The sequence below is a fragment of the Lepidochelys kempii genome, chromosome 1 (assembly GCF_965140265.1).
Source record: "Lepidochelys kempii isolate rLepKem1 chromosome 1, rLepKem1.hap2, whole genome shotgun sequence".
Classification (NCBI taxonomy): Eukaryota; Metazoa; Chordata; order Testudines; family Cheloniidae; genus Lepidochelys; species Lepidochelys kempii.
Window position 1 is genome coordinate 347,174,247 of NC_133256.1, and position 71,499 is coordinate 347,245,745.

At 49.9% G+C, this 71,499-nt stretch overlaps 1 protein-coding gene across 1 annotated transcript; it reads left to right on the top strand.

Annotated features, from left to right (window-relative positions):
- The first annotated feature begins 4,579 nt into the window (after positions 1-4,579).
- On the top strand, positions 4,580-20,997 carry LOC140907035 (uncharacterized). Its single transcript, XM_073332148.1, has 5 exons — positions 4,580-4,609; positions 13,482-13,563; positions 17,103-17,465; positions 18,906-19,064; positions 20,467-20,997. The coding sequence occupies exons 2-5, from the start codon at positions 13,506-13,508 to the stop codon at positions 20,583-20,585; spliced, it is 699 nt and encodes a 232-aa protein (XP_073188249.1). The 5' UTR covers positions 4,580-4,609; positions 13,482-13,505; the 3' UTR covers positions 20,586-20,997.
- The last annotated feature ends 50,502 nt before the right edge of the window (positions 20,998-71,499 follow it).

Sequence of the window (71,499 nt, forward strand, 5' to 3'; positions counted from 1 at the left end):
GTGACCTCCCTGCTTCTACCTGTGGATTTCCCAGTGTGCTTTGCCTTCCATCTGTCTGCCTTTTCGACTCTTTGGGACAGGGGATGTTTGCGTACTGTACCGTATCAGTGCTAAACAAATCCTCCTATTGTCTGGCATCACACAGTAAGTTACAGCCATGGGGTGGGGGAACACCATAATGAGGAAGGAGAGAGAGATGAAATCCTTAACAGCCACTGTAGGGCTAGCATAACATGGGAGCTATTGGCAGGTAGCCCAAAGAACGGGGGGAAAGGACAAATGTGTTATGTGTCTTCAAGAACTGGCTGGGGAGAGGGGACGACCCCAGGAGTTGTAGGGTGATAAGGTTAACTTAAATAATGGGCAAATTGGTAAGATTGAAAGTTGTTGGTAATCTGCCATAAAAGCAGTGAAGTTCATGGTGCAGGCCCACCTTCCCTCCAGCTGGGAAGCACTAGGTGTAAAATAAGTGATAAAACGAACCATGCCAAGCTCCTTTAGTTCCTTTCTCTGACACCACAGCTGGGTGGGCAGTGGAAACGAGGTGGTAACACAGCAGTGCCAGTGATTAAACTCCCCGTAACTCCACTAACTTCGGGGGGTTGCAGGGGTGTCACTGTGGGCTACATTTGGCCAATGGAGTGACTTCTTCATGCTGTTCTAGGACTTTACAAGTCCTTCCCTTTCTCTTTGTACACAGCAATTGTCCTCTGACATCAGACCAGTCGTCCATTTAACACAGTAGCACATGGTCCAGAGAGAGGTGAACAAACCACCCTCATGGGTTTACTCCCATCACCGGGTTCACTCACTGCCGGTGACACCTCCTGCTGGCCGTCCTGGGGATTAGCCCCAGCCAGGCATTGCACCCTCCCCTGGCGGTGCCTCTCCTGTCGTCCTCTTGCCCTGCGGACCCCTCGCTCCAGGAACCGCAGCCTCCTCTCCGTGACTCGGTCCCCCAGGCAGGCGGGGGTGAAAGTGGGCTGGTACGGCGTACCAGTAGAGAGTGGCTGAGGTGCTGGCCCATAGTCAGCTGACGTGAAAGAGCTGCCCCAGCAAAGAGCTGCAGTACTGCTTTAATGGCATCGCCCCTTTTGCCCCAGGGCTGCGATTTAAAAAGGCCCCGAGCTCCAGCCACTGCTACCACAGCAGCTGGAGCCCCGGCGGGTGCGGGCCAGGCAGCGCGGATAGGCTGGCTGGGGGACGCTGACCCCCAGCCCCGTCCCTTCTGCCTGAGGCCCCACCCCTTCCAGGGGCCAGAGCCGGCCCCCGTACCAGTAAGAGTGGAATGTTTTGCTCTCCCCCCCACCACCCAACTTTCCATTCGTGTAGGTCGTTCACATAACTTCATGGCTGTAAATAGCATCTGGCTGCTGCTGTGATAGATGCTATGCGTGTGAATAAAATAAATGTTCGTTAGTGTGGCTAATAGGACCTCCGAGAGTGCTTCAGAAAAGGACGTTTCGACGTGCCTGTCTGGCAGGGTTGGATATCCAATAGATGAGAGCTAAAATTGGTTAAAGGAATCAATTCCATACCGTAATGGCCAAGTGCTTGGTTCAGGCTTGCAGCCGTGATGCAATAAACGGCAGGTTCAAATCAAGTCTCTGGAATGCATCCACTGCTGGGATGGGTCGTTCAGTCCTTTGTTCAGAGCTTCAGTTTGTAGCAAGGTCCCTCCAGAGGGAAGAAGCAGGATTGAAGACAAGATGGAGATAATGATGCTGCCTTTTATAGTCCTTTTGCCATGTGGCTTGTGCTTTCTTTCCTCTAACCACAAGCCACCCAGCACAGGGCATGGAAAAACCTCAGAGTTCTGTCCACAGGCAGGTCCCTCCATGCCTGGCTGAGTCCCTAGGTGTATCTGCCTTCTCTCAGTGGGTCAGCTGTACAGCCAATGGCCTGTAATGCGCCATCAAGCCGGCTAAGCAGAGCTGACGCCAAATTGTCTGGGGTGTCACCCAGAAGCAGAGCAAAAGTTTGAAATACAGACAGTAGAGAGCCAATACTTAAAACTTTAAATACACAAATGACACCTACATACAGACAGCATCATCATAACCAGAAAATCATAACCTTGTCATGGACAGCTTACGTGACCTCCTTTGTACAAGATTTGGTGCCACTATATGAAGGGCGGCCAGCCTCTCCCGTTTCCGCTCCTGGACAGCAGCCGGGCCAGTGGGAGCCGCGATCGGCTGAACCTGCAGACGCGGCAGGTAAACAAACCGGCCAGGCCCGCCAGGGGCTTTCCCTGCACAAGCGGCGGCCCTAGTTTGAGAACCACTGGGCTACACGGCAAGGCTCAAAGCGCTGCTGCGGGTGCCAGTGCTCCTGGCGAGGGGATTAGCTCCCAGCGCTGGGGGCCGAGCCTGTCCACACTAGCGCTTTAAAGTGCTCAGACTTGCCGTGCTCGGGGGCGTGATTTTTCACACCCCTGAGCCAGCAGGTTAGAGCACTTTAACTTGCCAGTGTAGATACTCCCTGAGACTTAATTCAGTGAAACGTTTTACATATATCCCCTCAGAAACAAAGAATCCCTTATCCCTGTATCACTGTATCTGATTGCATAGAGTCTCCTCGCAGTTGTCTTACCTATTGCTGGGATTCCCTGAACTCCCTGAATTTTTAATTTTAATTTTTTTCTTCTCATTTTAGAGCTGACTGAATTTCTGGCCTAGTGTCAAAACTTTTTGAGTCAATCCACCAATGGGGGTTGCATTTTTGCAACTGGTATTTTGCCTCTCAGTCTAGCCCTTGGTGTTTGTCCGCATGCCGTTGTGTACAACTTCATTCTCCAATATTCAATAAAGGCAGTATATTATCTCCTATAACGTCCTTCTCCCTGGAAATAAAGCTGTTGTAATGACTGCCATCGTGGGTCAGACCAATAGTCTGCCTAATCCAGTATCCTGTCTTGTGACAGTGATAGTGATGTGCCCCGTGAGGGTAAATGTGTATGCATTCGAATCCAGGGCCGCGTACCATCCAGAAACATATGCAACAGTGACAGGTCCTACTTGGCTAAAAAAGGCCATCTAATGTAGCTAACGGCTACAGATCACAATCTCAGGTACCTATGGTGTGAGAAACTGCTATCTGTAGGAATTAGCTTCATCAGATTGCAGTGTTACAGGTCTCCCATGACCTTCTCATAAACAACCTAAGGAAATGCAACCTAGATGGAGCTAAAATAAGAAGGGTGCAAATGCTTCACAGGCTGAAAGGGCATAAGGAGTGGGGTTCTCCAGGGATCAGTTCTGGATAAGTTTCTATTCAAAATCTGGATCAACGATTGAGATAATGGCATAGAGAGTGCAATTATAAAGTCTGTGAATGATAACAAGCTGCAGGCATACAAAATGGGCAATGACTTCCCAGGAAGGAGTCCTGCCGAAAGGGATCTGGGGGTCAGAGTGGACCACAAGCTGAATAGGAGTCCTGTGGAAAGGGATCTGGGGGTCAGAGTGGACCACACTGAATGCGAGTCCTGTGGAAAGGGATCTGGGGGTCAGAGTGGACCACAAGCTGAATGCGAGTCCTGTGGAAAGGGATCTGGGGGTCAGAGTGGACCACACTGAATGCGAGTCCTGTGGAAAGGGATCTGGGGGTCAGAGTGGACCACAAGCTGAATGCGAGTCCTGTGGAAAGGGATCTGGGGGTCAGAGTGGACCACAAGCTGAATGCGAGTCCTGTGGAAAGGGATCTGGGGGTCAGAGTGGACCACACTGAATGCGAGTCCTGTGGAAAGGGATCTGGGGGTCAGAGTGGACCACACTGAATGCGAGTCCTGTGGAAAGGGATCTGGGGGTCAGAGTGGACCACAAGCTGAATGCGAGTCCTGTGGAAAGGGATCTGGGGGTCAGAGTGGACCACACTGAATGCGAGTCCTGTGGAAAGGGATCTGGGGGTCAGAGTGGACCACACTGAATGCGAGTCCTGTGGAAAGGGATCTGGGGGTCAGAGTGGACCACACTGAATGCGAGTCCTGTGGAAAGGGATCTGGGGGTCAGAGTGGACCACACTGAATGCGAGTCCTGTGGAAAGGGATCTATGCAGAAAACCAGAGCATCACTCTGGGATATCAGCTCTACTCCGTGGTGATTCGGTCGCAACTGGAGTAAAAACTGGAGAGAGTCCAGAGAAGAGAAAAAAGATAAGTAAGGCCGAGAAAACATGACCCCGGCGGGCAGAAGCCTCTCTTTACAAAAGCTGTTTCTTACGATCTAGGCGTATCAGTAACTGCTGCAGGGAGCAGATCTCTACTGGGAGCAATTTCACACCCACCCTCGTGCACTAAAGGGCTCCCGGGGGGCATTGGCTACAGCGGGCCGCAGTTCACGACGGCTGCGGCTTCTTCCCACCTTTGTCGGAGCGGTAACCGCTCCCGGCAGCGCAGTCCTCGGCGGGGCCCTGGAACGCGCTGCCCCCGCTCCCGGGGGTTTCTGCCCCCGCCACAACGGCAACAAAGCAACGAGCCTCCGAGAACGCAGCGGCCGAAGCAAATAACTAACTAGCAGCGGAGGGCGGAGCGACGAGCCGGCGGAGTCAGAGGCTGGGGCGGGGTCCAGCGCCGAGAACTCTCCGGGGAGCGGCGGCGGCGGCGGAGGTAAGAAGCGGCCCGGGCTGCGAGCGGCTTCCTCCGTCTGTCCCGCTCCGAGCTGGGGGGTCCCCTGGCCGGGGCGGGCGACGTGTCTCTCCCAGCTCCCCTTAACGGGGGGCGGGGGTGTCTGTCCTCCCCCCCTCCCCCGCTTCTTTGGCCCGTGGTTAATTTCTGGGGCGTCCCCGGGGGCCCGCTAAGCGCGGTGGGACCCCAGCCGCACCCCCTTCCCCCAGGACAGAGCCCGCCGGGGAGCAGAATCGGGACGGGATCGGGATCGCCCCGAGCGGGCTGTGGGTGGCGAGCGGGGGGAGTCACAGCGGGGGGGGGGTGTCCCCAGTCTAGGGAGGGGGAGACACAGCCCGACCCCTGCCCCCTTACTAGCGATGGGCGCCCTCCCCTCCCCCCCCGCTGCCCCTCACCGTAGCCGCACTGGGGGTGCGGGTGGGGCTGCCCCTTGCCCAGCGTGGGGCAGGAGTGCTGGCTGGGGGGGGGGCGGATCACAGGATCAGACAGGCAGCTGCTCAGGCGAGTGAGGTCCCCTGTGGGTGACCCTGTCTCCCGCGGGAAGCCCCGTTCGCCTGCTCCTGGTGGGTGCGGGGGGGGGGGGGGCCGCACGTGCTGGCAGCCCCCCCCCACCCCAGCCGAGGCTGGGCCGCAGCGGCTGCTTCCGGCGTCTTTCGTTACCATCGCCAGCGGGGAGCCGCGCGCAGCTTCCAGTCCGGGGCGGGGGGTGACCGGAGGAAACGGAGAAAATATCGGGACTGGGGGGCGGGGGAAGCGCAACCCCCCCCCCCAACCCGCCGGAGCCGCAGTATCGGGACAATTGGCCTCCGGAGCGCGCATCACTCGGGGCGCGGGACAAAGAGCTAAACATCAGGACAGTCCCGGTCCTATCGGGGGGTCCGGTCACCCTAGCGCAGGTGGGGGCCGGGCGCCCCAGGCAGGGCGCGGGGGAGACCCAGCTCCAATCCCGATTTACATCCCTAGTCAAGAAGACTCCATTTAATCATGGATTTCGGCAGGAAAGCGCATTCCCCGGGGTGGTTATCACCTGAATACATATTCCTCGCAACTTTCGGAAACCGGTGTAGGGTTCATTTTTAGAAGGGGGACACTCTACATTTTTAAACAGTGATTTATTTTGAAAACTTTCCAGGTTTAGTTTTACAGCGATGTCAGACAATGATCGTTTGGTTATTTCATTTACCAAAGGTAACTGAAGCAGATAGTTATGAAGCCATTGGGAGGCGCACTATCTCCAATTCAACAAGTTAATCAGGAATATTTGGAGGATTTTCTTGCCAGGCTGTATTAGGAGGAGAACATCACCAGACAGACATTGTTTTAAATTGGTTTATTAAACTAAAACAACAATGTTAAGTATGCTGGATTTTTTTCTTCAACAGCAAACATATAATATTTTAACAAAACAAGCATATGAATTTTTGAATTTAGTTAAACATTCATAAAAAGAACAGGAGGAGTTGTGGCACCTTAGAGACTAACCAATTTATTAGAGCACAAGCTTTCCTGAGCTACAGCTCACTTCATCGGATGCATGCCGTGGAAACCGCAGCAGACTTTAACAGTTTCCAGGATATGCATCCGATGAAGTGAGCTGTAGCTCACGAAAGCTTATGCTCAAATAAATTGGTTAGTCTCTAAGGTGCCACAAGTACTCCTTTTCTTTTTGCGAATACAGACTAACACGGCTGTTACTCTGAAACCTTAAACATTCATGTTTTTTAAAATCAAGTTTGCTTGTGTTAAAATTGTTTTTAACTAAAATAGTTAAATGAAATCTTTTTTTAAAAAAACAACAACAAACTTTAAAAACAAGAACAACCATTTTTGCTCTTAACAAGCATGTTATCTCTGGAGACACAAATCCACAGTTTGAGAACTGCAAAACTAAGCATCTCTGATGGTGTCTTCTAGACTGAGCACTGAGTCCCATTGGGGAGCTGGAAAGATTAACCTAAATAATCTATACAGAAGCCCCTGGAACCCCATAAAATTGGGTCCCTAATCCATGAACTATTGGAAATCATTTACAAAACTTTTCTTAAACATGACATGAATGTATTGTCTCATACTATAGAATTACAGTTTATAATCCCTATTCCATGATGAGATATCTTTGAGCTATAATGTATCTTAATTAAAACTTTTAGATAGGTTTTTTCCTCAAAAAGCATTTTATCAAAGAAATCCAATTTAAATTTTAAAAACTCTGTTGTTTTTTTTTATTTTTAAAAAAAGTCTGATTTGTATCCACTCAGATTTCCATCCCAAATGCTGAAAGAACTGACCCAGGAGATTGCTAGTCTGGTAGAAAGGATTTTTAATAATAATACATAATGTCATACCTATATTTAAGAAATGGGAAAAAAGTGATTGGGGCGATTACAGACCTGTTAGTCTAACCTGAGTAGTAGGGAAGATTTTGGAACAAACTATGAAGGAAAATAATTCAATTCATGGAGGTAAACAGAAAAAGGGGTTTTGATGCAACATGAGTTTACCAAAGGTAGATTGTGTCAGACTAACCTGATTTCCTTCTTTGAGAAAATCATTGATTTCTTACATAAGGAAATGCAGGAGATCTGATGATACACCTGGCCTTCTAGAAAGCATTTGACAGGGCACCACATGGGAAATCATTATTCAGCTTAGAGAAGATGGGGGATTAGTACAAGACCTGCAAAGAACTGGCTAACGGGGGGGAGGCAAAGGTTTGTGCTGAAAGGTGACCCCGCGGACTGGAAGGAGATGATCAGTGGAGTCCCTCAAGGATCAGTCTTGGGAGCAGTCTGAGTCCACATTGTTTAGGAATGATTTGAGCACACAGAGTAGGAGTGCGCTAATTTGCTGATTCTCACGGATCCACAGGATCTGCGCTTTGCCCCAGCTTTTTGACAGTCTCCTGGGGGAATCCCTTCAGCGGCCTGGGGCGGGTGAAAGTGCCATGGGAGGTGCTGGCTTGCAAACCCTGTGGCTGGAACCGCAGGTTCTCGCCCCTAAGGGGGCGGAGGTCGGGGGGCTCCCGGCCAATGGGGGCTGCGGGCCAGAGCGGCCCGGCCGTAAGGGTGTCTCGGAGCCACTAGCCGGGGGGGCCAGGCAGGACGGCCGGGACTCGGGTGAGTGGGCAACACCAGCTCTTTCCTGCCCTGCCAGCGGCAGCCCTCGGCCACGGGGCTCGTTTCCCCTCAGCCCCAGGCTGGAGAGCAGCGGGTGAGCTGGTTTCTGTCTGTCCCCGGGGGCTGCCCCCGCTCGCCGTGAGCGGCGGCTGCATGGCCCGGGCGCGGAGTGAGCGCGCTGCGGGTCTCTACTTTACGCACACACGTGTGTGTTGGCTCCGGACTGGCAGTGGCTGCTTGGGCCAGGAGATCTGACGGGAAAGTGCATGCCCAGGAAGCGGCTTGTGAGAAGGGCAGGGCGGATTTGGTGCAGTCTCACTTTCTTGCGTCTTGTGTGAAATCTGCGAAGGGGCAGGACCTGGCTAAGTACTCGTTTACATTAATGTAATGGGAGGGAGATTCCCAAACCTGAGCCATCCTTTGTAGGTGACAAATCTGAGGAATTGTCACAGATTGAAGTGACACTAGAGGAGGGTTTGGAATTAATTGAGACACGTAACAGGAACAAGTCACCGGGCCCGGATGGCATTCACCCACGAGTTCCGAAAGAACGCCAATGGGAAATTGCAGAACTATTAACTATGGTTTCTAACCGGTCCTTTAAATCAGCTACTGTACCCAGTGACTGGAAGATAGCTAAGGTAACACCAATATTTAAGAAGGGCTCTAGAGGTGGCCCAGCAATTACAGACCGGTAAGTCTAACATCAGTACCGGGCAAATTAGTTGAAACAATCATAAAGAATAAAATTGTCAGACACCTAGAAAAACATAAATTGTTGGGCAAAAGTCAACATGGCTTCTGTAAAGGGAGATCATGTCTTACTGATCTCTTAGAGTTCTTTGAGGGGGTCAACAAACATGTGGACAAGGGGGATCCAGTGGACATAGTGTACTTAGATTTCCAGAAAGCCTTTGACAAGGTCCCTCACCAAAGGCTCTTACGTAAATTAAGTTGTCATGGGATAAGAGGGAAGATCCTTTCATGGATTGAGAACTGGTTAAAAGACAGGGAACAAAGGGTAGGAATAAATGGTAAATTTTCAGAATGGAGAGGGGTAACTAGTGGTGTTCCCCAAGGGGCAGTCCTAGGACCAATCCTATTCAACTTATTCATAAATGATCTGGAGAAAGGAGTAAACAGTGACGTGGCAAAGTTTGCAGATGATACTAAACTGCTCAAGATAGTTAAGACCAAAGCAGACTGTGAAGAACTTCAAAAAGAACTCACAAAACTAAGTGATCGGGCAACAAAAGGGCAAATGAAATTTAATGTGTGTAAATGTAAAGTAATGCACATTGGAAAAAATAACCCCAACTATACGTACAATATGATGGGGGCTAATTTAGCTACAACTAATCAGGAAAGAGATCTTGGCGTCATCGTGGATAGTTCTCTGAAGACGTCCACGCAGTGTGTAGCAGCAGTCAAAAAAGCGAACAGGATGTTAGGAATCATTAAAAAAGGGATAGAGAATAAGACGGAGAATATCTTATTGCCCTTGTATAAATCCATGGTATCCCACATCTTGAATACTGCGTACAGATGTGGTCTCCTCATCTCAAAAGAGATATACTGGCATTAGAAAAGGTTCAGAGAAGGGCAACTAAAATGATGAGGGGTTTGGAACGGGTCCCATATGAGGAGAGATTAAAGAGGCTAGGACTTTTCAGCTTGGAAAAGAGGAGACTAAGGGGGGAATATGATAGAGGTCTATAAAATCATGAGTAGTGTGGAGAAAGTGAATGAGGAAAAGTTATTTACTTGTTCCCATAATATAAGAACTAGGGGCCACCAAATGAAATTAATGGGCAGCAGGTTTAAAACAAATAAAAGGAAGTTCTTCTTCACACAGCGCACAGTCAACTTGTGGAACTCCTTGCCTGAGGAGACTGTGAAGGCTATGACTATAACAGGGTTTAAAAGAGAACTAGATAAATTAATGGAGGTTATTAAGTCCATTAATGGCTATTAGCCAGGATGGGTAAGGAATGGTGTCCCTAGCCTCTGTTTGTCAGAGGGTGGAGATGGATGGCAGGAGAGAGCTCACTTGATCATTACCTGTTAGGTTCACTCCCTCTGGGGCACCTGGCATTGGCCACTGTTTGCAGACAGGATGCTGGGCTGGGTGGACCTTTGGTCTGACCCAGTGTGGCCATTCTTATGTTCTTATTAGAAAGTTGCTGTGGTTCTTCTCCCCCTCCCCCCTTCCCCGAAGCTAATGGTTAAGATGTTGCAAAGGGCTGTGTGGACCCCTTAAACCAGGCTTGTTTCATTAGGAATTGCCTTAAGCTAAGTTGAAGTAAGCCGCTCTTAAACCGAAATACAGTAAGTGTGTGCACAGAGAGCTTGGAACTGATTTGATGAAAAAGCAAGTGGAGAAAACAGACCCACCCTCAGGGACTGAGCATCAGCTGACATAGAAGGGAACAAGGATTGATCTTGACTTAACTTCTAGGTCGACACAGCCATGGGGGGGCAGGGCGGGGGGAAGCTCCCTACAGTGGTGCTGGAACAATTTTTATAGTGGGGGTGCGGAAGATGGAAACCAGGTGTTTGGTGTTTGTTAGTACTTCAAGCTGGGGGTGCAGCAGCACCCATAATTCCAGCACCTATGGTTTGTGTGTCGCTCCTCACCTCCAGCAGCTGGCCTTAGCCTGCCCCAAGACCCCAGAGGCCAAGGAAGTACAGATGTAAGTGTGGGGGACCCAGGCTTCTCTGAACCGGGTTTGTCAAGGTTCCTCCCCCACTCTGAACTCTAGGGTACAGATGTGGGAACCTGCATGAAAAACCTCCTAAGCTTATCTTTACCAGCTTAGGTCAAAACTTCCCCAAGGTACAAAATATTCCACCCTTTGTCCTTGGATTGGCTGCTACCACCGCCAAACTAATACTGGTTACTGGGGAAGAGCTGTTTGGACGCGTCTTTCCCCCAAAAATACTTCCCAAAACCTTGCACCCCACTTCCTGGACAAGGTTTGGTAAAAAGCCTCACCAATTTGCCTAGGTGACTACAGACCCAGACCCTTGGATCTTAAGAACAATGAACAATCCTCCCAACACTTGCACCCCCCACTTTCCTGGGAAATGTTGGATAAAAAGCCTCACCAATTTGCATAGGTGACCACAGACCCAAACCCTTGGATCTGAGAACAATGAAAAAGCATTCCGTTTTCTTACAAGAAGACTTTTAATAAAAATAGAAGTAAATCGAAATAAAGAAATCCCCCCTGTAAAATCAGGATGGTAGATACCTTACAGGGTAATTAGATTCAAAAACATAGAGAACCCCTCTAGGCAAAACCTTAAGTTACAAAAAAGATACACAGACAGAAATAGTTATTCTATTCAGCATAGTTCTTTTCTCAGCCATTTAAAGAAATCATAATCTAACACATACCTAGCTAGATTACTTACTAAAAGTTCTAAGACTCCATTCCTGGTCTATCCCCAACAAAGAAGACTACAGACAGACACACAGACCCTTTGTTTCTCTCCCTCCTCCCAGCTTTTGAAAGTATCTTGTCTCCTCATTGGTCATTTTGGTCAGGTGCCAGCGAGGTTACCTTTAGCTTCTTAACCCTTTACAGGTGAGAGGAGCTTTCCCCTGGCCAGGAGGGATTTCAAAGGGGTTTACCCTTCCCTTTATATTTATGACAGGGTTTAACCCCTCTGAGCCCAGCTCTTATTCTCTAACTTTTTCCCTCTCTTCTCCCCCCACCCCTGTCACCTTTTTTCACTTGTGTTCTTTTCTTGCTCTCTGCCTTTTTTCTCCGTGTTTCTCTCTCTTTTTGTTTCTCTCCTGGTTTTTTCTCGCGTTCTTCACCCCCCTCCCCCACATAGACAGAGAGAAAAGATTGTTTTCTTGATTTCCTCCCTCTCCCATTTTTATTGTAATTTTTGTTTGTAACTTTGTTCATATGTCAGTATAAACAGGCAGCAAAATCCCTTCTCCCAGAAGCTGGAGGGGTGAGTCTGGCCTGGGGGACTTCAGTCTGTCTGTCCCCCGATGTCTGTCCTGTTCAAAGGTTTTGATTGCAGCCATCACTGTAGTATCTAAGGATTCTCCTGCTCGGCTTTTAAAATGATGCCCCATCTGACATTGTGAAAGGTGGATGCCTGGACGTTGCACGGGTAGGGGAGCATATGAACGTGGGGGGATGGGGACAGATGGGGTTGCATGCCAGTGGATTCATATCTGTGAGACGTGCACATCCTGGGTGGGGCACGTGTGTACGAGGAGATGGCTTAGTCCAGGACAGTATTCAGTATTGCATCACCCCATACGAGTTCAGCTGAGTGATGCTGGACCTGCTTCCTCCTGGTCTGACACCGATGACTAATCCGTGCCATTGTGTCATTGAACACAGCTGTTGGCAGTCGGGCTCAGACATGGTGGAATTTTGCTCCTGCATGAATGAGTCGCTGCTACCTGGCTAACGCATTTCTCCTCCCAGTCGCAGGAGTGAAGCACTAGAGGAATGTGCATAGGCAACTTCTTACCCTGAAAAGTCACACTGAAGCCTGTGTCAGCTCAGACATGGTTACACCCTGCCCCCTTTTTGCCCCCATCAATTCTAGTCTCTTGTCTGTAGTCTAATCTGTTCCTGGGCTGCGGGGTGCCAGCAGCCCGCATGCCAACAGCTTCCTATGGATGGTTGAAATATGTGAGGAAGACTTATTCACGAAAGTCATGGCTTTACAAGTTCAGGCCTTTGCTGGACTCCTCTTTACACAATGGAAGGAGAACTATTATGTCCTCTATGGCTGCAGATGCTGGGCCAGTTTCTCCATGTCCTGCATTTTGTGTAGTCACTTGCAAAGGAGAAAGTTCAAATTAGAATAGCAGAGATTTTCACTCTCTTTGCATTGGTGTTACTGACCATGCAAGTGCAGGGCACTGGTGATGTCACGGCAGAGTTAGGAAGGCAGGTGCAGCCTTACACCATATAATGGCAGACAGCTAAAACGTGACACATTTTATAAGTGCTTGTATACAAATGCTAGATGTCTAAATACTAAGATGGGTGAACTGGACTGTCTGGTATTAAATGAGGATACTGATACAACAGGCATCACAGATGTGACCAGCGCCTATCGTGCTGACCAACAGAGTCTCGTCTGTTTCCTTGTGTTCCTCCTGGCTGGGTCCCACTGTTGTCTCTTCTCTCATACTTAAACTGTGAACTCTTTGGCTATGTCTACACAGCAGCTGGCAGCAGCCTCCCGGCCTGGGTAGACAGAATCATGCTCACAGGGCTCGAGCTAGCATGCTACCAGTAGCCATGTAGCTGTTGTGGCTCGGACCATAATTTGGGTCCTCCAGCCCACCTGACCCCTGGGTCTGAGCCCAGGTGGCTCGCTGGAGTCTCTTCTGGAGCTGCGAGGCCCACGCTGCTATTTTTAGCGTGCTGGCTTGAGCCTCGCTGGTGTAAGTCTGTCTGCCCGGGCTGGGGGGCGCACTGCCAGCTGCAGTGTGGCCGGTCCCTGGCCCCCACGGGCATGTCTTCCCGTGTGTGTGCACAGCACCCGCACAATGGGGCCCTGGTCCATGGTGGGGTCCTGAGGCACTGCCATAATATTACTGATAATCTACCCTGTAAAATGACCCAAGCGCTGAGCTGGCCTCTCTTCCCAAGCGGATCAGCTTGCCAGGGTTACTAGGACGGTTTGGACTTTCTGTGCTGGAGTCCTGCAGACGTATGTGATGGGATTACTTTTTTTTTTTTTTTTAACAGGAAGTTTGGGAGAAGGTCTGAGAAATGGTAGCGCACAGCAGCGTTTGGGTATTGGCTGGACTTTTGCCCGTTGTCCTGGCAGGTAAGGTGACCAATCTACTCTCTTGCTACCGCTTCACCAAACTGGAGAAAGTCCCACGGTTTCCCCTAATGTCTCTGTAGCTCTTCAAACACTCTAGTCTTCAGTGTCCCTGACTTGCCACCCCGGTGCCGTGGGGGTAACCGGGTGGGCGGCTCTGTGCTAATAGATCTCATTGCTGCAGGGCAGCTGTTCCCAGAGCCGGCTCCGTGCTCTTGCTCAACTTTCTATGGATACGTAAATGCACCCAGCCCTGCTTCCTGCCCCTCTGTGTACCCTTGGTCTGTCCAGACAGGTGAAATGTCTGCCCGTGTCCCCACGGACACCTACACTGCCTCTATCCAGCACGTGCTAAAATGATGTGCCTTGCCCCAGTCTGGCTGTCCCTGCACCAGATCCCTACTAACTAGGGTTGTCAACTCTGACTGAAGCTATTCCAGGAGATTGTTTTCCCCCCGCAACATGACAATGTAATTTTCTTAAAATAGCCCATTAAAATCTCCTGGGCTGGTTTCAGTGATCACCGTACAGCCACCGCAGTTAATCAATGTCGATTCCAGGAGACTCCAGGCCAATCCGGGAGAGTTGACAACCCTAATCCTAACCCCCACCCTCCGCCGTGTCCCCTTCCAACGTAAGCGCCTCTCGGTGCTGATTTAGTAACACACCTCCCCGCGCGGCAGAGGCAAGGTTGATGGAGTTAGGCCGATGCCGTGTCAGTGTAGACACGGCGTCGCTTGTGCCGATTGTTCCTGGCTCTCCGGAACCGTCACACAATGGCCCACGCTGACAGCAGAATCGCTACAGCGCACCAGGTGAGAACGCGCACGGCCGACACAAGGGGCCACGTGTGCGCCTCAACTGCGGTGGCTGTATGTTGATGTACGTTAGGTTGACGTAATCTGCCCTGGTTCTTCGGCCAGCCCTACACGACAGACTCACGCGGGTATAACTGCATTGCTCAGAGCTGTGAAATATCCCCACCCGCAGCAACGTAATCCTGCAACCGAACCCCCGACGTAGGCAAGAGCTGCTCCCGTCACCGAGCTACCACCTCTGGCGGAAGTGGATTAACCACACTGGTGGGAGAAGCTCTCCCGTCGGCCTAGGAGCACAGCGTCACTGCTGCAGCCTTACAAGTGTAACCTGCCCTTGGTCTTTCCTCTCTAGTACAGAGTCTGCACCCTGCAAATCACTTTCTTTTCCCTCCAGCTGGGAAGCACTGGGTGTAAAAATATGTGATGAAACCACTCATGCCAAGCTCCTTTAGTTTCTTTCTCTGACACCACAGCTGGGTGGGCAGTGGAAACGAGGTGGTAACACAGCAGTGCCCGTGATTAAACTCCCCGTAACTCCACTAACTTCGGGGGGTTGCCTGGGCTGTGTTTAGCCAATGGAGCGACTTCTTCATGCTGTTCTAGGACTTTACAAGTTCTTCCCCTTCTCTCTTTGTACACAGGAATTGTCCTCTCACATCAGACCAGTCGTCCATTTAGCACAGTAGCACGTGGTCCAGAGAACAGTAAAAGAACCAGCCTTATGGGTTGACCCCATCACAGGGGTTCGCTCCCTGCTAGTGGCGCCTCCTGCTGGCCGTCCTGGAGATTAGCTCCAGCCAGGCATTGCGCCCTCCGCTCGCGGTGCCTCTCCTGTCGTCCTCTAGCCCTGCGGACCCCTCTCCCTCTCCAGGAACTGCAGCCTCCTCTCCGTCACTCGGTCCTCTGGGCACGTCGCCATACATGTCCCCCCCTCCGCCTTCCCGGGTATCAAAGTCTCTCTTGACAAATGGGCTCTGGCAGTCTTCCTGCTCCTTGCCCTGCTCATGCCACGTCATCAGTGGCTGGTCGCGGGCCCTGGCCCCGCTTCTACTCCAGATCCTGGCTCACAGGCCTTCTCATTGGGAGCCAAGGTTCGACTTACCCCATACCTTGCTGCTTTCCCCCTGAGCCTTGCCTGCCTCTCTGGCTCTCCCCCTTCTCTGGGCTTGCCAAGCCACACTCCCAACTCCCCCCTCTCAGGGAGTAACCATGGACTACCCACTGTAGCCCCAAACACACCTCCCTTCTGCCAGGGAGCGAGTTCAGACTTCTGCCCTGCAGCCCCCTTCTGCTCTCAGCTCCTGGACTTTCTACAGGCCCTGCCTGTTCCTGACCAGCTGAGCCTCATTTAATCAACCCCCCCTCCCTGGCTCCTCCTCCAGGTGCAGCTTGGGTAGTTACTTGGCCCACCTACCACCTTTGCCCCTTTAGGCCTTGTGTGGGGTGGACACCCTGTCACTCCCCCCATAGTCCTATTTCTGCATGTCTTTTCCATATCCCTGAACCAGCCTCCCAGATGGAGGAGTTTTATCCCTTATTAATCCTGTTTTATGCAACACTGCCTTCGAGACTTATTGGAATAATAGGAAAATCCTTTGTTTGAGTCCTGGAGGAAGCTGCTCCCCTAGGCGAGACACCTGTAGCTTCCGGGAAACTTCCCTGACCTGAGAAAGAGGGTACCAGAGTTCAGGTCTCCTGTCTAGCTGCTGTTCTTAGTCCCATGCATGTATTGCCCAATGCCACGAACCCCAGCCTTTGCAGGCAGCTGCTGAATGCCCCCACCACACCAACATTTCAAAACAATAATCTAGAAGTGAGTTCAAAGCAGCTCACAGCTGACCCCGAACTCGGGTCTCTGTCATGACAAACCCTGATCTTATCACCGCACCCCACTGGTTTTCAGAGTGGGGAGCCAAACCAGGTTTAGTCTCTCTAACTTCTCCCGGAGCCAGGGAGAGAATCCAGGATTCCTGAACACCAGGATTCTACTGATGACTAGTAAATGGTTGTGTAGCCCATTGGGGTTGTCTGTCAAGGCCTCCGCTGGTGGCTGGCCTGCAGAGGAGCTAGCAATTACTCCAGGGCCCTGTAGCTCAAATAGTGAGGTCCTAGCACAGGGCTCTGATGGTCAGGGGCTCAAGCCCTGCTGCTGGTCTCTGGGTTGGGAAGGAACGGGATGGCTGCATGTCATTCACACGGTGCAAAGGCCTCTGTAAAGGAGATGATGTACTGAACTGTGATGAGCTGTACATCCTGGTGGGAATCTGCACGCATCAGGCATGTGTTACATATTTGGCTTGTATAACTGAATGGGGGGACGTGGGGTTTTGTGACGCATCCCTGTATGGTCACGCCCCACAGGTGGAGAGTCTGTGACAGCTCACTGTTGGAGGTCTGTCAAAGATGGGAGCTGAGCATTGACGTGTGTTATCGACAGCATTGTGGACAAGATGTGGATGGACAGGAACACAGGGGCCGTTCTACTTAGCTACGTCCCTCTGTGCTTTTAAGACTTCGGGTGGACGGGTTATGTCCTGAGGCAACTTAGCTGCCCCTGAACCTTTGGTTCTTGACTTCTCGTTAGAAGAAGCCAGCCATGGCCCTAGCCATGACCCCCCATGACCCCAGCCAGCCATGGCCCTAGAGGCTGTATCCCTTGACAAGGGTAATAGAAATTGTTTCAGCTGACTTTGAGTAATGCCATGTTCTCCTTCCCTCTTTCAGCCTGTGACCATGTTGGAATTGAAGCGGATGTCGGTGAAGATGTGCTCCTGCCCTGCATTGTCAAACGTGGAGACGCTATCAGTCTTTCAAACCCTACAGTTAACTGGCAAGTTAACTGGTTAAATGGGAGTTGTGAAGTCGTGAACAGCTTCCACTATGGCCAGAACCATCCAGAGTATCAGTGTGGACAATATAAGGGGAGAACGGAGTTCTCTTCTCAGGGATTGTCCGATGGCAACGCTTCTCTCCTCCTGAAGAATGTGACCCCCGCTGACTTTGGGAACTACACCTGTCATGCCAGTTTATATGAGAACACTCCCCAAACTTTACAGATTGTCCTGCTTATGCAGAAAAAGACCCAAGGTAGGTCAGCGACGTTCCCTTATCAACGGTGCTGTGATGGTTGTCCTTTCAGTGAGAATCCCACGAGCCCTTGAGCATAATTTTGGAGCAGGAGCCTGCTGTGATAAGTGACATTAAGAGAAGCATCCCGGGGATCAGTTTTTTCTCTCCATTACTCTGTGTCTACCACGATCTGTTATTAGAAGTAGAAATGGAGCTTTAACTGTCAGTGCCATGATGGGAGAAGGAAGTGTAGATCGAGTTGGGTTCTTCCTTCTCTCACTCCATCACCAGTAATAGGGACACTGCAGGGCGAATGATGCCCTCTTTTGATCCCCTGTAACCCCATTAGGCTTCCGTGGAAACGTTCCAGTGTAACTAGGGGCACAGTTTGCCATATCGGATCTCTATTTCTGGTGATGTTTGAGGCGGGAAGAGCCCAGCTTGACTCTCAGATCCCAGGATGGGTTTGCGGAGTCTGTCTCTGCCTCCTGGGGGTTTTCCCTACTGGCAGGCGCCGCAGACCCTGTGCTTAGAGGAGTGCAGTGTCTGGGATCGTGGTTGGTTCTGTAGGGGGGCCTAAGGTGTTAGCACGTCTCCTAGCATAGCTTTCTGCTTGGCCATTAGCACCAGGCCAGACACACTGTGTGGCCCAAAATGTGCTTTTTCAAGCCGTCTTTCGGATCATGTACTAAACACGCCAGAGATGCAGTGACGCATTTGAACTCCTTCTGGTGAGACAGGAAGCTCAGTCAAAGGTTTTCAGGGTTTGATTCATGTAGAACTCAGGGAATTTTTATCTTTCAATTTACGGGGAAATAAAAAGCACCAATCCTAAGTTCTAGGTGTTCTGTTATCTCCCTCTTTGTGACCCTCCATTCCCACCATCAGGCTTCCCTGATGCATTCAGGAAACTGAATTCTGGAATCTGTAACCCCAGGACTCCGATTTAATAAGGGACATGGGGGGTGTTTCGGATCCTGTAACTTCAGTGCTCCAATTCTGCCAATAGCATTGTGCCGGCACACGTGAGCGCTCTCCGGCTCACTGCTGCAGCTACCCATTCTGGCCAAACTTCTTCCCCACCCCATTTGCAATTTTGCTCTGGGTCACCTAATTGCTAGGCCATCAATCCATCTGCTACTGGCCACCTTGAGATGAGCCAGATCCTTGCTGTGTCTCAGCCTGCTGCTCTTATTGCTACCCACCTGGATGTCTAGTGTCCCTTCCCCTGAGCATTTCTGCATTTCCTGCCGAGTGCCACCACCATGTTCCCCATCTTTCCTGTGCATTCACTCCTGATTGCTCACCTGTGGGTTTTAAGCCCATAACCCTTATAGCAGAATGCCTGGCTGTATGGAGCAAGCTGTAGTAACAGCTAATTGCAACTGGGAGGGAGGGTTTATATTGGAAATGGCTGGAGGCAGTTCCAGCTTACTTAATCATTTTACTGTTTTGCAGGTGCAACTGTTCAGACAGATGCCTACGTTCCAGGAGGACATGAAAAACGACTCCGCGTTCGAAGCGTTTGCGTGCCATTGAGCGCACTAGTGATTCTTGTAGTAGGGAGCTTTGCAGGGTGCTGTTGGTGTAAAAAGAAGACTACGAAGGCTAAAGAAGGTATGTGCAATAGTGTGTGGGTGAGACGAGTCGTTTTAAAAATCAGTTTTCATTACAATGCCAAACCAGTAAAGAGAAACAAAGGTCCTGTCAACCATGATATCCCCTAGGCAGCAAGACAAAAATATTTGCAAAATAAGGTTTTAACCTATTTCTTCCTGAGACAAACAAATCTTAATATTTGCCCCTCGGGCAGCTGGAGCGTGCGTTACTAACATAAAGGCACTGAAGCACTATGGCCTAGTGGAAAGAGCACTGGACTGGGACTCTCGAGACCCAGAGTCTATTCCTGGCTCTGCCATTGGCCTGCTGGTTGACCTCGGGTAGGTCACGCCCCCGCTCTGTGCCTCAGTTTCCCCAACTGTAAAATAGGAATGACACTCCCTTGTAAAGCGCTTGGAGCTCTCTAGGTGAAGAGCAAGGTATTATGGAACAGTTGTAAAGGTTTAGTAATGCACTTGAAGACCTAAATAAGACCTTTACACAACAAAGGTATAGAGAGCTGAAGAGCATTTCAATAATGGTGTCTTATAGAGCTAGATAAGCCAATATCCAAGGCCGCTTCCTTATCTTACCCATCAAATTCTCTGCCTCTTAGCCTGCGATTCCAGAAAAGCACAAGCTAACAGGGCTCGGGGCTGGCTTTGCCGTGAGACCCGAGCAAGGGGCAGCTGGAGCAGCCCATAAGGCAGAGTGTGATTGTTGCTCCGAGGGGAAGAATCCAGTGGCAGGTCTGCACCTGGTGCAGGTACTTCCCCGGCATGCTGGCAGAACAGCGCTAGGTGGGGCTATGGAGGGTGGATGCAAAGCCCACTCTGCCCGCTCCACATCCTGTCCCCTCTGCTTGCACGGTGGGCCACATACCAGCTCCCCGGAGGCTGCTCTCCTCACCACGCTGCTACCTACGATCCAGGCAGCTGGACACGGGATTAAGGAGGTGACTTAAAGTTTAAAGAATCCGGTCACTAACCCTTCCCCAACCCCTCTGGCCAGCCCTGTGCAGAGACGTGTGACTCAATTAGGAATCGGGTTATAGCTGGATGGGGGAGAGGAGTAAAAAATGTTTCCTGGAGTTACCCAAAGTTCCTAAGGCTTCGCTGGTTATTAAAGCGTTCAGCCCTCGCTAAGGCTGGCAATGTGCTGGCTGCTGCTTCTCTGAGGAGCTGTCACTCCCTAAGCCGCGCTGGCTAGCGCTTGATGGCTCTCAGCGAATGTGCTTGTTCTCCCGTTTCCCTCCGTACCCTCCCCACGTTACCGGATGTCGGGATCTTCCTGGGGGCTGTGAGAACCCAAAAGGTTCCTGTGGGCGATGTGTGTGCAAAGCTGCATGCTCAGCACTTCTTTCAGCTCAGGTTCTACAGTCTAGTGTTTTCTTGTTTGTGTTTGGTGTGTATTTTTGCAGGTGATGAGGAAGCAGCTCAGGCAAGGGAGGAAGTCACATGCCTGGGGAACTCAGAAAATACTTCAAGGAACGTCCCTACACAGCACTGGGTAGCAAGGCTCGATCCTGGGAAGCAGTGACTGAAAACGGTTTTTGTGGGGGGTGGAGAGCAAGCAGCTGCACATGAGCTCCCGGTGTGATGCTGCTGTGGTCAAAAGGGCTAATGTGACCATTCGGTGCATGAGCAGGGATGCATCTTGAGCAGAACTACAGAGGGTATTTTACCTTTATATTTGGCACTGATGCAAATGCTGTTGGAATCCTGTGTCCAGTTGTGGTGCCCACCATTCCAGAGGGATGTTGATGATAAAGTGGAGAGGGCTCAGAGAAGAGCCACAAGAAGGATTAAAGGATGAGAAAACCCGCCGGACAGTGATAGACTAAAGGAGCTCAATCTGTTTAGCTTGACAAAGAGTAGGTCAAGGAGTGCCCTGATTACAGTCCAGGTATCTACATGGGGAAGAAATATTTAATAAATAATATTTAATAATATTTGTTCCTGAGACAGCAAAACTCTGTAGTGATGGGGGAGTGCCTGGTGCTAAGGTGGACTATCAAGGTCCTGAGGCACTATTCGCTCGCCGTGTCTTTTACCCTCATCGCTGACCAGGCCTCTCTGCAGGGCTGCATGCTCTGAGAGACATGAACCCCAGGTTGACCTGGCTCTGCAGCCCTATGTGCTTATGGTTCACCCCCAGTCCAGGGCCACCCCGGTGTGAATGTGGACTATATTTCTCATGAGGAGGGAGGCAAAGAGTGCACTGACTTCACTCTTGGGAGGGCTGGGGAGGTGTGTAACAGGACAGCCTGTCTCTGCAAGGACTGTGGGGACCAGGAAGCAGCCAAGCCCGTCCCACAGAGCAGCCCAGCAGCCCAGTGCTGGGAATCAGCCAACCTGGCTTGACAGCATTTAGAAACTGGGTCTGATTCCCAGCTGCAGCTGAGGGATATAAATGGAGGGTCCAGGAGAGGGCTGAGCATGCTGGTGCGACCCCCCCCCCCACCCCCCCCTTAGACTGGGGAAGGTGGTCCAGAGCCTTTAGCTCCCACAGGCCTCACAGCATCAGCTGAGAACAGGGCAGTTGCTTTTTGTTATTCCATGTTTCCTTTTGGATGGTGTCACGGAGTCCCTGGGCGATGCTCTGGAACTGCTCCCCATGAAGCCAGTCAGGACTCTGGGGCAGTCGCCTTTCTGTGAGCAGCCTGTCTGCAGGACACACAGCTCACACAGCTTCCACCTTCCTGGGTCTGACCTCGGAGCATTCAGCATCCTCTGCCCCTCCGTGTGCTTCCCCACAGCGAGTCCGCTCAGGCGGGGTCCTGGGGAAGCCAGAGGGTCCTGCACCCCAACTTCGCAGTCAGACGTGACTCTCAGCCAGCCAGTAAAACAGAAGGTTTATTAGACGACAGGAACATGGTCTAACACAGAGCTTGCAGGTGCAGAGAACGGGACCCCTCAGCTGGGTCCATTTTGGGGGGCAGTGAGCCAGACAACCACGTCTGCACTTCACTCCATGTCCCAGCCAGCCCCAAACTGAAACTCCCTCCAGCCCCTCCTCCTCTGGGCTTTGTTCCTTTCCCGGGCCAGGTGGTCACCTGATTCCTTTGTTCTCCAACCCTTCAGCTCTCACCTTGCAGCGGGGGAGGGCCCAGGCCATCAGTGGCCAGGAAACAGGGTGTCGGCCATTCTCTGTGTCCAGACTCCTGCACACACCTGCCCTCTAGGGCTCTGCAATGATCATACACCCTTACTCCACCCCCTAGATACTTAAGAACTGCCTAGAGAAAACTGAGGCACCCCCACACTATTCAGAGGAAACATTAAGAACAGTCCCACTTCGTCACAGATGGATGCTGAGGAACACACCGATCCCTGAGCAAAGGGCTACAAACGGAACTGGGGGTGGCCAATTTTGTCCCAAAGTGGCAATGGGGGTCCACCAGCCTACCCTCATCTACAAAGGCATGAAACTGAATCAGTTGCACTGCTCTGATTGACAAATGACTATGTGTAGACAACGGAGGTTTCAGCTCCCACTTACAGTTTGCTTCAGGACTCTATTTTCTCCCCAGCTACAGCTTGCTCGCCTAGCACAGAAAACATCCATCTTTCTAGCACTAGCAGCCCATTGTTCAGGCCTGTTGCCAAAGTTCTAGAAAGCTGAATGAGGCAAATCTAAAGTACTTACACTCCAACGAATGAGAAAACTTTTAAAAATACTATCTCCACTCTACAGTGAGTCAGGAACGCTTGACTGGTCTTGCTATTCTTGCAATCGAACAAGACATCACTTTGTCTTTGTCATACGATGATATTATTACTGATTTTGCAGCCAAAAAGGCAAGAAAGATTGCTTTTAATTAAAAGCAAATCCTTGTTTCAATACCTCTTCATAGAAATGTCCAATAAAATGTTGACAAATTCAAAACATTATATTATTTGTATCATTCTGTCAATAAATCAGAATTTTTTCTATAGTGCTACTTCTTTAGTGCAAGTATAGTCCCTCAGCTTCATAGTGAGCTTAATTAGTTTAGGATGGTTTTAATAAAGGGCACGTGGCAAGGTTTCCATTACTGTCAGCTTATGTTTGTGTTGCTAAGAGCAAGTCGGGCATAGGGGGACCAGTTTCATAATACTGTGTAGGGCCCCATAAATCCTAAGCACGGCCCTGCATCCGACCTTAACATTGTCCAGTCCATAAATTGTGCCTTATTTTTGTTTGGAAAGATGTTAGCAATCGCAGCACATTTTGGGCACTGCCAGAAATACATGATAAATCACTGCCTCTAAAGTTCCATCAAAACCTGACATTTTCACAGCTCGAGCATGATCTGCTGCACAGATTCTTCACAAGGAAGTGTCCCTGGCCTTTTTAACTCATGTTAACCATGTATTTACTTTATAAAACTTGGACGAAACATTATCACAGCAGGCTCCTGCTTCAAAATTATGCTCAAGGGCTCGTGGGGTTCTCACTGAAAGGACAACCGTCACAGCACCGTTGATAAGGGAACGTCGCTGACCTACCTTGGGTCTTTTTCTGCATAAGCAGGACAATCTGTAAAGTTTGGGGAGTGTTCTCATATAAACTGGCATGACAGGTGTAGTTCCCAAAGTCAGCAGGGGTCACATTCTTCAGGAGGAGAGAAGCGTTGCCATCGGACAATCCCTGAGAAGAGAACTCCGTTCTCCCCTTATATTGTCCACACTGATACTCTGGATGGTTCTGGCCATAGTGGAAGCTGTTCACGACTTCACAACTCCCATTTAACCAGTTAACTTGCCAGTTAACTGTAGGGTTTGAAAGACTGATAGCGTCTCCACGTTTGACAATGCAGGGCAGGAGCACATCTTCACCGACATCCGCTTCAATTCCGACATGGTCACAGCCTGAAAGAGAGAAGAAGGACATGGCATTACTCAAAGTCAGCTGAAACAATTTCTATTACCCTTGTCAAGGGATACAGCCTCTAGGGCCGTGGCTGGCTGGGATCACAGTGCTAATTCTAATGAGAAGTCAAGAACCAAAGGTTCAGGGGCAGCTAAGTTGCCTCAGGACATAACCCGTCCACCCGAAGCCTTAAAAGCACAGAGGGACGTAGGTAAGGAGAACGGCCCCTGCGTTCCTGTCCATCCTCATCTTGTCCACAATGCTGTCGATAACACACGCCAATGCTCAGCTCCCATCTTTGACAGACCTCCAACAGCAATAGGTTCCCCAGTGTCATCACACTCGCAGGGAAACCCCAGAGGCTTGGCTGGCAGCAGATCCATCGCCACACATTCCATGCATTATGGATCAGACCAGAACACCCCAGCGTTGCTGAGGCCAACAGCAGGGCTTTGCTCAGTGAGTAAGAGACCTGCACCTGCCGGGGGGACACTTTCCTGCAGAAGCGGCTCCTGAAGGGCGTGGGAGGCAGTGACATCTCAGGAAATCATGTGTGTGCAGACCTACTGCACCCCCCTGCCTCTGGGATCCCCACTTCTGCCAGAATGAAGCCCCCCTCTCAACCTTTAAACATGCCGGAGTGGGACAGCTGCAAGCGGGACAGTCACCAGGTTGGCTGACAACGGGGATTGAACCAACGACCTCAGAGAAAAAAGCGGGAGCGAGTCTTTTGTAAAAGCTGTAAAGAGCCAGGCTCACAAGCAGTGAGCTGTCACAGACTCTCCACCTGTGGGGCGTGACCATACAGGGATGCGTCACAAAACCCCACGTCCCCCCATTCAGTTATACAAGCCAAATATGTAACACATGCCTGATGCGTGCAGATTCCCACCAGGATGTACAGCTCATCACAGTTCAGTACATCATCTCCTTTACAGAGGCCTTTGCACCGTGTGAATGACATGCAGCCATCCCGTTCCTTCCCAACCCAGAGACCAGCAGCAGGGCTTGAGCCCCTGACCATCAGAGCCCTGTGCTAGGACCTCGCTATTTGAGCTACAGGGCCCTGGAGTAATTGCTAGCTCCTCTGCAGGCCAGCCACCAGCGGAGGCCTTGACAGACAACCCCAATGGGCTACACAACCATTTACTAGTCATCAGTAGAATCCTGGTGTTTAGGAATCCTGGATTCTCTCCCTGGCTCCGGGAGAAGTTAGAGAGACTAAACCTGGTTTGGCTCCCCACTCTGAAAACCAGTGGGGTGCGGTGATAAGATCAGGGTTTGTCATGACAGAGACCCGAGTTCGGGGTCAGCTGTGAGCTGCTTTGAACTCACTTCTAGATTATTGTTTTGAAATGTTGGTGTGGTGGGGGCATTCAGCAGCTGCCTGCAAAGGCTGGGGTTCGTGGCATTGGGCAATACATGCATGGGACTAAGAACAGCAGCTAGACAGGAGACCTGAACTCTGGTACCCTCTTTCTCAGGTCAGGGAAGTTTCCCGGAAGCTACAGGTGTCTCGCCTAGGGGAGCAGCTTCCTCCAGGACTCAAACAAAGGATTTTCCTATTATTCCAATAAGTCTCGAAGGCAGTGTTGCATAAAACAGGATTAATAAGGGATAAAACTCCTCCATCTCGGAGGCTGGTTCAGGGATATGGAAAAGACATGCAGAAATAGGACTATGGGGGGAGTGACAGGGTGTCCACCCCACACAAGGCCTAAAGGGGCAAAGGTGGTAGGTGGGCCAAGTAACTGCCCAAGCTGCACCTGGAGGAGGAGCCAGGGAGGGGGGGTTGATTAAATGAGGCTCAGCTGGTCAGGAACAGGCAGGGCCTGTAGAAAGTCCAGGAGCTGAGAGCAGAAGGGGGCTGCAGGGCAGAAGTCTGAACTCGCTCCCTGGCAGAAGGGAGGTGTGTTTGGGGCTACAGTGGGTAGTCCATGGTTACTCCCTGAGAGGGGGGAGTTGGGAGTGTGGCTTGGCAAGCCCAGAGAAGGGGGAGAGCCAGAGAGGCAGGCAAGGCTCAGGGGGAAAGCAGCAAGGTATGGGGTAAGTCGAACCTTGGCTCCCGATGAGAAGGCCTGTGAGCCAGGATCTGGAGTAGAAGCGGGGCCGGGGCCCGCGACCAGCCACTGATGACGTGGCATGAGCAGGGCAAGGAGCAGGAAGATTGCCAGAGCCCATTTGTCAAGAGAGACTTTGATACCCTGGAAGGCGGAGGGGGGGACATGTATGGCGACGTGCCCAGTTGACCGAGTGATGGAGAGGAGGCTGCAGTTCCTGGAGAGGGAGAGGGGTCCGCAGGGCTAGAGGACGACAGGAGAGGCACCGCGAGCGGAGGGCGCAATGCCTGGCTGGAGCTAATCTCCAGGACGGCCAGCAGGAGGCGCCACTAGCAGGGAGCAAACCCCTGTGATGGGGTCAACACATAAGGCTGGTTCTTTTACTGTTCTCTGGACCACGTGCTACTGTGCTAAATGGACGACTGGTCTGATGTGAGAGGACAATTCCTGTGTACAAAGAGAGAAGGGGAAGAACTTGTAAAGTCCTAGAACAGCATGAAGAAGTCGCTCCATTGGCTAAACACAGCCCAGGCAACCCCCCGAAGTTAGTGGAGTTACGGGGAGTTTAATCACGGGCACTGCTGTGTTACCACCTCGTTTCCACTGCCCACCCAGCTGTGGTGTCAGAGAAAGAAACTAAAGGAGCTTGGCATGAGTGGTTTCATCACATATTTTTACACCCAGTGCTTCCCAGCTGGAGGGAAAAGAAAGTGATTTGTAGGGTGCAGACTCTGTACTAGAGAGGAAAGACCAAGGGCAGGTTACACTTGTAAGGCTGCAGCAGTGACGCTGTGCTCCTAGGCCGACGGGAGAGCTTCTCCCACCAGCGTGGTTAATCCACTTCCGCCAGAGGTGGTAGCTCGGTGACGGGAGCAGCTCTCGCCTACGCCGGGGGTTCGGTTGCAGGATTACGTTGCTGCGGGTGGGGATATTTCACAGCTCTGAGCAATGCAGTTATACCCGCGTGAGTCTGTCGTGTAGGGCTGGCCGAAGAACCAGGGCAGATTACGTCAACCTAACGTACATCAACATACAGCCACCGCAGTTGAGGCGCACACGTGGCCCCTTGTGTCGGCCGTGCGCGTTCTCACCTGGTGCGCTGTTGCGATTCTGTTGTCAGCGTGGGCCATTGTGTGACGGTTCTGGAGAGCCAGGAACAATCGGCACAAGCGACGCTGTGTCTACACTGACACGGCATCGGCCTAACTCCATCAACCTTGCCTCTGCCGCGCGGGGAGGTGGTGTTACTAAATCAGCACCGAGAGGCGCTTACGTCGGCGGGAGCCAAATGGAAGCAAAGACATTTCCACAGCTCGTGTGGCCCAAGGCAGCTCACGTCGATCTAACTCTGCAGTGCAGACCAGGCCGCAGGACTCCTGGCTTCACTACTGACTAGCGGCGGGGCTTCGTGCAAGTCATTTCAGTTCAATTTCCCCATCTGCAAAGTGGAGAAATCACCTACCCAGAGGTTGTGATTAATTCAAGTGCTTTCCCAAAATGAGACCCTTCCCGGGAAAGCGGGCCTGCACCCTGGACGTCACTGCTTTTGTGGCAGATTATCAACAACTTTAATTCTTACCAATTTGCCCCTTACTTGAATTAACCTCACCGCCCTACAACACCTGGGGTCGTCCCCTCTCCCCAGCCAGTGTACAATACAGCACAGTACAGAAACAACCCCTGTCCGAAAGAGTCGAAAAGGCAGACACCCGGAAGGCAAAGCACACTGGGAAATCCCCAGGTAGAAGCAGGTCACTTGGTTTGTTTTGCTTCCCCAGAACCGTAATAAACGTTCTGCCCGTGAGCTGTGCAGGAGAACAGGTCTGAGGGTTGGGAGAGGACACAGCGGGGGGCAGGAGGGGTTAGGATTCTGGTTGCCAACGCTCCAGGCTTGGCCTGGAGTCTCGAGGGGGAATCGGCATCGATTTCCCGGTGACTATTGAAACCAGCCCAGGAGATTTTAATGGGATATTTTAATAAAATGACATTGTCGTGGGGGGCGGGGAGGGAATTATCTCCTGGAATAGCTTCAGTCAGAGTTGACAACCCTAGTTAGCAGGATTCTGGTGCAGGGACAGCCAGAGTGGGGGAAGGCACATCATTTTAGCATGTGCTGGACGGAGGCAGTGCAGGTGTGAAGGGAAGTGGCCAGATGTTTGTACTGAAGCTTCTATTTCCCATCCGTCATGTGAGGGCCACACCTCGCCGTGTGCTTTGCTCCGTATACTGACTCCACAGTCCCTCCTCCCCCATTCTGTACGGGCCCATTTTCATTCTTTGGCCTATAGCCAGGTTTGGGGTGTGGGGGAGGAGGGAAGGGGGGGGTTGATGCAGAGTGACAACTGACCCCCAAACAACTCTCACAGGCTGGGTTTTGAACCCACAGACCAAGCACTGGCTGGGTACACAGAGGGGCAGGAAGCAGGGCTGGGTGCATTTACGTATCCATAGAAAGTTGAGCAAGAGCACGGAGCCAGCTCCGGGAGCAGCTGCCCTGCAGCAATGAGACCTATTAGCACGGAGCCGCCCACCCGGTTACCCCCATGACATCAGGGTTGCAAGTCAGGGACACTGAAGACAAGAGTGTTTGAAGAGCTGCAGAGACATGAGGGGAAACAGTGGGACTTTCTCCAGTTTGGTAAAAAGGTAGCAAGAGAGTAGATCAGTCACCTTACCTGCCAGGACAACGGGCAAAAGTCCAGCCAATACCCAAACGCTGCTGTGCGCTGCCATTTCTGTCGTTGGTTTTCAGACCCTCTTCTGACCTGCTTGTTAAAATAAATAATGTCATCCCATCACATACGTCTGCAGGACTCCAGCACAGAAAGTCCAAACCGTCCTAGTAACCCTGGCAAGCTGATCCGCTTCGGAAGAGAGGCCAGCTCAGCGCTTGGGTCATTTTACAGGATAATTTATCAGTAATATTATGGCAGTGCCTCGGGACCCCACCATGGACCAGGGCCCCATTGTGCGGGTGCTGTGCACACACACGGGAAGACATGCCCGTGGGGGCCAGGGACCGGCCACACTGCAGCTGGCAGTGCACCCCCCAGCCCGGGCAGACAGACTTACACCAGCGAGGCTCAAGCCAGCACGCTAAAAATAGCAGCGTGGGCCTCGCAGCTCCAGAAGAGACTCCAGCGAGCCACCTGGGCTCAGACCCAGGGGTCAGGTGGGCTGGAGGACCCAAATTATGGTCCGAGCCACAACAGCTACATGGCTACTGGTAGCATGCTAGCTCGAGCCCTGTGAGCATGATTCTGTCTACCCAGGCCGGGAGGCTGGCTGCCAGCTGCTGTGTAGACATAGCCAAAGAGTTCACAGTTTAAGTATGAGAGAAGAGACAACAGTGGGACCCAGCCAGGAGGAACACAAGGAAACAGACGAGACTCTGTTGGTCAGCATGATAGGCGCTGGTCACATCTGTGATGCCTGTTATATCAGTATCCTCATTTAATACCAGACAGTCCAGTTCACCCATCTTAGTATTTAGACATCTAGCATTTGTATACAAGCACTTATAAAATGTGTCACGTTTTAGCTGTCTGCCATTATATGGTGTAAGGCTGCACCTGCCTTCCTAACTCTGCCGTGACATCACCAGTGCCCTGCACTTGCATGGTCAGTAACACCAATGCAAAGGGAGTGAAAATCTCTGCTATTCTAATTTGAACTTTCTCCTTTGCAAGTGACTACACAAAATGCAGGACATGGAGAAACTGGCCCAGCATCTGCAGCCATAGAGGACATAATAGTTCTCCTTCCATTGTGTAAAGAGGAGTCCAGCAAAGGCCTGAACTTGTAAAGCCATGACTTTCGTGAATAAGTCTTCCTCACATATTTCAACCATCCATAGGAAGCTGTTGGCATGCGGGCTGCTGGCACCCCGCAGCCCAGGAACAGATTAGACTACAGACAAGAGACTAGAATTGATGGGGGCAAAAAGGGGGCAGGGTGTAACCATGTCTGAGCTGACACAGGCTTCAGTGTGACTTTTCAGGGTAAGAAGTTGCCTATGCACATTCCTCTAGTGCTTCACTCCTGCGACTGGGAGGAGAAATGCGTTAGCCAGGTAGCAGCGACTCATTCATGCAGGAGCAAAATTCCACCATGTCTGAGCCCGACTGCCAACAGCTGTGTTCAATGACACAATGGCACGGATTAGTCATCGGTGTCAGACCAGGAGGAAGCAGGTCCAACATCACTCAGCTGAACTCGTATGGGGTGATGCAATACTGAATACTGTCCTGGACTAAGCCATCTCCTCGTACACACGTGCCCCACCCAGGATGTGCACGTCTCACAGATATGAATCCACTGGCATGCAACCCCATCTGTCCCCATCCCCCCACGTTCATATGCTCCCCTACCCGTGCAACGTCCAGGCATCCACCTTTCACAATGTCAGATGGGGCATCATTTTAAAAGCCGAGCAGGAGAATCCTTAGATACTACAGTGATGGCTGCAATCAAAACCTTTGAACGGGACAGACATCAGGGGACAGGCAGACTGAAGTCCCCCAGGCCAGACTCACCCCTCCAGCTTCTGGGAGAAGGGATTTTGCTGCCTGTTTATACTGACATGTGAACAAAGTTACAAACAAAAATGACAATAAAAATTGGGGGGAGGAAATGAAGAAAACAATCTCTTCTCTCTGTCTGTGTGGGGGAGGGGGGGTGAAAAATGCGAGAAAAAACCAGGAGAGAATGCAAAAAGAGAGAGAAACACGGAGAAAAAAGGCAGAGAGCAAGAAAAGAACACAAGTGAAAAAAGGTGACGGGGGCAGGGGGGAGAAGAGAGGGAAAAAGTTAGAGAATAAGAGCTGGGCTCAGAGGGGTTAAACCCGGTTCAGAGAAGCCTGGGTCCCCCACACTTACATCTGTACTTCCTTGGCCTCTGGGGTCTTGGGGCAGGCTAAGGCCAGCTGCTGGAGGTGAGGAGCGACACACAAACCATAGGTGCTGGAATTATGGGTGCTGCTGCACCCCCAGCTTGAAGTACTAACAAACACCAAACACCTGGTTTCCATCTTCCGCACCCCCACTATAAAAATTGTTCCAGCACCACTGTAGGGAGCTTCCCCCCGCCCTGCCCCCCCATGGCTGTGTCGACCTAGAAGTTAAGTCAAGATCAATCCTTGTTCCCTTCTATGTCAGCTGATGCTCAGTCCCTGAGGGTGGGTCTGTTTTCTCCACTTGCTTTTTCATCAAATCAGTTCCAAGCTCTCTGTGCACACACTTACTGTATTTCGGTTTAAGAGCGGCTTACTTCAACTTAGCTTAAGGCAATTCCTAATGAAACAAGCCTGGTTTCAGGGGTCCACACAGCCCTTTGCAACATCTTAACCATTAGCTTCTGGGAATGGGCCGGGGGGCAAGAACCACAGCAACTTTCTAATAAGAACATAAGAATGGCCACACTGGGTCAGACCAAAGGTCCACCCAGCCCAGTATCCTGTCTGCAAACAGTGGCCAATGCCAGGTGCCCCAGGGGGAGCGAACCTAACAGGTAATGATCAAGTGAGCTCTCTCCTGCCATCCATCTCCACCCTCTGACAAACAGAGGCTAGGGACACCATTCCTTACCCATCCTGGCTAAAAGCAATTAATGGACTTAATAACCTCCATTAATTTATCTAGTTCTCTTTTAAACCCTGTTATAGTCATAGCCTAGTTCACAACTTCCTCAGGCAAGGAGTTCCACAAGATGACTGTACGCTGTGTGAAGAAGAACTTCCTTTTATTTGTTTTAAACCTGCTGCCCATTAATTTCATTTGGTGGCCCCTAGTTCTTATAGTATGGGAACAAGTAAATAAATTTTCCTCATTCACTTTCTCTACACCACTCATGATTTTATAGACCTCTATCATATCCCCCCTTAGCCTCCTCTTTTCCAAGCTGAGAAGTCCTAGTCTCTTTAATCTCTCCTCATATGGGACCCATTCCAAACCCCTCATCATTTTAGTTGCCCTTCTATGAACCTTTTCTAATGCCAGTTTATCTTTTTTTGAGATGAGGAGACCACATCTGTACGCAGTATTCAAGATGTGGGATACCATGGATTTATACAAGGGCAATAAGATATTCTCCGTCTTATTCTCTATCCCTTTTTTAATGATTCCTAACATCCTGTTCGCTTTTTTGACTGCTGCTACACACTGCGTGGACGTCTTCAGAGAACTATCCACGATGACGCCAAGATCTCTTTCCTGATTAGTTGTAGCTAAATTAGCCCCCATCATATTGTACGTATAGTTGGGGTTATTTTTTCCAATGTGCATTACTTTACATTTACACACATTAAATTTCATTTGCCCTTTTGTTGCCCGATCACTTAGTTTTGTGAGATCTTTTTGAAGTTCTTCACAGTCTGCTTTGGTCTTAACTATCTTGAGCAGTTTAGTATCATCTGCAAACTTTGCCACCTCACTGTTTACTCCTTTCTCCAGATCATTTATGAATAAGTTGAATAGGATTGGTCCTAGGACTGCCCCTTGGGGAACACCACTAGTTACCCCTCTCCATTCTGAAAATTTACCATTTATTCCTACCCTTTGTTCCCTGTCTTTTAACCAGTTCTCAATCCATGAAAGGATCTTCCCTCTTATCCCATGACAACTTAATTTACGTAAGAGCCTTTGGTGAGGGACCTTGTCAAAGGCTTTCTGGAAATCTAAGTACACTATGTCCACTGGATCCCCCTTGTCCACATGTTTGTTGACCCCCTCAAAGAACTCTAAGAGATCAGTAAGACATGATCTCCCTTTACAGAAGCCATGTTGACTTTTGCCCAACAATTTATGTTTTTCTAGGTGTCTGACAATTTTATTCTTTATGATTGTTTCAACTAATTTGCCCGGTACTGATGTTAGACTTACCGGTCTGTAATTGCTGGGCCACCTCTAGAGCCCTTCTTAAATATTGGTGTTACCTTAGCTATCTTCCAGTCACTGGGTACAGTAGCTGATTTAAAGGACCGGTTAGAAACCATAGTTAATAGTTCTGCAATTTCCCATTGGCGTTCTTTCAGAACTCCTGGGTGAATGCCATCTGGGCCCGGTGACTTGTTCCTGTTACGTGTCTCAATTAATTCCAAACCCTCCTCTAGTGTCACTTCAATCTGTGACAATTCCTCAGAGTTGTCACCTACAAAGGACGGCTCAGGTTTGGGAATCTCCCTCCCATTACATTAATGTAAACGAGTACTTAGCCAGGTCCTGCCCCGTCGCAGATTTCACACGAGACGCAAGAAAGTGAAACTGCACCAAATCCGCCCTGCCCTTCTCACAAGCCGCTTCCTGGGCATGCACTTTCCCGTCAGATCTCCTGGCCCAAGTCCTCTTTTGCTTGCAGTCACTGCCAGTCGGGAGCCAACACACACATGTGTGCGTAAAGTAGAGACCCGCAGCGCGCTCACTCCGCGCCCGGGCCATGCAGATGCTGAGTTTTGCAGTTCTCAAACTGTGGATTTGCGTCTCCAAGCATGTTGCTTGTTAAGAGCAAAAACGGTGGTTGCTGTTGTTTTTTAAAAATTGATTTCATGTAACTATTTTAGTCTAAAACAATCTAACAAAAGCAAACCTGATTTTAAAAAACGTGACTGTTTAACTAAATTCAAAAATTCAGGTGCTTGTTTTGTTACAATATTATATGTTTGCTGTTGAAGAAAAAAATCCGGAATACTTAATGTTGTTGTTTTTAGTTAAATAAAACAATTTAAATGTCTGTCTGGTGATGTTCTCCTAATACAGCCTCGCAAGAAAATCCCCCAAATATTCATGATTAACCTGTTGAATTGGAGATAGTGCACCTCCCAATGGCTTCATAACTATCTGCTTCAGTTACCTCTAGTAAATGAAATAACCAAACAATCATTGTCTGATATAGCTGTAAAACTAAACCTGAAAGGGTTTCAAAATAAATCACTGTTTAAAAATGTAGAGCCTGTCCCTTCTAAAAATGAAACCTACATCTCTCTCCCAGTTGTGAAGAATATGTATTAAGGTTATAACCACCAACAAGAATGCACTTTTATGTAGAAATCCATGATTAAACGGAGTCTTCCTGACTAGTGATTTAAATCGTGATTTAAATCAATTTGATTTAAATCAAACCCACCCTGATGGAAATTATCCGGTCCTCCTACTTTGAGCACAAAAAACTCTCTAAATTTTTCTTCCACCTTAGATGTGGGAATGTCCACTGTAGTTCACTTCTTTCCATGGGCCATCCTGCCTTCATACCTATGGTCCATCCTGAGGCCATCTCTTTTTACGGGGCTAGAATCACAGACCCATAGGGTTAGAGGGGACCACAAGGCTCATGGAGTCCACCCCTGCCAAGATGCAGGATTTGTTGGGTCTAACCCATCCCGGACGGGTGGCTACCCAGCCTCCTTTCCAAAACCGCTAGCAAAGGGATTTCCTGACCTCCCGAGGCGCCTGTCCCAGAGTCCCTCGGCTCTGGCAGTTGGGAAGTGTTTCCTGAGATTTCAGCCAAATCTGCCGGGCTGCAGTTGCACCCATCGCCCCTTGTCCTGCCCTCCGCGGTAAGGGAGAACGACTTTTCTCCCTCTTTTTTGAGGCAGCCTTTCCAGTATTTGAAGAGGGCTGCCATGGCCCCCTCATCTCCTCCTTTCCAAACTCTCACAGTCCCCGCCTAGATGCGTTTGTATATTAAAACAGGCAAGCGGGCATTCAGCGGGGGGGCCCCGGCAGACTTGGAAAGAGACTCGGCTAAACAAAGCACCAGGTCGCTCAGCCTCCCCAGAGCAAGGCGCAGCCCAGCGCCGGCCGAAGGCGGGGGAGGAAGGGCTGGGGGATGAAGCCGGCTGGCCAGCAGCGCCATCCCCGCCGCTTGCCGGGAACCCCCCAGGCGCCAGCGGAGCGGAGGGCGCCCATCGCTAGTAAGGGGGCAGGGGTCGGGCTGTGTCTCCCCCACCCAAGACTGGGGACACCCTCCCGCCCCAGGCGTGACTCCCTCCGCTCGCCACCCACAGCCCGCTCGGGGGGATCCCGATTCTGATCCCCGGCGGGCTCTGTCCTGGGGGAAAGGGGTGCGGCTGGGGTCCCACCGCGCTTAGCGGGCCCCCGGGAACATCCCAGAAATTAACCATGGGCCAGAGAAGCGCGGGGGGACGGGGACGGGGACGGGGACGGGACACCCCCCCCCGTTAAGGGGAGCTGGGAGAGACACGTCGCCCGCCCCGGTCAGGGGACCCCCCAGCTCGGAGCGGGACAGACGGAGGAAGCCGCTCGCAGCCTGGGCCGCTTCTTACCTCCGCCGCCGCTCCTCCCATTCCGGGTGAGTGCTCGGCGCTGGACCCCACCCCGCCCCATCCACCCCCTTCCCCCAAGTCCCCCCCGCCCCCCTCTTCTCCAACTCCCCCCCAGCGCACCGCCCCCCGCTCCTCCCCCCTCCCTCCCAAAGCATGCAAAGGGAATAGCCTCACATCAAACTCCAAGAGCTTTTCAAGCAGCGTTTGCCTTTCTTTGTCTGTCTGTACATTTGGGTTATCCTGGATGGAAATCCCGTTTCATTGGTTTGTGAGTGTGCAGTGAAATCCATGTTTATGGACATTTACCAAGACACATCTAACCCTTACGTGCCAAATTATCTTTCAAAAGAAAGGGTCAGAAAGCGGAAAGACGTGTACATAAAATAGTTGGACTAGTTTTGAAACAACTTTCAACTCCTCTTAAACTCTGATGGACCAAAGGATCTCAGTAAGGGAACTGAGTAAAGCTGGGATTTTAGCTTTAAGTTCATCCTGAGAATTTCTCCCCACAAACATACCGAAAAGCAACAGCCAGGAGGCGGAAGAATTACAGCCCTGCTGCATATGCATTAGCAAGACTGCATATTCATGAGCCAAAGGTGCTACCACGACCATCCCCTGAAGGTGCTGAGCCACTGAAAGAGTGATGGCTAGATCCAAATACCAGCTACTCGAGCCCTGAACGAAAAAGGCATGTCTTCCCGCTTCAGTGAGGCTATGGAAAACAGGTGTCTCTCTGAGTTGACACTATGGACACTATGGTGCTAATAAACGATGGTCACATAAACACCACCCTATACTGGAAACCTACTGACCGCTATTCCTACCTACATGCCTCCAGCTTTCACCCTGACCACACCACACGATCCATCGTCTACAGCCAAGCTCTGCGATACAACCGCATTTGCTCCAACCCCTCAGACAGAGACAAACACCTACAAGATCTCTATCAAGCATTCTTACAACTACAATACCCACCTGCAGAAATGAAGAAACAGATTGACAGAGCCAGAAGAGTACCCAGAAGTCACCTACTACAGGACAGGCCCAACAAAGAAAATAACAGAACGCCACTAGCCCTCACCTTCAGCTCCCAACTCAAACCTCTCCAACACATCATCAAGGATCTACAACCTATCCTGAAGGACGACTCATCACTCTCACAGATCTTGGGAGACAGGCCAGTCCTTGCTCACAGACAGCCCCCCAACCTGAAGCAAATTCTCACCAGCAACCACACACCACACACCACACAACAGAACCACTAACCCAGGAACCTATCCTTGCAACAAAGCCCGTTGCCAACTGTGTCCACATATCTATTCAGGGGACACCATCATAGGGCCTAATCACATCAGCCACACTATCAAAGGCGTATTCACCTGCGCATCTACCAATGTGATAGATGCCATCATGTGCCAGCAATGTCCCTCTGCCATGTACATTGGCCAAACCGGACAGTCTCTACGTAAAAGAATAAATGGACACAAATCAGACGTCAAGAATTGTAACATTCAAAAACCAGTTGGAGAACACTTCAATCTCTTTGGTCACTCGATTACAGACCTAAAAGTGGCAATTCTTCAACAAAAAAACTTCAAAAACAGACTCCAACGAGAGACACAAACCTCAAGCCTGCAGAAGCTTATGGATGTGCTTAACTTCACTACCACCACCAGGCTCATTGAAGTGGGGCCTATTCACAGTAGTAAAGTGTTTGCAAGATCAAGGCCATAGGCTGTGTTTATGCATCACACAGGGCCCATTCTATCCCTGGTGTAACTGGAGATCACATCACAGTGAACTTGGCCCTACTCAAATGTATCAGGGTGAACAAGTCTCAGGCAGCCCCAGTCTGGGTCATGGCTCTCTCCTAGGAACTTTGTTATCTTAGGTAACCAGAGGTACTAAGAAATGCCAGTCTGTAAAACAGAGGTGTTAATAGCTACCAAACTCTGCACAGGGGAGGGGCTCAAGTGGCTGGTGTGAATAAAGGGTGGAAGTTTTTACATGACAGACTCATGTTCTTAAATCACTTTGGCTTTTTTTTCCCAAAATCCCACCAAAGTGTTTTCAAATCTTTCGGTGGCAGGCGCTAGAGAAGGCCGAAGGGTTGGTATTACCATTTCACCCATGTCTGCTGCCTGTTTCCAGCCACCTAGCAACAGATGGCCGAGGAGCGCTCCCCCTCTCCCTCAATTTCCACCACTGGGCATTGTGTGTGGAACTTTTCCTGGCATTAGTCCCTTCAGTCTCCTTCTGGCATATGGCTTTGGTCCGCGTCTCATGCTAGGGCTGCATGTGCACCAGTTTCTCTGCATGGTTGTGAGGGGCCCGAGAATACACTCAATTTGAGCATATTATTGTACACAAGACCCAGGATGCTGACATAGTTTCTCTCTCACCCGTGAGGGTACAGAGACTAGCTGTGTAAATGGGCCTACATTTTCAAAAGTGATTAGTGATTTCGGGTGCCCAACTTGAGACACCCTGAAGGCAGCTGATTTTCTTAAATGATTGAGCACCCGACCTCTGAAAATCAGGCCCCTTTAAGGCAAGTACCCAAAATCACTCGTCACTTTGGCAAATGTAATCCATAGTCTGCAAGTTTTAAGGTTCTTTTCCTATTCAAATAAACAAATACAATTCCAGTGAATCTCTAACAGGCCACCTGTCTACATCCCAGCTGGGCAGCGCAAAACAGAGCCCTCTGAAGTGCCATTATTTATTTAATAAGGCTCAACCAAATCACCCACTGAGCTGTCCCTCCCACTCCCAGGCCGTTCTCTGAACTGGAAATCCAGCAGGCAGGTTCTGTAAAAGGGACCAGCACGGGAGAATGAGATTCTGCCCCCCATTCTAATACGTTGTTTTAAGAAAGTGTCAGCATATGGGGGCAGGGGTCCCGGGGGGCAGTCAGGAAGGAGAGGGGGAGTTGGATGAGGCGGCAGGGGGCTGTCAGGGGCAGGGGTTCTGGGGGCAGTCAGGGAGAAGGGGTGGTTGGATGGGGCAAGGGTCCCAGGGGAGCAGTCAGGAATGAGAGGAGGGGTTGGATGTAGTGGCGGGGGGCAGTCAGGGGCGGAGGGTCTGGGGGTGGTCAGGGGACAGGGAGGGGTGGATGGGGCAGGAGTCCCAGGGGGGCCACCTGGGGACAGGGTGGTTGGATGGGGCAGGAGTCCTGGGGGGGGCTGTCAGAGGGTGAGAAGCGGGGACCAGGCCACGCCTGGCTGATTGGGGAGGGACAGCCTCCCCTAACCAGCCCTCCACACAATTTCAGAAACCTGATGTGGCCCTCAGGCCCAAAAGTTTACCTGCCCCTGATCTAAATGCAAACATCTAATGCAAAATCAGCCTTTTACCAGTGCGGTGTGAATAGTAAGACTTTTTTTTAATGTATTAACATATAATTAATCTTGCTATAACTGGTTACTAATATAAGAAGCCATTTGAGTACAAAATATTTATTCTCATTGGGGAATTAATTCATTCTCTGAAAAGGTTTGTCACATTTTTACCCAGAAGCGACAATACCTTCTTGAGGGGCTGTGATGAGGTGCACCTGACGCTTCCAGGCTGCCCATTAGAGACCCCCCGGTCCTTCCACACACTCTGCCCTGGGAAAAGAATAGCAGAGATGGTCCTCCAGGTCTGCCTAGAGAGGCAGCATAGAAGCAGCCAATCAGCATCCATCAGGCTCAGATAAAAGGATCTGCAGGGTCTGAGCAGTTCAGCTCCTGGCTGATGCCTTAGCTGTGCCCACTGGAGCACAGCTGGTTGTGGTCATGTGACCTGGGAAAGAGAGGGTCTGACAGTTGTAGCCCTGAGGAAAAGATGCAAAGAACGGGGCTGTGTTAACTGTCCCTGATCACCTTCCTCTCCTCCTAGTGCTTCAAAATGGATTCCTTGAGGACCTGCTCCATGATCTTTTTCCAGGGACTGAAGTAAGGCTGACTGGTCTGTAGTTCCCTGGATTCTCCTTCTTCCCTTTTTTTGAAGATGGGCACTATATTTGCCTTTTTCCAATTGTCCAGGACCTCCCTGGATTGCCACAAATTTTCAAAATATAATGGCCAATGACTCTGCAATCATATCAGCCAATTCCCTCTGATGCATTTCATCTGGCCCCATGGACTTGTGCACGTCCAGCTTTTCTAAACAGTCCTTAACCTGTTCTTTCACCACTCAAAGTTGCTCACCTCCTTCCCATACTGTGCTGCCCAGTGCAGCAGTCTGGGAGCTGACCTTGTCTGTGAAGACCAAGGCAAAAAAAAGCATTGAGTACTTCAGCTTTTTCCACATCCTGTGTCACTAGGTTGCCTCCCTCATTCAGTAAGGGGCCCACGCTTTCCCTGACCACCTTCTTGTTGCTAACATACCTGTAGAAACCCTTCTTGTTATCCTTCATATCCCTTGCTAGCTGCTACTCCAGTTGTGTTTTGGCCTTCCTGATTCCACCTCTGCAAGCTTGAGCAATATTTTTATACTCCTCCCTAGTCATCTGTCCAAGTTTCCACTTCTTGTAAGCTTCCTTTTTGTGTTTAAGATCAGCAAGGATTTCACTGTTAAGCCAAGCGGGTCACCTGCCATATTTGCTATTCTTTCTGCACATCGAGATGGTTTGTTCCTGCACCCTCAATAAGGCTTTTTTAAAATGCAGCCAGCTGTCCTGGACTCCTTTCCCCCTCATATTAGTCTCCAGGGGCTCTTGCCTATCAGTTCCCTGAGGGAGTCAAAGTCTGCTTTTCTGAAGTCCAGGGTCTGTATTCTGCTGCTCTCCTTTTTTCCTTTTGTCAGGATCCTGAACTCAACCATCTCATGGTCAGTGCCTCCCAGGTTCCCATCCACTTCTACTTCCCCTACCAATTCTTCCCTGTTTTGTGAGCAGCAGGTCAAGAGGAGCACAGCCCCTAGTTGGTTCCTCCAGCACTTGCACCAGGAAGTTGTCCCCAAAACTCTCCAAAAACTTCCTCGATTGTCTGTGCACTGCTGTATTGCTCTCCCAGCAGATGTCAGGGTGACCTGAAGTCCTGCATGAGAACCAGGGCCTGTGATCTGGAAACTTCTGTTAGTTGTCCGAAGAAAGCCTTGTCTACCTCATCCTCCTGGTCTGATGGTCTATAGCAGACGTCCACCACAACATCACCCTTGTTACTCCCGCCTCTAAACTTAATCCAAAGACTCTCAATGGGCTTTTCTCCAGTTTCACACTGGAGCTCTGAGCAATCATACTGCTCTCTTATATACAGTGCAACTCCTCCACCTTTTCTCCCCCGCCTGTCCTTCCTGAACAGTTTATACCCCTCCACGACAGTTCTCCAGTCATGTGAGTTACCCCACCAAGTCTCTGTTATTCCAATAACATCATAGTTCCTTGACTGTGCCAGGACTTCCAATTCTTCCTGCTTGTTGCCCATGCTTCTTGCGTTTGTGTACAGGCACCTAAGATAACTAGCCAATTGCCCTGCTTTCTCAGTGTGAATCAGGAGGCCTCCTCCTTGTGTTTCCTCCCAGTATCCCACTTACCTCTAGGCTTAGGTGTCCATCCCCTGGCAAATCTAGTTTAAAGCCCTCCTCACTAGGTTAGCAAGCCTGCCTGCAAAGATGCTCTTCCCTCTCTTCGTTAGGTGGATTCCATCTTTTCCTAGCAATCCTTCTTCCTGGAACAACATTCCAGGGTCAAAGAATCCAAAGCCCTCTCTCCGACACCACCTGCACAACCATGTATTTACCTCCACAATTCAATGGTCCCTACCTGGGCCTTTTCCTTCAACAGGGAGGATGGACAAGAACACGACTTGCATCTTAAACTACTTTATCCATCTTCATAGAGTCATGTAGTCTGCAGTGACCCACTGAAGGTCATTCTTGGTTAATTTTTAAATATGTCCTAACCACAAAGCCATTTTTCTGTGGTCTCATTTGAGATTTACAATAGACACGTCATTCCTCACAAAGATGTCTAACCTTGTGTCAAATGTCTTTCATTAATGCTAGCTGTCAAATGTGAGTGGAAGTGATCTGTGTGGTTAAAAATGTAATCCAGTTTTAGTGTACAATAAAAATATTAACTACACAAATGAGCTTATGAAAGTCAGTAAACCATACACATCATACTGTAATTAAAAGAGAGATCTCTGTTTTAGTAACTCAGGAAATGATTTGCTGGTGTGTGATTTCATTATACGTAATCACTGATTTTCTTTTCATGGCAAATGATAGCTTGGCCAGGGCTAAGGGTTTAGACTGAGAGTGGGGGGCTAATGTATTGAGGATCTGAATTATTAGAATAAATCAAAATAGGAAACATGCAGACTCTTAAATACAACGCACATCCCTGCATACAGAACAGAAGTTCAACTCTCAGGACTATTCCCCCTCCTCCCATTAACAGGACAAATGCACACAAATTAAAATCTGACGACCTCACAGAGCATGGGTGGAGGTGAGGCTGGATTAAGGTAATAAATACTATCCTACTTTCCAGAAGAAGAAACTGATATTAAGTCTGACAATGGCCTTGTCTGCACTAGGAAATTCACCCACTGCTAAACTTGGCTAAGTTCCCCACCGGAATTACCAGCATTGTATCTGGGAGTCCTGATGTAGACAAGGTGCTACCAGCCTCTGTCGTCATCACCAGGTTTAAAGATATGTCCACACAGCAGAAGCTGCGCGTGTGCTCGTCTCTCCAAGCTAACTTGCATCCAGCTAGCCCGGGGAGCAATAGATGCGAAGAGAGCACAGCACAGCCCTCAGAATGGGCTAGCAAGCCACGTGTGCACCCAAAGCCCCTCCCAGGCTTGCACTGTGCTGTCTTCCCTGCTATTGTTCCCTGGCTAGCTGGAGTCAAGCTGCCTCAGGTAGGCTGACCTGTGCACAGCTTTTGCTGTGTAGACACACCCTAAGTGACAGGGCTTAAAAAGACACACCAAGTATTTGTCTCTCCTTGTTGATGAAACTAAAGCTGCAGCTAAAAAAGAACAGCTGTGGATCCTTTTACGCTACCATGGGAAAGGACTCGCTCAGCAAGCAGCGCTGGGCTGGTGCCATGTGGAAAATCTAAGTGTTGAATCTGTTTCAAAAATGGTTATTGAAGAACAACAGCATTTGAAGCATGTTATTAATTACACTGTTGCCCAGGGCAGTGACATATTGCACACACACAAAAGGGAAAATGACTGCCTGGGAGGCACAACTGCGGAAAGGGCCTTGGGGGTCATGGTGGATCACAAGCTAAATATGAGTCAACAGTGTAACACAATTGCAAAAATGAAAGCAAACATCATTCTGGGCTGTATTAGCAGGAGTGTTGTAAGCAAGACACGAGAAGTAATTCTTCCACTCTACCCCGCGCAGATACGGCCTCAACTGGAGTATTGTGTCCTGTTCTGGGTGCCACATTTCAGGAAGGATGTGAACAGGGTGAAAGTAATTTAAGGGATTTACCAGTAGTCTGGAGTACTGAGCAGGGGGCGTGGCCTTTACAGAAACAGGTGTGGCCTCAACTGGAAGACCTAGGGCCTTTAAATACCCAGGCCCTTTAAATCAAGATTTAAAGGCCCCAGGGCTCCAGCTGTGGCTGGGAGCCCTGGGGCCTTTAAATCACCCCCAGAGCTACAAGCTGCAGAGGCAGCTGGGAGCCCTGGGGCTCAGGGCCGATTTAAAGGGCCCCGAGCTCTGGCCACCGCTACCGCAGCGGAGCTCCGGGCCCTTTAAATCATCGCTGGAGCCCTGCCGCTACCCTGGGGCTCCGGCAGCAGGGCTCGGGGGGCGCTTTTAAGCGCCTGGGGTCTCTGGCTGCTGCGGGGAGCTCCAGGGGTTTGGGGCGGGGGGGGTGCTTTAAAAGCCGTGGTGCTCCCCGCAGTGGCCGGAGCCCCTGGCTCTTTAAATCAGCGCTGGAGCCCTGCTGCCTAGCGCTACCCTGGGGCTCCGGCAGAAGGGCTTGGGGGGCACTTTAAAGGGCCCAGGGTTGCTTTAAAGGGCCCGGGGCTCCCCACAGCGGCCGGAGCCCCAGGCTCTTTAAAGCGCAGCCGGAGCCCTGCCGCCGCTACCCCAGGGGCTCCGGCAGTGGGGCTCAGGCGGCTGCGTGGAGCCTGGGGCCCTTTAAAGTGCCAGCTGGGGAAGCCGGTCCGGCACGGTGTACTGGCTCTTGCCGGTACACCGGACTGGACCGGACTGGCTTACTTTCACCTCTGGACAGTGATGAGCTGCCAAAATCTTAACAACCAGTTCCCTATAAAAAGTTCTGATTTAAGGGATGTGCCCCAGTATCTATTTTTTGTACAAACAAAGTTACCATACGTCCGTATTTTCCCGGGAGGAAAAATCTCCTGGACGGCGATTTAAGAACCAAAAAGCCTGACCTGTCTGGGAAAATATGGGTGTGTGTTAACCCTACCTAAAGTTCTTTTTCAGAAAGATGGGCCTGAACTAGAAATGAGCTCCGGTTCACATGTGCGGGTTCCCGCCACTCCCTGGGGGTGTGCTAGGGTGACCAGATGTCCTGATTTTATAAGGACAGTCCCGATTTTGGGGTCTTTTTCTTATATAGGCTCCTATTACCCCCGACCCCCTGTCCTGATTTTTCACACTTGCTGTCTGGTCACCCTGAGGTGTGCATATGTGTGCGTCCCAGCTGCTCCCTGCCCCCCTCATTGAAGCAGGTGTGCAGGGTTACTGCCCTGGGAACTGCAGGGCACCAGTGGACATGGGGCCAGCTGCAGACAGGGGCGTGGGGCAGGGCTAGCTGGAGGCAGGGGGTGCGGGGCTGGCTGCAGGCAGGGCAGGGGGTGTGGAGCTGGCTGGAGGCAGGGCAGGGGCTGACTGGAGGTAGGGGCTGGCTGCAGGCAGGGCAGGGGGGTGCGGGGCTGGCTGCAGGCAGGGGGTGCGGGGGTGGCTGGAGACGGGGGCTGTCTGCGGGCAGGGCAGGGGGTGCAGGGGTTGGCTGCGGGCAGGGGTGCAGGGGGTGGCTGAAGACGGGGGCTGGCTGCAGGCAGGAGGTGCGGGGGTGGCTGGAGGCAAGGGCTGGCTGCAGGCAGGGGGTGCGGGGATGGCTGCGGGCAGGGGGTGCGGGGGTGGGCTGGAGACGGGGGCTGGCTGCGGGCATGGCAGGGGGTGCAGGGGGTGGCTGTGGGCAGGGGCTGGCTGGAGGCAGGGGGTGCGGGGGTGTCTGGAGGCAGGGGTTGGCTGCGGGCAGGGCAGGGGGTGCAGGGGGTGGCTGTGGGCAGGGGCTGGCTGGAGGCAGGGGGTGCGGGGGTGGGCTGGAGACAGGGGCTGGCTGCGGGCATGGCAGGGGGTGCAGGGGGTGGCTGTGGGCAGGGGCTGGCTGGAGGCAGGGGGTGCGGGGGTGTCTGGAGGCAGGGGTTGGCTGCGGGCAGGGCAGGGGGTGCAGGGGGTGGCTGTGGGCAGGGGTTGGCTGCAGGCAGGGGGTGCGGGGGTGTCTGGAGGCAGGGGTTGGCTGCGGGCAGGGCAGGGGGTGCAGGGGGTGGCTGCGGGCAGGGTGTGCAGGGGTGGCTGGAGGCAGGGACTGGCTGGACACAGGTGGGGTCAGGGGCTGGCTGCGGGCAGGGTGGTGGGTGCTCAAGGAGAGAGCGGCTTGGAGCAGCCCGAGCAGCAGGACGCAGCCCAGACCCAGCAGAGCTGCCGGGGACCCACCAGGCAGCAGCGGGAGCCCCAGGGCCAGGGGTCGGGGAAGCAGCAGCAGCCCCAGGGCTCGTGCCTTGGGCCAGGCGGCAGCCCACATGGCTCCCACAGCACAGCGCCCCTGGTGGCGGGAGGAGGAATGACATCACTTCCCAGCCGGAGCCCATCAAAGCCTCAGCGTCCCCTGCAGGGAAGTGGGGTAATAACCGGTTCTAAACTGCTTCGAAATTTAACAACCCGTTCGCGCGAACCGGCTCCAGCTCACCACTGCCTCTGGATGTGGACAAATTGGAGAAAGTCCAGAGAAGAGCAACAAAAATTATTAAAGGTCTAGAAAACATGACTAAAGGAACTGGGTTTGTTTAGTCTGGAAAAGAGAAGACTGAGAGGGGACATGACAGTTTTCAAGTACATAAAAGGTTGTTACCAGGAGGATGGAGAAAAATTGTTCTTAATCTCTGAGGACAGGACAAGAAGCAAGGGGCTTAAATTGCAGCCAGGGAGGTTTAGGTTGGACATTAGAAAAACTGCCCAACTGTCAGGGCGGTTCAGTCCGGGATAAATTGCCCAGGGAGCTTGAGGAGTCTCCATCATTGGAGATTTTTAAGAGCAGGTTAGACAAACACCTGTCAGGGATGGTCTAGATAATACTTAGTCCTGCCGTGAGTGCAGGGGACTGGACTAGACGACCTCTCGAGGTCCCTTCCAGTCCTTCACTTCTATCGTTCTGTGGTGATTCTGTGCTGAGCGGGCATTTACCAGGAGTACGAGCTCACATTCAGGAAAGGATTACACATGCCATTTATGTGCACGGCGATGCTCACAGTCTGAGTCATTGCGGACACATGTTCCAGCACCACCCAGTGCCAGGAAGTCTTTGCATGTGCTCAGGACCCGTACGTCTTCTTTAGCCGTAGTAACAAGCACCAGGAACTGTTTGTTATGGCACAGCAGAAGCTAGGTCAGAAGGTACTTGAGCTAGGTAGATAATGTGAAACTCGCTGGTTGTGCCGGCATGACTCCCTCCGCAAACGGCATGCAGGATATGGCACGGTAGTGGAAACATGGGAAGCCATTTCAGTTCAGAAGACTGATGGACCATCAACTAGCAAAGGGCTTGATGGCCAGGCTAAAGAGCTATTCCTTCCTGTTGAGACGCTCGGTTTTGGAAAGAACGTTCATGATTTTGAACAGTGCTTCAGAAGACCTGCAAAATGAAAACCTGAATTTATCAAGTGCCATGGAATTAGTAGCAAGCAATGCTGCTGCTCTTCAAGAAATGAGACCATCTGAAAGCAAATGGAAGGAGCTATGTGAGGAAGTTGAAATAATTACCAAGGAAATTGCACAGCAATACAAAAAAGGCAAGAAAACCTCACAAAATCTCCACCAAGCTGGCCTTGTTTTTTGGTTCTAATACACTGGGTCAGTCATCTACACATGATGTTCCCAAGAGTGCTCAAGAATCTATAAAATCTGATTTCTACTATCCCGTTCTGGACAGAATTCTTGTAGAGCTTGATAGACGATTCACTGCCAACTCCAGTTGGCTTTCTGTACTAACTGCTTGTGACACAAAGAATGAACATGTTCTTGATGATAAACTGATCTGCAACTATTTTCACTATGGATCAACGGGCACCAATTTTGGCAATCTGGATGCAGAAGTCAAAGTCGCCAAGAAGCACTTGCACCAAAAAATTGACTTACTTACTAAGGGGTTCCCAGTTTTCATTTTCTATTGTAGATATTGTGTTGAGCCTTCCAGTTTCTACAGCATCAAAGGAGAGGTACCTCTCTGTGCTCAAGAGAGTAAAGGACTATGTATGATCCACAGTGGGAGCAGGGCACTTAAATAACTTGGCAACTTTAGCCTGTGAATGTGAAACTTCAAAACACCTGGATATCAGGCCATTGGCAGCTTTGCCAAGATGAGACCAGGGCGTTATCTATTGTTTTAGCTTGTCTCTGGGGTGGTTTTTGTTTGTTTGCTATCATTTCTTTACCTTTAAGCATTCCTGGAACAAATTAACTGTCTCATTCTCCTCTTCGCAATTTGGAACACAAGACATTTAAAAAACAACAATTATTGCAGGGGTAAGCAGGTTTTATTTATCTCTACTAAAGAGAGTGTACAAAGTATCAAATGTGTATTTCTGAGATCTGTGTTAGAGCTCCAGAACTGATACCTCAAGGCTTGGGACTGGGAATATTTTGCTGTATTATCTCCTGATTGTTCTAAACTTACATATAAACTTAAAATATGGCTTTAAATGGTGTGTGTGTGTGTGTGTGTGTGTGTGTATTTTTCTTTCTTTAGATAGGAATTAGATACAATGCTCCTGTCAGCTAATTTCAAGGTTATTATCTGCAGAAAAACTAGAGTTTTCTGGTGCCAAAGTAGCCCCCAGAATCACAGTTAAAGTTGCCCCCCACAACCAAAATTTGAAAGAGCACCCCTGTTTTTAGCCCCCACTGCTTTTCTTGGAAGGCTGTTCCAGAACTTCACTCCTCTGATGGCTAGAAACCCTGGGCCATCAACAAGTTTAGGCTTGAAATTAGACAGTTTATATCCATTTGGTTTTGTGCCAATATTGGCACTTAACTTAAATAACTCCTCCCCCTCCCTGGTATGTATCCCTCTGATGTATTTATAGGGAGCAATCACATCTCTCTTCATCTCTCTTCAGACTCTTCCCTGTCTCTACTGGAAATGTCTTGCCTGATGCATCCTAGGACTGCATTAGCCTTTTTCACAGCTGCATCACATTAGCAGCTCATAGTCCTCCTGTGATCAACCAATACACCCAGGTCTTTCTCCTCCTCTGTCGCTTCCAACTGGCAAATCCCCGCTGGTAGCAAAAATTCTTGTTAGTCCCTAAATGCATGACCTTGCACTTTGCACTATTACATTTAATCCCATTTCTATTACTCCAGTTAACAAGGTCGTCCAGATCTTCTTGTATGATATTCCGGTCCTCCTCCGTATTGGTAATGCCTCCCAATTTTGTATGATCCACACATTTTATTAGCACAATCCCACTTTTTGTGCCACGGTCATTAATAAAAATGTTAAATAAGATTGGTCCCAAGACTGATCCACTAATAACCTCCCTCTAGCCTGACAGTTCACCTTTCAGTACGACACGTTGTAGTCTTCCCTTTAACCAGTTTCTTATCCACCTTTCAACTGCCATATTAATCTCAGTCTTCTCCAATTTAACTAATTTCCCCTGTGGAACTGTGTCAAATGCCTTACTGAAATCCAGGTAGATTAGATCTATTGCATTTCCTTTGTCTAAAAAATCAGTTATCTTCTCAACAAAGGAGATCAGGTTGGTCTGGCATGATCTATCTTTTGTAAAACCATGTTGCATTTTATTCCAGTGACTCTGAAAAAGATATGGAGGTCATGGTGGAAAATCAGTTGAACATGAGCTCCCAGTGTGATGGTGTGACCAAAAGAGCTAATGTTTTCCTGGGATGCATAAACAGGGAATCTCGAGTAGGAGTGGAGATTATTTTATCTCTATATTTGGCACTAATGCAACTGCTGGTTGTCCAGTTTTGGTGCCCACAATTCAAGATAGATGTAGATAAATTGGAGAAGTGTCAGAGAAGAGCCACAAGAACGATTAAAGGATGAGAAAACCTGCATTATAGTGAAAGACTCAAGGAGCATTTCAATCTATTTAGCTTAACAAAGAGAAGGGCAAGGGATGACTTGGTTACAGTTTATAATTACCTAAATGGGGAACAAATATTTAATAATGCGCTCTTCAATCTAGCAGAGAAAGGTCTAACACAATCCAATGGCTGGAAGTTGAAGCTAGACAAATTCAGACGGGAAGCAAGATGTAAATTTTTAACAGTGAGAGTAATTGAACATTGGAACAATTTACCAATGATCATGGTGGATTCTCCATGACTGACAATTTTTCAGTCAAGACTGGATGTTTTTCTAGAAGATCTGCTCTAGGAATTATTTGGGGGAAGTTCTCTGGCCTGTGTTATAGATGATCACAATGGTCCCTTCTGGCCTTGGAATCTAGTAGGAGGAAAGGTTTTTCATAGATTCATAATTAGTCCCTTCTTCAGTTATTCTGTCTCAACATCGCTGAGGTTGGATTTAAGGTTTTATGCTACGATGGGACTTGGATAAGGTTGCGTTGATGTCAGGGTGGCTTCTGAGACCTTCTCCACTCAGTTCCCAAGAACTCAGCTCAACTCTGAACTCATTCCCGAGGTTTCTCTATTGGTATACAATCAAACTATCCTTGAGTTGATCAGGTTCAAGCGTAGAGGATGGGTACAGGGTATACCACACATCCAACGTACATAATCATGAGTCAGCTTATATACACACTTATATATAATACTACTGGTTACCGCACCACACACTTAATGATTGGTCTCCTATTTTTTGTAGACAGCCCCCGTCTAGATGTGTTGCACTATACGTTCAGCCACAGCTGCAAGCTATCACACTTACCACCCTACTATCTCTTTTCTACGAGCGGCGTCTCTTACATATTTACAAGGCTACTGGAAAGTCGGCCTTTGGCCATTATTTCGTGTCCTTGCTCAGAACAGACCTCCAGCCGAGTGTTCTGTCTGCCACGCGCACCTACTGAAATGCAAACGATTGCCCTAAAGGGGCCTGGGATGTGGCACTGCCAGCTGTAAGAGCAACAGGTGTAAACCTAACTCGCTGTGCGACGGAGCTGGATACGTTTATGAATGGGATCTCATGACGGGGTTGCCTGCAGCAGCAGCAGACTGGCTCAGTGATGCAGGCGGGCCCTTCCAGCCCTACACAAGGGATGGAGGAGACTTCTCCTGAAACTGGCAATTTTTCCTTTGAACACTAACAGGACTGTTCCCCACTCTTGGGATGTTGCTGCACACCCCACAAATGCAGGAATACTTTGGCAAGCTCTGACCACTGGGGAGCCCTGGTACTATCCAGGAAAGGCTGTGTAAGGGGATGTGGCTTCCCGTGCACCCTCAGTTCCCTCCGAAATGAGTTGCTATCACCAGCCCCAAGATACAAACTGACATGCGCATGATTCTCTCCGGTGCCACAACTCAGACAGTCATCAAGCCCTCGGATCGCTACCCCTTCCTGCTTCTCCACGTGGGCACCAATGATACTGCCAAGAATGACCTTGAGCGGATCACTGCAGACTACGTGGCTCTGGGAAGAAGGATAAAGGAGTTTGAGGCGCAAGTGGTGTTCTCATCCATCCTCCCTGTGGAAGGAAAAGGCCGGGGTAGAGACCCGTTGAATCGTGGAAGTCAATGAATGGCTACGCAGGTGCTGTCAGAGAGAAGGCTTTGGATTCTTTGACCATGGGATGGTGTTCCAAGAAGGAGGAGTGCTAGGCAGAGACAGGCTCCACCTAACAAAGAGAGGAAAGAGCATTTTCGCAAACAGGCTGGCTAACCTAGTGAGGAGGGCTTTAAACTAGGTTCACTGGGGGAAGGAGACCAAAGCCCTGAGGTAAGTGGGGACGTGGGAGGAAGCACGAGCAGGAGAGCACAAGAGGGGAGGGCTCCTGGCTCATACTGAGAAAGCAGAACGATCAGTGAGTTATCTTAAGTGCCTATATACAAATGCAAGAAGCCTGGGAAACAAGCAGGGAGAACTGGAAGTCCTGGAACAGTCAAGGAACTATGATGTGATTGGAATAACAGAGAATTGGTGGGATAACTCACATGACTGGAGCACTGTCATGGATGGATATAAACTGTTCAGGAAGGACAGGCAGGGCAGAAAAGGTGGGGGAGTTGCATTGTATGTAAGAGAGCAGTATGACTGCTCAGAGCTCTGGTATGAAACTGCAGGAAAAACCTCACAGTCTGTGGATTAAGTTTAGAAGTGTGAGCAACAAGGGTGATGTCGTGGTGGGAGTCTGCTATAGACCACCAGATCAGGGGGCTGTGGTAGACGAGGCTTTCTTCCGGCAACGAATGGAAGTTACTAGATTGCAGGCCCTGGTTCTCATGGGAGACTTCAATCGCCCTGACATCCGGTGGGAGAGCAATACAGCGGTGCACAGACAATCCAAGAAGTTTTGGAAGGTGTAGGGGACAATTTCCTGGTGCAAATACTGGAGGAACCAACTAGGGGCAGAGTTCTTCTTGACCTTCTGTTCACAAGCCGGGAAGAATTAGTAGGGGAAGCAAAAGTGGATGGGAACCTGGGAGGCAGTGACCATGAGATGGTCGAGTTCAGGATCCTAAAACAAGGAAGAAAGGAGAGCAGCAGAATATGGACGCTGGACTTCAGAAAAGCAGACTTTGACTCCCTCAGGGAACTGATGGGCAGGATCCCCTGGGAGAATAACATGAGGGGGAAAGGAGTCCAGGAGAGCTGGCTGTATTTTAAAGAATTCTTATTGAGGTTACAGGAACAAACCATCCCTATGTGTAGAAAGAATAGTAAATATGACAGGCAACCAACTTGGCTTAACAGTGAAATCCTTGCTTATCTTAAACACTAAAAAGAAGCTTACAAGAAGTGGAAGATTTGGACAAATGACCAGGGAGGAGCAATAAAATATTGCTCGAACATGCAGGGGTGTAATCAGGAAGACCAAGGCACAATTGGAGTTGCAGCTAGCAAGAGATGTTAAGAGTAACAAGAAGGGTTTCTTCAGGTATATTAGCAACAAGAAGAAAGTTAAGGAAAGTGTGGGCCCCTTACTGAATGAGGGAGGCAACCCAGTGACACAGGATGTGGAAACAGCTAATGTACTCAATGCTTTTTTTGCCTCTGTCTTCACGAACAAGGTCAGCTCCCAGACTGCTGCACTGGGCAGCACAGGATGGGGAGGAGGTGACTAGCCCTCTGTGGAGAAAGAAGTGGTTCGGGACTATTTAGAAAAGCTGGACAAGCACAAAAGTCCATGGGGCCAGATGTACTGCATCTGAGGGTGCTTAAAGAGTTGGCGCATGTGATTGCAGAGCCATTGGCCATTATCTTTGAAAACTCGTGGCGATCGGGGGAGGTCCCGGACGACTGGAAAAAGGCTAATGTAGTGCCCATCTTTAAAAAGGGGAAGAAGGAGGATCCTGGGAACTACAGGCCAGTCAGCCTCACCTCAGTCCCTGGAAAAAACATGGAGCAGGTCCTCAAGGAATCAATCTGAAGCACTAGGAGGAGAGGAAAGTGAGCAGGAACAGTCAGCATGGATTCACCAAGAGCAAGTCATGCCTGACTAATATAATTGCCTTCTGTGACGAGATAACTGGTTCTATGGATGAGGGAAAAGCAGTGGACGTGTTGTTCCTTGACTTTAGCAAAGCTTTTGACATGGTCTCCCACAGTATTCTTCCCTGCAAGTTAAAGAAGTATGGGCTGGATGAATGGACTATAAGGTGGATAGAAAGCTAGCTAGATAGTCAGGATCAACGGGTAGTGATCAAGGGCTCCATGTCTAGTTGGCAGCCGGTATCAAGTGGAGTGCCCCAGGGGTCGGTCTTGGGGCCGGTTTTGTTCAATATCTTCATAAATGATCTGGAGGATGGTGTGGATGGCACCCTCAGCAAGTTTGCAGATGACACTAAACTGGGAGGAGTGGTAGATACGCTGGAGGGTAGGGATAGGATACAGAGGGCCCTAGACAAATTAGAGGATTGGGCCAAAAGAAATCTGATGAGGTTCAACAAGGACAAGTGCAGAGTCCTGCACTTAGGACGGAAGAATCCCATGCACCGCGACAAACTAAGGACTGAATGGCTCGGCAGCAGTTCTGCAGAAAAGGACCTAGGGGTTACAATGGACGAGAAGATGGATATAAGTCAACAGTGTGCCCTTGTTGCCAAGAAGGCCAATGGCATTTTGGGGGGGGGGGGGGCTGAAAGCCAGCTAAGGAAACTAAACCATGTGTCAGGTTTCAGAGTAGCAGTCATGTTAGTCTGTATCCGTATAAAGAACAGGAGGACTTGTGGCACCTTAGAGACTAACAAATTTGTTAGAGCATAAGCTTTCGTGAGCTACAGCTCACTTCATCAGATGCAGCCGATGAAGTGAGCTGTAGCTCACGAAAGCTTATGCTCAAATAAATTGACAGGTTTCAGAGTAACAGCCGTGTTAGTCTGTATTCACAAAAAGAACAGGAGGACTTGTGGCACCTTAGAGACTAACCAATTCATTTGAGCATAAGCTTTCGTGAGCTACAGCATCCGATGAAGTGGGCTGTAGGTCACGAAAGCTGATGCTCAAATAAATTGGTTAGTCTCTAAGATGCCACAAGTCCTCCTGTTCTTTAAACCATGTGTGTGGCCAAAAGCAAAGTGCAATTCCCGCTCACACCACACGGGTGCAGCACAGCTCCAGGATTCACGGAATAACGCTAACTTCGTCCTGACAGCACCAGCAAACTTTCCACAGTGAAACCTGGGGGTGCAGCTGCACCCGCCGCACCCCTAGTTCCTGCACCTGTGCATTGGTTCACATCCCGGCATCTCGTTTGCTTTTCCGACCACAGCTGCCCACTGCGCACTCTGCAACGACGCCAAGGTCCCTTCCTTAATTGATACCGTTCATTGAGAGCCCTGTAAGGTGTATGAGTAATTTAATCTTTTCCCTCCAATGTGCAATGCTTTGTGTTTTTCAACACTGAATTTCATCGGCCATCGTGTTGCCCATTTCCTGGCTTTGTTAGGTCTCTCAAGTTCCTCATAGTGCTCTCTGGCCCTGGCTAATCTAAATAATTGTTTGACAATGTATGGACTATAAGGTGGATAGAAAGTTGGCTAGATTGTCCTGCAGAAAAGGACCTAGGGGTGACAGTGGACGAGAAGCTGGATATGAGTCAGCAGTGTGCCCTTGTTGCCAAGAAGGCCAATGGCATTTTGGACTGTATACGTAGGGGCATTGCCAGCAGATCGAGGGACATGATCGTTCCCCTCTATTCAACATTGGTGAGGCCTCATCTGGAGGACTGTGTCCAGTTTTGGGCCCCCCACTACAAGAAGGATGTGGAAAAATTGGAAAGCGTTCAGCGGAGGGCAACAAAAATGATTAGGGGACTGGAACACATGACTTATGAGGAGAGGCTGAGGGAGCTGGGATTGTTTAGTGTGTGGAAGAGAAGAATGAGGGGGGATTTGATAGCTGCTTTCAACTACCTGAAAGGGGGTTCCAAAGAGGATGGCTCTAGACTGTTCTCAGTGGTAGCAGATGACAGAACGAGGAGTAATGGTCTCAAGTTGCAGTGGGGGAGGTTTAGGTTGGATATTAGGAAAAACTTTTTCACTAGGAGGGTGGTGAAACACTGGAATGCGTTACCTAGGGAGGTGGTGGAATCCCCTTCCTTAGTTATTTTTAAGGTCAGGCTTGACAAAGCCCTGGCTGGGATGATTTAGTTGGGGATTGGTCCTGCTTTGAGCAGGAGGTTGGACTAGATACCTCCTGAGGTCCCTTCCAACCCTGATATACTATGATTCCATGAATGTAGAATAGGCATAACATTGAAGAATTAAAGTTAGCTTAAGTTTGGGTAAGGAAGAGTGTGTGTGTGTGTGCGTGTGTGTTAAAGAAAACCGGTGAGTAGCAAGCAGAAGGAAGGCCTTGAAAATAAGGAGCTATAAGGCCAGAAGGAACAAAGTACAGAGGATGTCTGGTTCAAAGAATAACTAACTAAATGAGGGGAGGTTTCTAAAAAGGCCTCTGACCGACAGAGGTGACTGCAGATGGTTTTCAACAAGATAAGAAGAATCTCTCTTAAAAGGAGCCAACATGGACCTTCCCACCCCACCCATCGGAGTTATTTCCAGCGCTTAATTTGTAATGAAAGAGATGCTGGGGCTGAAGCAATTTTTTTACATTCATAACTGATGCAGCGAGCCCAGAGGCGCCGGGGCTCTGAACTGCCGGGCCCAGAGGCGCCGGGGCTCTGACCTGCCGGGCCCAGAGGCGCCGGGGCTCTGAGCTGCCAAGCCCAGAGGCGTCGGGGCTCTGACCTGCCGGGCCCAGAGGCGCCGGGGCTCTGACCTGCCAGGCCCAGAGGTGCCGGGGCTCTGACCTGCCGGGCCCAGAGGCGCCGGGGCTCTGACCTGCCGGGCCCAGAGGCGCCGGGGTTCTGACCTGCCAAACCCAGAGGCGCCGGGGCTCTGACCTGCCGGGCCCAGAGGCGCCGGAGCTCTGACCTGCCAGGCCCAGAGGTGCCGGGCTCTGACCTGCCGGGCCCAGAGGTGCCGGGCTCTGACCTGCCGGGCCCAGAGGCGCCGGGGCTCTGACCTGCCAGGCCCAGAGGTGCCGGGCTCTGACCTGCCGGGCCCAGAGGTGCCGGGGCTCTGACCTGCCAAGCCCAGAGGCGCCGGGGCTCTGACCTGCCAGGCCCAGAGGTGCCGGGCTCTGACCTGCCAGGCCCAGAGGCGCCGGGGCTCAGCCCTGGCACAAATTAAGCACTGTTTTTCTCCTATATGAATCCAGGTGCAACAAAAAAGCAGCTGGTCAGGAGGAAGGAGGGAAAGAGATGAGGAAAGGCCTTGGGGAGAAAGGAGGTTATGAATCTTATCTGGATTAAGACTGGAAATCAGGGTGAACTGTCGCCAATCGTTTTTTAGCTGAAGTCAGTAACTGGCAACATTGTTTGTTTGTTAAAGGGAAACTCTTAAAAGGTTTATTGCTAATACCTGATCACGTTGGGGCCGATCAATACGGGTCTAAGCATCTCTGGGTTGAGCCCATTTGTAAGTATCTTGATCAAGAGCTTACCAATGTTTTGTTACTGTTTGGCTGTAATAAATTGCTTATTAATAGGGCCCTTCATTTTCAGTTTTTATTTTATTTAAGTTTTTCTGGGAATTTACCAGTGTGTTTTACCACAACAACAAGAACAGATGAAAATAGTGCAAAAAATCTATAAAGAATTTTTCTGGGTAAATATTGGGGTTTATTTTGGTGGATGGAAAGACGGGGGGGAAAGTATTCAGTAGATTAATGCTTTGAATTCCGTTCATCAGGGTGGTTTGCTGCAGAACTAAAATAGAACGCCCTCTCAGAGCTTAAGAACACAATACATCTGTAATCCCCAAGCAAAACTTTTCATTTGAATAAACAGTTTACTGTTGTAGACTTAGAACTATGAGCCTATAACTATTTACATTTAATAATTGGGCCCCACCATTTGCAGGACATACACTCAACTCCATCCTTTTTTCCTGTTTTTGTTTTTGTTTAAACTTTTGAATACTTCCTTGTGTTCTGATCCATATTCTGATACAGATTTTTGTTTTCTTCCCATTTTAGTGTGTGTCAAATCTTTAAACTGTTATCTGCTAACAGCTTGAAATGTTTACATGGTGGGCATGAGATTCATCAGTACATTCAGATGCGCAGTCACTTCAGCGCTTGCCTGTGTGCCTGTTTGTTTAGTGTGTGTATCTTCTAGACTAATACATAGCCTTATTTCCACAGGCAGCTTTGCACACACACAGACTAATGTATTCTCGTAATACAGATATCTCATGGAATGGACTGTATTTTCCTAATACAACAAGTTATTTTTTATATATTTGAATATTACAAAAATAGGGTGAAAATCAGAAAAAATGGAATGATGCTTTTGTAAAACCTGGGCAATTTCCAGTAAAAATCAGTTTAAATGGAAAACGAAGGGGCTTACTTATTAGTTAGGCTTTCCAGGCATGGTTAGAGAAATTCTGTAAGTCCCATTTGGCCTTTGGATTTAATAAAGGAATTTCTGAGTAAATCAGGGTTTCCCTCGATGCCAGTGCAGAGGTGGAGTCTGGAGTGTCACCCAGAAGCATAGGACAAGTTTGAACTACAGACAGCAGAGAGCCAATACTTATAACTTTAAATACAATAATGATACATGCATACAGATAGTATCATCATAACCAGCAAATCATAACCCTCCCATGGACATCCCACTTGACCTCCTTTGTACCAGATTTGGTGCAACTACAGGACCTTGGTTGCAACAATGATCTCTATACGGTCACACTTCATGTCAATAACGTCACAGGCGGTCAGGGCGTTTCCGGGACCTCCTGGAATCAAAGATGGGACTGGGAGGCATCTCCATCAGCATACAGAATGGAAAATAGAGATTCCAAGGCAAGAACCGCACTGAACTCTGGGACCAGAAAAGCAGGGAAGCACTGCATCCTGGGGGATCTCTGCTCCAGATGTTAATGAACCTATGCCTGCACACACCCAGCTCAGCAGATATCAGACCAATTCTAGTAATGAATCCTTGACTGATATCCAAAATACTGAAGCAACCTAGTTGCATTGTGAGCTCCCTGGAAGAAACACCACCCATAGCCATGAGTGATCAGCTCCTATTGTAAAAGGAAAAGGAGTACTTGTGGCACCTTAGAGATTAACCAATTTAAGAAAACCCTTGAGTCATCAGTTTACACATAAACAAATCTAGTGTTCTCCCTTGAACCACTGTATTTTCCCTACAAAAACCCCTACTCACGCTCCAGTAAGTGTTCTGATGCCTGGATCCAAACTCTGAATCAGTTCCACTGGGATTTCATCTTCTCCTGCCTGATCGTGCTGGGGGTTCTGCCTGTCTCCAGCACTCAGGACCCTGAGCTACCACCATCTCCTGGGAACCCCGACCAGTTCAAGCCTCCTTGAGTGGGTGAGATCTCTCTCTCTTGCTCTCTGTTTTCTTTTCTACCTCAGGCAGGTATAGTTCTTTATATATGATTTTTGTAACCTGTAATAATGTAACTGTTATGTTGGTTTAGGCTCTCCTTGTGTAGTTATCACTATTATTCAATAAATAACTTTTACGGTTAAGCTGGTTGCTTCCCTCTCTCTCTCTGCACTTTACTCTGTGTTTTTAGCTTCCCCCATTTTCTCTGCAGCAACACTTCTTTTACCTAAGCTAAAGATCCCTGCAGCGCCCCAAAATACTGTGGGGTTTGCTCATCAAGTGGGTTACGACCAGAACAATTGTGACGTGAAAGCAGGGAGAGGGACGTGCTGAAGCTGTGGCATATAAGGGTGGCAGCTCGAAAGTGCTCCTTCGACCAGTCCACCAACATGTCCGCTGAGTCCAGGGCTCACAGCCGTGCCAGCATGTCCACACTGCAGTGTGAACCTGCGGTAACAACGGCTGCACCCGGGGCTCACAGCCGTGCCAGCATGTCCGCACTGCAGTGTGAACCTGCGGTAACTACGGCTGCACCTGGGCTCACAGCCGTGCCAGCATGTCCGCACTGCAGTGTGAACCTGCGGTAACAACGGCTGCACCTGGGCTCACAGCCGTGCCAGCATGTCCGCACTGCAGTGTGAACCTGCGGTAACAACGGCTGCACCCGGGGCTCACAGCCGTGCCAGCATGTCCGCACTGCAGTGTGAACCTGCGGTAACTACGGCTGCACCTGGGCTCACAGCCGTGCCAGCATGTCCGCACTGCAGTGTGAACCTGCGGTAACAACGGCTGCACCCGGGGCTCACAGCCGTGCCAGCATGTCCGCACTGCAGTGTGAACCTGCGGTAACTACGGCTGCACCCGGGGCTCACAGCCGTGCCAGCATGTCCGCACTGCAGTGTGAACCTGCGGTAACTACGGCTGCACCCGGGGCTCACAGCCGTGCCAGCATGTCCGCACTGCAGTGTGAACCTGCGGTAACAACGGCTGCACCCGGGGCTCACAGCCGTGCCAGCATGTCCGCACTGCAGTGTGAACCTGCGGTAACAACGGCTGCACCCGGGGCTCACAGCCGTGCCAGCATGTCCGCTGAGCCCAGGGGCATATAAGGGGGGGCAGCTTGAAAGTGCTGATTGACCTGGTCCACTCAGATTTGCTCTGTTAATGTGTGTGTGTGTGTGCACACGCTGGCTAGCTCCATTGGGAGGGGACTTGCAGAAGGGAGAAGTAGTGCGATAGCACGGGGGGAAAATAAAACTATTTCCCCATGCTCATTCCCTTCCCCCCCCTCCCGGCTCCCACTGTCGCTCACACCTTCTTGTTGGCTGTTGGAGGTGGGCCATCCTGATTGTCACTACAGGGGGATTTTCTCTCCTGCTGATAATAGCTCACCTTAATTGATCACTCTTGTTATAGTGTGTATGGTAACACCCCTTGTTTCACATTCTCTGAGTATATATATCTATGTATATCTTCCTACTGTATTTTCCACTGCATACATCTGATGAAGTGGGTTTTAGCCCACGAAAGCTTATGCTCAAATAAATTTGTTAGTCTCTAAGATGCCACAAGTACTCCTCGTTCTTTTTCCTAATAAATGAGCATACCCCAAAGTAACGGGCAAATTTGGTAACACCCTGCAAGCCAGAATAGAAGCTTCTTGTGCATAAAGTATCGCTCGGGCTTTTCCCCATTATTCTGCCTCTCTGTGTACGCTTGCCCAATAATATTCACATTAGGATGGAACATAGTATAAACACCACGCAATACCTCTCACTGATCTTCAGCAGTAGTCAATATAATATCACATGGTATATTGTGGAAATCCTCAGCGGACATACACTCCCTTAATAATGTTATAAAATCATCGTGAGTTAAGCGGGGTGTAATAGACACATGGGTGAGACATTCTAGTACTGACTCCTTGTTACATTTCACAAGCTGTCTGCCTAACGCCCGCGCTTGTTCTGGTGTCAGAACTTTATCCCTCTCTTTTACCATGGGGGGTTGGTCACTCTGACCATGATACCTGGTGACTGAAGTCACAATCGGGACCATTGGAGGGGCTTCTTCCATCCATGGTGCAGTAGGTTTTACCGAGTGTGCCCGCTCCTTGGCAGCACAAGGGGTATACTGAGGGGGATAAACAGCTTCCCCTTCTTCCATTTCTTTAGTAAATTCCCAGCTCCCCTCCTTGTTTCAGGGGATCCTGGTGTCTGGCACTATGTAGACCTCTACAGGAGCTCAGCTCCAGCTGTAGCTCTTCTGTAGTTCTTTTGCATTCCCTATGATCTGCTTTTTGAGCAGCATTTTCTCTGACCTCTTGCATCAGCCTTCTAATGTCTGCTTGGGTTTCCTTAAGTTCCAGGCTATGGATTTCTGCAGCGTTGTCTGCTGTAGTGGCCTGTCTGTGAGCCTGTGCCACTTGTGATTCCAGCTGCAAGATCTGATTAGGTTTCAGAGTAGCAGCTATGAATTAGTCCGTATCCACAAAAAGAACAGGAGGACTTGTGGCACCTTAGAGACTAACAAATTTATTTGAGCATAAGCTTTCGTGAGCTACAGCTCACTTCATCAGATGCATACTGTGGAAAATACAAGAGGAAGATATGTATATACACAGAGAACATGAAATGATGGGTGTTACCATACAGACTCTGAAATTCTGTGGCCTGCATTGTGCAGGAGGTCAGACTAGATGATCATAATGGTCCCTTCTGGCCTAAATATCTATGAATCTATGAATCTATAAAGAGTGATCAGGAAAGGTGAGCTATTACCAGCAGGAGGGGGGGGAAAGAAACCTTTTGTAGTGATAATCAAGGTGGGCCATTTCCAGCACTTTACAAGAACAGTAGGAGGGGAAATAAACAAGGAGAAAAAGTTTTACTTTGTGTAATGACACATCCACTCCCAGTCTTTATTCAAGCCTAAGTTAATTGTGTCCAGTTTGCAAATTAATTCCAATTCAGCAGTCTCTAGTTGGAGTCTGTCTCTGAAGTCTTTTTGTCGAAGAATTGCCACTTTTAGGTCTGTAATTGAGTGACCAAAGAGATTGAAGTGTTCTCCAACTGGTTTTTGAATGTTACAATTCTTGACGTCTGATTTGTGTCCATTTATTCTTTTACGTAGAGACTGTCCAGTTTGACCAATGTACATGGCAGAAGGGCATTGCTGGCACATGATGGCATAGATCACATTGGTAGATGCGCAGGTGAACGAGCCTCTGATAGTGTGGCTGATGTGATTAGGCCCTATGATGGTGTCCCCTGAATAGATATGTGGACACAGTTGGCAACAGGCTTTGTTGCAAGGATAGGTTCCTGGGTTAGTGGTTCTGTTGTGTGTTGTGTGCTTGCTGGTGAGTATTTGCTTCAGGTTGGGGGGCTGTCTGTGAGCAAGGACTGGCCTGTCTCCCAAGATCTGTGAGAGTTATGGGTCGTCCTTCAGGATAGTCTGTAGATCCTTGATGATGCATTGGAGAGGTTTGAGTTGGGGGCTGAAGGTGATGGCTAGTGGCGTTCTGTTATTTTCTTTGTTGGACCTGTCCTGGAAATCCTGGATGCCCCATCATCTCAGGCATTGGCACCCTGACAGCAGGATTGTCTGGCTATGTAGACTCCCTCCTCAGGAACTACGCTACCAGCACTCCCAGCTATCTTCGAGACACCACTGACTTCCTGAGGAAACTACAATCCATCAGTGATCTTCCTGAAAACACCATCCTGGCCACTATGGATGTAGAAGCCCTCTACACCAACATCCCACACAAAGATGGACTACAAGCCATCAGGAACAGTATCCCCAATAATGTCATGGCAAACCTGGTGGCTGAACTTTGTGACTTTGTCCTCACCCATAACTATTTCACATTTGGGGACAATGTATACCTTCAAATCAGCGGCACTGCTATGGGTACCCACATGGCCCCACAGTATGCCAACATTTTTATGGCTGACTTAGAACAATGCTTCCTCAGCTCCCGTCCCCTAATGCCCCTACTCTACTTGCACTACATTGATGACATTTTCATCATCTGGACTCATGGCAAAGAAGCCCTTGAGGAATTCCACCATGATTTCAACAATTTCCATCCCACCTTCAACTTCAACCTGGACCAGTTCACACAAGAGATCCACTTCCGGGACACTACGGTGCTAATAAGCGATGGTCACATAAACACTATCCTATACCGGAAACCTACTGACCACTATACTTACCTACATGCCTCCAGCTTTCATCCAGACCACACCACACGATCCATCGTCTACGGCCAAGCTGTATGATACAGCCGCGTTTGCTGCAGCCCCTCAGAAAGAAACAAACACCTACAAGATCTCTATCAAGCATTCTTACAACTACAATACCCACCTCCTGAAGTGAAGAAACAGATTGACAGAGCCAGAAGAGTACCCAGAAGTTACCTATTACAGGACAGGCCCAACAAAGAAAATAACAGAACGCCACTAGCCATCACCTTAAGCCCCCAACTAAAACCTCTCCAGCGCATCATCAAGGATCTACAACCTATCCTGAAGGATGACCCAATGCACAGCTACAGACTAGGGACCGAATGGCTAGGCAGCAGTTCTGCGAAAAAGGACCTAGAGGTGACAGTGGACGAGAAGCTGGATATGAGTCAGCAGTGTGCCCTTGTTGCCAAGAACGCTAATGGCATTTTGGGATGTATAAGTAGGGGCATAGCGAGCAGATCGAGGGATGTGATTGTCCCCCTCTATTCAACATTGGTGAGGACTCATCTGGAGTACTGTGTCCAGTTTTGGGCCCCACACTACAAGAAGGATGTGGATAAATTGGAGAGAGTCCAGCGAAGGGCAACAAAAATGATTAGGGGTCTGGAACACATGACTTATGAGGAGAGGCTGAGGGAACTGGGATTGTTTAGTCTGCAGAAGAGAAGAATGAGGGGGGATTTGATAGCTGCTTTCAACTACCTGAGAGGTGGTTCCAAAGAGGATGGTTCTAGACTATTCTCAGTGGTAGAAGAGGACAGGACAAGGAGTAATGATCTCTTGTTGCAGTGGGGGAGGTTTAGGTTGGATATTAGGAAAACTTTTTCACTAGGAGGGTGGTGAAACACTGGAATGCGTTACTTAGGGAAGTGGTAGAATCTCCTTCCTTAGAAGTTTTTAAGGTCAGGCTTGACAAAGCCCTGGCTGGGATGATTTAGTTGGGGATTGGTCCTGCTTTGAGCAGGGGGTTGGACTAGATGACCTCCTGAGGTCCCTTCCAACCCTGATATTCTATGATTCTATGATTCTATGACCCATCACTCTCACAGATCTTGGGAGACAGGCCAGTCCTTGCTTACAGACAGCCCCCCAACCTGAAGCAAATACTCACCAGCAACCACACACCACACAACAGAACCACTAACCCAAGAATCTATCCTTGCAACGAAGCCCGTTGCCAACTGTGTCCACATATCTATTCAGGGGACACCATCACAGGGCCTAATCACATCAGCCACTCTATCAGAGGCTCGTTCACCTGCGCATCTACCAATATGATCTATGCCATCATGTGCCAGCAATGCCCCTCTGCCATGTACATTGGTCAAACTGGACAGTCTCTACGTAAAAGAATAAATGGACACAAATCAGACGTCAAGAATTGTAACATTCAAAAACCAGTCGGAGAACACTTCAATCTCTTTGGTCACTCAATTACAGACCTAAAAGTGGCAATTCTTCGACAAAAAGACTTCAGAGACAGACTCCAACTAGAGACTGCTGAATTGGAATTAATTTGCAAACTGGACACAATTAACTTAGGCTTGAATAAAGACTGGGAGTGGATGTGTCATTACACAAAGTAAAACTCTTTCTCCTTGTTTATTTCCCCTCCTACTGTTCTTGTAAAGTGCTGGAAATGGCCCACCTTGATTATCACTACAAAAGGTTCCCCCCCACCCTGCTCTCCTGCTGGTAATAGCTCACCTTTCCTGATCACTCTTGTTAGAGTCTGTATGGTAACACCCATCGTTTCATGTTCTCTGTGTATATATATATTTTCCTCTTGTATTTTCCACTGTATGCATCTGATGAAGTGAGCTGTAGCTCACAAAAGCTTATGCTCTAATAAATTTGTTCGTCTCTAAGGTGCCACAAGTCCTCCTGTTCTTTTTGAAGATCTGATTAGTTAATGCAGCAGTCCTTGTTTTTTCAGCGTTATTTAAAACCACTTGGTCTAACTGCTGTTTAATTTCCTCCCTCCCGGTCTGGAGAGAGGTGATCTCAGCTTTCAGTTTAGTTACCGCCCTGTGCAATTCCTGGCTAGCCAACGCTAAGCCGTACAACAAAGCACTACGCCTTTCTGCCTTCTTCGGCTGTTTCTTACATAGGCTGTAGTGTTCCCATAGAGTGATAAAGGTAGCCAGGGCATCAGGGCCAAATAATACCCCTTCCTTCTACCCTTTCTACCCTTGCCACATAAATCAACTGCAAAGTCTTAGGAAGTTTTTTTGACTCCAACTCCCATCCTTTCAGTGAGAAGTCACGGTCCATCTCGAGGAAAAATCCTAAGGGCCTTACCTCCGCCGTCCATAAAACTTGTCCCGCAGAGACAAAAATAAAGGAAGATTACAGAGGTTGGTCTCCGCCTTCGCTGGCCTGCCTGAGGGTTTTCCAGAATGCCCTCGGCGACAGCGAACGACACGGATGCCCCTGTGTTGCTGTGCCTTGCAGCAGCCATGCTCTGTAAACCTCTCCTGTTCAGTCAAGTGTTCATGGTTGCTGAACTAGCCCCTTACTAAAAGGCAGCCAAGCCATTTGACTCCTGGGGAGGCCAAGCCGTCCCCTAGTCACTCCGAGTGGAATGACTTCTCGAGCGCCTGGACCCGATCCGGCCATTCTCGAGACAAAAACTATCTCTCGGCAAAAATTAAACCGAGGGAGGAAAGAAACACGTGTTAGCAGGTTTCCCTATCCAAGCCAGCAAGCCGTAGGCTCTGAGCCTTCTTGCCCTTAGTGCCGGGACCAAACCCCCAGCGATCCCGCCCCGAGCCGTTGGGCCATGCTGGTCACTGTACCAATGAAAACCAAATGAAATGGACTTCCGGATGGCAACAACCAATCTCAGAAGTCCTACTGCGGTCACCACTTGTTAGGTACAAGAAATAAAAAAATCGGAAAGGCAGCAGGGAGCCCCCTAACTATACCTGAGCTCACAATCTTCTACAGCATCTGTCATCGGGTTGGCAGCCACCTGCTATTGTGTAACCTCCCTTCCCTCCCTATGATGGAATAATGCCAATGGAAGCAGACGTCTATAAACCAAACAAGGTGTGTTGAGTTAGGGGAAACCGAGGTACACAAATGGGAATGGGAAGATGCATGAACATGAACTGACTCTTATTTGCTTTACAGGGACAGTAACTCAGTGAATGTGTGGCCTGAAGCCAAGGCCCAAGAGTATAAGGTAAGTATAACCTACAAGATCACCCTTCTGAGGGCTGCCCGGGACCTTGATCCTTTGGCTCGTACAGAGCCTCGGGAGAGGAACGCTGAGGTGATCCCGCGCTAGCTTGTCCTTCTCTCCAGCTCCTCGTGACGCAGAAGTGGCAGCTGGGCGCTCACGGGCGGCTAACGATGACGGATGGTGACTGTGGGAGATGGTAATGGCCGTGGGTGACAATTGGTCCGGAGTCTCGACGCCCTGTGGAAGCAGCACCCGTGCCCCTGCCTCTCGGATGAGCAGCCCCCAACTGAGGTAACTGTCGGCCTTAGACAGATTCTCTGGCTCCAAGCCCCTTTGGGAAGTCCCGTAGAATCCCCCAGTAAATCCGGTCCAAACTGGTCCTTGTTTACCGCTGGTGCCACCACTGACTGTTAAACAGGGCGGGAAACACTCCAACTGCCCTTCCAGTCACATGACCAAATCCTCCATGTTGGGTCACAAAATGGATTCCATACCAGTACAATGAGTCATAATGATAGAAACAAAACAAACACAAACTTTAGGAATTTGCCCCAACAGGTGAGGGGCATGGCTTCCACAGTGCGGCGTTAACCCTTCCCTGTTCAGTACGGGGCGAGTTCACCCCATCACAGAGGGTCGCTATTTGTTGGACGAGGCGTTGCTGCTGTTCTTATTGCTGCACTGACAACTCCTGAGCTGCTGCTGTTGTTGTGTTGCATCTCCTGCTTGTCACATACGGTTACACTGTCTCATCGCACACAAAGAGGAGACCCTTTGATCTCGAAAACTAGAGAAGATGCTTCAGTCTGGGCTAAGTAGCTGCTCCTCTTAATGATTTAAATATAATAAAGTACAAATAGAATAGAATATTTCAGCTATTATACAGCAGAACCCCGTTTATCACATCTAATTGGGACCGGGGCCAGATCAAATAATCAAAAGTTCGGATAAGCTGGAGAATGGGAAAGTGCAAGGCTGCAGCACCATCCAGCCCTCACAGGAGAAATCGCCTGCTTCTGGACTGCGGTGTGCTGATTGTTCGGTTAATATGGAGAGCCGGATAATGGAGGGTCGGATAAACGGGGTTCTATTGCATTACATCACAATCTGCCAAGACTCAACATGATAGGACGCCACATATTATACACTGCTATTAGTGATACTCTCAAATGGATCACACCTCCTCAACCTCCCCCCGGCCGCAAGCTAGGTATGAGAGGATTGTTGTCCTAATTGACAGAGCAGGGAAACTAAGGCTGAAAAAGATACAGCGACTTGTCTTACGTCACAAAGCCGGTCCGGGGCAGAGTTAGGAATAGGACCCAGGAGTCCCTGACTTTCAAACTAACCATCAATCTTGAATTTCATACACTAAATGATCAGAATAAAGTGATCTCAAATGAGCTACAGACCAACCACTGTTCATAGTAATGATTCAGCAAATGTTTTAGAGGAACTAGAACGTTAGAGAGAACCAGGAATGGCTCAGAGACAATTAATGGAGAGGAGCAACACAATCCATCAAGCAGATGATTGGTTATGGCTTATTTGCTGGGTCTTAAAAGAGAACAAAGTCCTGAATTTCCTCTCTGTCACTAGACCTCCAGCTCAGGCAATCAGCGTTGAGACTCTGAGGGGTGGGAGCCGAAAGTTCTCACCACCTGGCCCAAAGGATGGCCCGGATCCCCAGTGGGGATCACGGTCCGAGCACTCTTCCTGTCCCATCGCTTTGTGAGGGCCTCCCACAACGAGGGCTGGAGAGCAGCCCCCTCCTCGCCAGTGGAGGGAAGGAAGCAGGGAAAAGGGAAAACAGAAGCGATACAAATCGCAATGTCCTCAGTGACTCTAAGGGACAAAGGCCTAGGTGGGGAAAAAATTCTCCCCCCTTAACCTAGAGTTTCCCGTGCCCAGAATTTGGCCGGCACCAGATGGCTCAGGATGAACAGGCTCCAAACCGTTTTCTAGCTAAATTAGCAGTGGGAAAGGGGGAAACTCCGAAGAGGCTCCTCCTCGCGCTCACGTACCTGAACCTGAATTCTCCCTCAGTCCTCAAGGGGAGACCTCGGGAAGGAGACTCGTGGCAGCAAAGCCCCGGGGGTCTCTGAGGTCACCCCTGCCCTGCAGCCTGTCCTGCCTGGCCATTGTCATGGACTCTCTGTGAGGTCACCGCCTCCCAACCTCCTTTGACCAATCAGCTGAGGGGCTGCAAAAGGCCCTTGTGATGTCACTGCCACCCCCACCCCTGCCCTGCAGGGCTCATGTCCTGCCCCTGGTCAGCCCGTTTGCATGTTTGAGCTGCTCGCCCTGTATCACCCCCACTCACTGACTGCTCGCTCTGGGGATCAGGCAGGCCACTCATGAAAACATCAGAGGCTGCTCAATGTGCCACACTCAGGTTTTCAGAGATTTCTAGACTTTAAGGCCAGAAGAAACCATTAGCTCATCTAATCTGAGCCCCACCGCCACCACCCCGGATATCACAGGCCTCCTGTATAGCACAGTGGCTAGTTTGGGACCAAAGCACACCCCGGAAAGGCATCTAGTCTTCATTAGAAGACGTCAAGAGATGGAGAAACCACCACTTCCCCTGGTAGTTTGGAGGAAACTGATGCAGAGAGGGGGAGGGAATTGACCCCAAGGCCACACAGGTGAGTCTGTATCATAATACATATGCACACCGACACTCTGCTAAGGTTGTACAAGCAGCCTTCATTCTGGTGTTTCCTAACGTTTACAGGCCTGGTCTGCACACAGTTCTTTGTACTTATGTAACTATTTTGGGTAGGGATGCATTTATTTAGATCTACCTTAATAGTTGTCCCAGCACAGCTTCTAGCTGCACACAGTTATATCCTCATAAAAGTGCATTATACCGATGTAGCTTATTCCCCTCACTACACTGGTATAAAGCCCCTTTATACTGATATGTCTGTGTCCATACTAGGGAGATTGTAGTGTTTTAATTATACTAGTAGTGATCAGGCAGTACAACATTTTAGTGTAAACAAGCCCCTGCTCACTATCGCTCATGCACCTTTATATTGAATTAGAACAAAACAGTCAGTCTCTCGTTAAGGGGGAACAGAGATTGCCTCTGCACAGGACAAATGACACTCGGATACTTGGCCCTCAGATACTATGGTGATGGGCACCAACTGAGAAACCTAGATAAATAGCTCCATGTAGACAAACGAATGTCAGTGCAGAGGTGTCAAGGGGTTGCGGGTCCCTTTAAGGGGAATCTGGGCCCAGGCTACGTATGGGAAGTTAATTTAAAAGCAAAGAGCCCATGTAGGGCACATGATTGTCTATCAGGCACCTGGCCCTGATCAAAGGCCATCAGGACTCAGCGGCAAGGAAGGGCTCTTGGGAACAGGCTCGTTCTGTTGCTGCAGGAGGAGACCTACAGCATGTTTGACTCTCTAAGGTGTCAGGTAAACTGATGGAGTAGAAAGAGTCCAGCTTTAGCCCCCAGCTCAGCCAATCAGCGTTGAAACTCTGCGGGGCAGAAGGCTGAGGATTCTCACCACCTGGCCCAAAGGACGACCCAGATCCCCAGTGGGGATCACGGTCCGAGCACTCTTCCTGTCCCATCGCTTTGTGAGGGCCCCCCACAACAAGGGCGGGAGAGCAGCCCCCTCCTCACCAGTGGAGGGAGGGAAGCAGGGAAAAGGGAAAACAGAAGCGATACAAACTGCAATGTCCTCAGTGACTCTAAGGGACAAAGGCCTAGGTGGGGAAAAAATTCTCCCCCCTTAACCTAGAGTTTCCCGTGCCCAGAATTTGGCCGGCACCAGATGGCTCAGGATGAACAGGTTCCAAACCGTTTTCTAGCTAAATTAGCAGTGGGAAAGGGGGAAACTCCGAAGAGGCTCCTCCTCGCGCTCACGTACCTGAACCTGAATTCTCCCTCAGTCCTCAAGGGGAGACCTCGGGAAGGAGACTCGTGGCAGCAAAGCCCCGGGGGTCTCTGAGGTCACCCCTGCCCTGCAGCCTGTCCTGCCTGGCCATTGTCATGGACTCTCTGTGAGGTCACCACCTCCCAAACTCCTTTGACCAATCAGCTGAGGGGCTGCAAAAGGCCCTTGTGATGTCACTGCCACCCCCACCCCTGCCCTGCAGGGCTCATGTCCTGCCCCTGGTCAGCCCGTTTGGATGTTTGAGCTGCTCGCCCTGTATCACCCCCACACACTGACTGCTCGCTCTGGGGATCAGGCAGGCCACTCATGAAAACATCAGAGGCTGCTCAATGTGCCACACTCAGGTTTTCAGAGATTTCTAGACTTTAAGGCCAGAAGAAACCATTAGCTCATCTAATCTGAGCCCCACCGCCACCACCCCGGATATCACAGGCCTCCTGTATAGCACAGTGGCTAGTTTGGGACCAAAGCACACCCCGGAAAGGCATCTAGTCTTCATTAGAAGACGTCAAGAGATGGAGAAACCACCACTTCCCCTGGTAGTTTGGAGGAAACTGATGCAGAGAGGGGGAGGGAATTGACCCCAAGGCCACACAGGTGAGTCTGTATCATAATACATATGCACACCGACACTCTGCTAAGGTTGTACAAGCAGCCTTCATTCTGGTGTTTCCTAACGTTTACAGGCCTGGTCTGCACACAGTTCTTTGTACTTATGTAACTATTTTGGGTAGGGATGCATTTATTTAGATCTACCTTAATAGTTGTCCCAGCACAGCTTCTAGCTGCACACAGTTATATCCTCATAAAAGTGCATTATACCGATGTAGCTTATTCCCCTCACTACACTGGTATAAAGCCCCTTTATACTGATATGTCTGTGTCCATACTAGGGAGATTGTAGTGTTTTAATTATACTAGTAGTGATCAGGCAGTACAACATTTTAGTGTAAACAAGCCCCTGCTCACTATCGCTCATGCACCTTTATATTGAATTAGAACAAAACAGTCAGTCTCTCGTTAAGGGGGAACAGAGATTGCCTCTGCACAGGACAAATGACACTCGGATACTTGGCCCTCAGATACTATGGTGATGGGCACCAACTGAGAAACCTAGATAAATAGCTCCATGTAGACAAACGAATGTCAGTGCAGAGGTGTCAAGGGGTTGCGGGTCCCTTTAAGGGGAATCTGGGCCCAGGCTACGTATGGGAAGTTAATTTAAAAGCAAAGAGCCCATGTAGGGCACATGATTGTCTATCAGGCACCTGGCCCTGATCAAAGGCCATCAGGACTCAGCGGCAAGGAAGGGCTCTTGGGAACAGGCTCGTTCTGTTGCTGCAGGAGGAGACCTACAGCATGTTTGACTCTCTAAGGTGTCAGGTAAACTGATGGAGTAGAAAGAGTCCAGCTTTAGCCCCCAGCTCAGCCAATCAGCGTTGAAACTCTGTGGGGCAGAAGGCTGAGGATTCTCACCACCTGGCCCAAAGGACGACCCAGATCCCCAGTGGGGATCACGGTCCGAGCACTCTTCCTGTCCCATCGCTTTGTGAGGGCCCCCCACAACAAGGGCTGGAGAGCAGCCCCCTCCTCACCAGTGGAGGGAGGGAAGCAGGGAAAAGGGAAAACAGAAGCGATACAAACTGCAATGTCCTCAGTGACTCTAAGGGACAAAGGCCTAGGTGGGGAAAAAATTCTCCCCCCTTAACCTAGAGTTTCCCGTGCCCAGAATTTGGCCGGCACCAGATGGCTCAGGATGAACAGGTTCCAAACCGTTTTCTAGCTAAATTAGCAGTGGGAAAGGGGGAAACTCCGAAGAGGCTCCTCCTCGCGCTCACGTACCTGAACCTGAATTCTCCCTCAGTCCTCAAGGGGAGACCTCGGGAAGGAGACTCGTGGCAGCAAAGCCCCGGGGGTCTCTGAGGTCACCCCTGCCCTGCAGCCTGTCCTGCCTGGCCATTGTCATGGACTCTCTGTGAGGTCACCGCCTCCCAAACTCCTTTGACCAATCAGCTGAGGGGCTGCAAAAGGCCCTTGTGATGTCACTGCCACCCCCACCCCTGCCCTGCAGGGCTCATGTCCTGCCCCTGGTCAGCCCGTTTGCATGTTTGAGCTGCTCGCCCTGTATCACCCCACTCACTGACTGCTCGCTCTGTGGATCAGGCAGGCCACTCATGAAAACATCAGAGGCTGCTCAATGTGCCACACTCAGGTTTTCAGAGATTTCTAGACTTTAAGGCCAGAAGAAACCATTAGCTCATCTAATCTGACCCCCCACCGCCACCACCCCGGATATCACAGGCCTCCTGTATAGCACAGTGGCTAGTTTGGGACCAAAGCACACTCCAACATGAAAGTGTTGGTGGACTTTCTTCTTTCCTGCCTGGGACCTCCTTCCCCAGTTCAGTCTTTGTTCCTTTGATGTTTTTGGGTACTGTGTTGTAGGGGGAGTGAGGCCAAGTGATGGTGTCACTTCCCCTCTTTTATAGTTTCTTCCAGCTTTCTGGAAAGATCTTTGCTCATGATGGAGGGTCCCCCCACCCCGGTCAAGCATCCTCCATTGCCTACGTGCTCCCTCTGGGAAGCCTCCATTGTAAACAATTCCTGAG

Bases quoted from the DNA above. Each gene is read 5' to 3' on its own strand.
- LOC140907035 (XM_073332148.1), top strand. From the start codon at position 13,506: ATGGTAGCGCACAGCAGCGTTTGGGTATTGGCTGGACTTTTGCCCGTT. The intron at 13,564-17,102 runs GTAAGGTGACCA...TCCCTCTTTCAG, and splicing joins TTTGCCCGTTGTCCTGGCAG to CCTGTGACCATGTTGGAATT. The intron at 19,065-20,466 runs GTATGTGCAATA...GTATTTTTGCAG, and splicing joins GACTACGAAGGCTAAAGAAG to GTGATGAGGAAGCAGCTCAG.